At 53.8% G+C, this 60,948-nt stretch overlaps 3 protein-coding genes and 1 long non-coding RNA gene across 4 annotated transcripts in view; 1 reads left to right on the top strand and 3 right to left on the bottom strand.

Annotated features, from left to right (window-relative positions):
* The window catches only part of LOC119847772 (kallikrein-15-like), a 5,024-nt gene extending 3,713 nt beyond the window's left edge, over positions 1 to 1,311 (bottom strand). The window contains exon 1 of the mRNA XM_038382831.1: positions 1,272 to 1,311. Within this exon, the coding sequence (XP_038238759.1) occupies positions 1,272 to 1,311 (40 nt within the window). The remainder of the gene's footprint in view (positions 1 to 1,271) is intronic.
* A 12,271-nt stretch (positions 1,312 to 13,582) lies between these two features.
* Positions 13,583 to 41,351, top strand: LOC122457367. The gene is made up of 5 exons (XR_006276873.1): positions 13,583 to 13,688; positions 16,885 to 16,889; positions 23,152 to 23,162; positions 23,494 to 23,497; positions 41,341 to 41,351. It is a non-coding gene; the product is annotated as an uncharacterized LOC122457367 (long non-coding RNA).
* LOC119847718 (dual specificity tyrosine-phosphorylation-regulated kinase 1B-like) lies at positions 23,905 to 53,257 on the bottom strand. The gene is given in 12 exon segments (XM_038382717.2): positions 23,905 to 25,466; positions 25,777 to 25,883; positions 27,732 to 28,035; positions 28,806 to 28,946; positions 29,487 to 29,633; positions 30,389 to 30,675; positions 30,973 to 31,120; positions 31,669 to 31,857; positions 32,134 to 32,253; positions 32,612 to 32,763; positions 52,959 to 52,994; positions 52,997 to 53,257. Coding segments are annotated over 12 exon segments (2,223 nt in total). The 5' UTR covers positions 53,169 to 53,257; the 3' UTR covers positions 23,905 to 25,046.
* Positions 53,258 to 55,363: 2,106 nt separating this feature from the next.
* On the bottom strand, positions 55,364 to 59,272 carry FBL (fibrillarin). The gene is made up of 9 exons (XM_038382813.2): positions 59,155 to 59,272; positions 58,651 to 58,707; positions 58,152 to 58,331; positions 57,696 to 57,790; positions 57,304 to 57,474; positions 56,961 to 57,093; positions 56,408 to 56,520; positions 55,765 to 55,910; positions 55,364 to 55,569 (listed from the first exon to the last, which is right to left on the bottom strand). Exons 1-9 carry the CDS (start codon positions 59,162 to 59,164, stop codon positions 55,545 to 55,547), a joined length of 930 nt encoding a protein of 309 aa, XP_038238741.1. The 5' UTR covers positions 59,165 to 59,272; the 3' UTR covers positions 55,364 to 55,544.
* Between the last annotated feature and the right edge of the window lie 1,676 nt (positions 59,273 to 60,948).

The following is a 60,948-nucleotide window of genomic DNA, read 5'->3' on the forward strand; positions in this document are numbered from 1 at the left end:
TGCTCGTCTTGAGCAGTGCAAGATGGTTTATTCCTGAGGTACAAGGCTGGGAGCTAGGGGATTTGGCAGGTGCCTTTCTCTGTGTGATTCATGAGTGGCTCTGGGAGCATTCAGGCAAGCTAACTGGGTGCAGGGCTCCACATGCTGTTGTACTGAGTGATCACAGCACCTGGAGCGGTTTGCTGCTGGTCACTAGCAAGGCATTGTGAGAGACAGCCCAGGCTGGAGAGAGTTCAGGGGACACAGTGGTCCCACAGTCCAGGCTGCACCCCGGGGATCCCATCACAGGTGTGTACATAGCACTGGATCACGGCCATGTATGTGATGGGATGTGTACATAGTGCTGGGTCACAGCCATGTGTGCGATGAGGTGTGTACATAGTGCTGGGTCATGGCAATGTGTGCAATGGGGTGTGTACATAGCGCTGGGTCACGGCAATGTGTGCGATGGGGTGTGTACATAGCGCTGAGTCACGGCCATGTGTGTGATGGGATGTGTACATAGCGCTAGGTCATGGCCGTGTGTGTGATGGGGTGTGTACATGGCGCTGGGTCATGGCCGTGTGTGCAATGGGGTGTGTACATGGTGCTGGGTCATGGCCGTGTGTGCGATGGGGTGTGTACATAGCGCTGGATCACGGCCATATGTGTGTTGGGTTGTGTACATAGCACTGGGTCACACACACAAAACCACATATCCCCTCTCCCACACACACACTTGAACACTCACATAATCACACATCTCAGAACCACACCACACACACACAATCTAACCACCACACACACTAAAATCCGCACACAATCCCAGCCTCAGGGGGACACACTCACACACACCCCTACATGAACACACCCCCTACACAACCCCACCTCTGCCCATACACACACATGCACACTAGTACATTCACATACTCGTATACATGCACACACACAAACACACATGTGAGCACACTAACACACACATGTGTGCGCACACAATAACACATGTTCAGGTGCACACACTAAAACGTGAGTGCACAAACTAACATGAGTGTGGGTGCATACACTAACATATGCACACACACTAACACATGCACTTACACACAAACACATATACAGGCACGCCCACACAAACACATGTGCGCACACACTAGCACACGAGTGCAGACACTCTCATTAACACATGCACACTAATGTGTGCACACACGCTAACACACGTGCATACACACACTAACACACAGGTGAAGACTCACACACACACACTAAGACACGGGTGCAGACACACACACACTAACCTGCAGTCCCCAGGAGCAGCGTGATGCTCAGCAGCGACATGCGGCTCAGTGGTGGTGATGGGCAGAGCTACAGGCTGCAGGCTCTGGAGGGAAGAGGAAAAAGGGGTATCACTCCTGGGGAACTGGCCCCTCCACGGGCCCCGCCCATTGTCACCTGCTCTGAGTTTGATGCCTGGCTCTATTGGACCTCCTGGCAACCAGCTCGGGGCAGTTGCACTAATCCAGGGAGCGGAGTCCATGGCTTGACCCATCCTCAGCACATCTGGCACGGGCCATGTGGGCACTGGGAACTGGGCAGAGACATACCTGCCTATCCCTCCATCCCATATATACTCCTCCTTCCATTCTTCCTCCATCCATCCATCCATCTGTCCCATATACGCCTGTCCCCATTCCTCCATCCCTCCCCATCCATCATTCCATCCCAACAGATAGATAGATAGATTGATAGATGCAGGGAGTGTACGGAGATAGATAGATAGATAGATAGATAGATAGATAGATAGATAGATAGATAGATAGATAGCTTTGTATCCCTGCACACATTTCTCCAAGGAGCTGAGAGCTGCCTAGAAATGATGGATGAGATTTCCCAAACCCACCCCCCACCCCCACATGCACCTACCACATGGGGTCCCGGAAGTGTCAGATCTGGGACCACCCCCGCCCCCAAAAGCCCAGTCACAATGATCCCCCACTCCCTGCCGCCAGCTCAGATCCCAGGGATTCCATCGCTAGCCCGGCCAACGCACGCCCAATTCCCCTGTGGGCCGAGTGAGGATGGAGCAAGTGAATTCCTGTCCCCCGCATCTACCCCCTGGAGATACCCCCATTCCCCCTCACTCCTCAGCAGCGGAGACTTGGATCCTTTACCTGGCCAGGGATCAGCACCAGACACTTGGCTCTGAAGGACACTAACCAACACCAGCCCTCTCACACCTCCGGCCGCCCTGCTTTTAAACACCCGCCCAGCCACCCCTGGAGCCAGGACAGCATTTACAGGGCACCTGACGCCAGCTGGCCTCCCCACCCGCACCTAATGAGGAGCTGGTTCTCTCTAATTAGCACTGCTGCTAATCCTAATAACAAGGCTTCAAAGGACTTCGCCCCAGCCTCATCAAGGGCATCACTCACATGACCAGAGGGATGAGCCAATACCAGCTGGTGCCATGTTTACCCGCCATGGTGATGCCCAGAAACATGCTATGCATTTCTGGGCCCTGGCTGCCATCTGGCAAAGTTAGGGAGTGCAGAGCTCTGGGTTTGAATTCACTGCAGGAGCTGCAGGGCTCTGGTTGGTATGCAGTGGTTTGGCAAAGCAGCTGTTCTCCTGGAGGGGATTTCTGTTTTCATTTTCAAAACAGCCCCTGACTCTAGGGGTAGGGATGGGTAGACGACCTTGAAAAGGGAAAGCGAGAGTGACCGATGCAGAAACCCTGCCTGGGTCTGCCGAGAGCCTGAGCCCGTCGCTGGGAGAGTGGGAAGCTTCCCCAAGTGGGACCAACACAGCGACACTGCCTGGGTCTGCCGAGAGCCTAGCTTCCGCCATAGTCACAGGTGTGGGTGTGTTCAACAGCCACCTGTCCCCGGCTTTGCCTGGGCATGAGAGATATAGAACCAAGGATATGCTCGCTCAAGGGCTTTCCATGAGCCACTCTCTTGATCTGGAGTCAAAGGAGGGGAGGAATAATTGGAAGCGAATTCAAGAGTGGCTGGGGGAATACAGCTGGGTGTAGTTCCTAGTCTGCTATGGGACCCTGATCCCAGCTGGGGCAGGGACTGTCTCTCGCTATGTGTCTGGGCAGCACCTGGCACAATGGGGCCCTGATCCCAGCTGGGGCAGGGACTGTCTCTCGCTGTGTCAGGGCCATGTCTAGCACAGGGCTGGGTTTTCCAAAGCAGCCGAAGGATTTATGAGTCACATTTCATGGGGCGACAGCCTGTCCCTACTGAAGTCACTAGATTTGTCAAGGAGAACCAAGATTTCACGCCACAGTGTCTAATTCCCCTAGGCAACTCTTAGCACCTCAGGCCTAAATCTCCAGGCTCAGACCCACTCTGTAAAATGGGGGTGATGGCCCCACCCCATCTCAAGGGGGTCACACTGGGGAACAGTTGCAGCGCACTTGCATAAAGCCACTTTGTTTCACCCCTGTGCCATCAGACAGTCAAGTGCTTCCACCTAGTGGACCATTGTGGAGCTGCGCAGGGACCTGAATTCCCCAAATATTTTCACAAATTCAAAAATGTTTATCCCAAAGTAGGATTAAAAAGCCAAAATCTCGAAAATTTTCACCAGCCAAGAAAACCCAACGTTGTTTGCGGCTTGGGCCCACAGACACGGTCTGTTTGGATCATTTCAAAAAGGTTTGTTTCACTTTGGGGCTTTCTGTTTTTAACCATTTTACCAGGCTAATTTGCTTAAGAACTTAAGAACTAGATCAGTTCCTGGAGGATCGGTCCATCAATGGCTATGAGCCAGGATAGGCAGGGATGGTGTCCCTAGCCTGTTTGTGAGAAGCTGGGAGTGGGCAATGGGATGGATCACTTGATGGTGACCTGTTCTGTTCATTCCCTCTGGGGCGCCTGGCACCGGCCACGGTCGGACGACTGGACACTGAGCTAGATGGACCTTTGGTCTGACCCAGTCTGGCCGTTCTTATGTTCCCATGTTCTTAAAGCGCCATAGAAAGCACAAGCCAGAAAAAACAGACTTTGTTTCATTTTTAAAATGTCAAAATGAAACATTTTGATAATAGCACAACTTCCACCCTGCTAAAAATATTTTTTTTCAAATTGGAAGATTCATGAGGACCAGGCCATCCTTAGCCACAGGCAGAATAGGAACCGCGTAGGGCACCACACTACCTAGGGCACCACACTACAGGGCACCACACTACCTAGGGCACCACTCTGCCAGGAGTGCAGACAGAGGGGAAGCAGATGGAGCATGTGAGAGCAGGGCTGCTGGGTCCTAGAGAGAGCCGAATGCAGCACAGTCTGAGGGAGGGGACTGGCTGCTGGGGTCTCTGGGAAGGAGAGGGGGTAGGGATGGGGGAAGGAACTCACCTGTGAGTGTGACTCTCTCCCCCGGCCTGAGGTGAGGCAGGCCTGGCAGCTCTGGCAGTATCCTTTGTTGCCCCCCCATAATGTCCATTCTTCTCCCCCACCCCCACGGAGCACCCCCGCTTTCCCCCTCCCCCCCATGGAGCACCCCTCTCTCTCCCCTTCCCTCCAGCAGGACTGGGTTGAGTGAGGTGCTAGGGGAAGGGGGAGATTGGAATTATCACACACAGCTGGCTGGGCTGGGGAGAGGGTGACCAGATAGCATCTGTGAAAAATCAGGACAGGGGTTGGGGTAGGGTGATCAGATGTCCCTCTTTTATAGGGACAGTTCCAATTTTGGGGTCTTTTTCTTATATAGGCTCCTATTGCCCTCCACCCCTGTCCTGATTTTTCACACTTACTGTCTGGTGGGGGTAATTGATGCCTATATAAGACAAAGCCCCAAATATTGGGATTGGCCCTATAAAATCAGGACATCTGGTCACCCTAGCTGGGGAGCGCGTCTCTCCCCAGGGCTGGCAGCGATCCATCTCATCGGGAGGAGCTGCGCAGGGCAGGGTGAGCTGCTGTGGCTCCGTGGGTGTGCTAACTTCACCATGGTCCGTTGGGCTGGCGGTGGCACCCATTGGAGTGTGATCGGACCTAAGGGTTTTTTGATGCTGTTGCCACTCTGCACCCCAAGAGGTGGATTTTGGGGTCCTGCAGTTTTCCACCTATGTCCTCCTCTACTGCAGCTGTTGAACCAGCAGGCTGGGGGGTGAGTGAGCCAAGCACAAAAGCAGGACTGTGTTGCCATTTGGATTGTCATTTAACAACTTTGTTTGCCAAAAAGGTTTGCTAACAATCGTGAATCCAATTTCAATATTTTGTTTTAAATCAATATTGTAGCCAAAAACAGAAAATTAAGTTGTTGACAATTATTTGTGACAAGTTTGGTTTGGGGCAGGGAGTGGGGCAGTTTTCATCAGAGAAACAAAAAATGTTGAAAGAAGAACAGGAGTACTTGTGGTACCTTAGAGACTAAGAAATGTATTAGAGCATAAACTTTCGTGAGCTACAGCTCACTTCATCGGATGCATAGAATGGAACATAGAGTAAGAAGATAGATATATACATACAGAGAAGTTGGAAGTTACCATACAAACTGTGAGAGGCTAATTAGTTAAGAGGCGCTATTATCAACAGAAGAAAAAATACTTTTGCAGTGATAATCAAGATGGCCAATCAAGAATCAAGATGGCCCGTTTAGACAGTTGACAAGAAGGTGTGAGGATACTTAACTTAAGGAAATAGATTCAAAATGTGTAATGATCCAGCCACTCCCAGTCTCTATTCAAACCCAAGTTAATGGTATCCTGTTTGCCTATTAATTCAAGCTCAGCAGTTTCTCATTGGAGTCTGTTTTTGAAGCTTTTCTGTTGCAAAATTGCCACCCTTAAATCTTTTACTGAGTGGCCACAGAGGTTGAAGTGTTCTCCCACCGGTTTTTGAATGTTATGATTCCTGATGTCAGATTTGTGTCCATTTATTGTTCTGCGTAGACTGGCATATTGATTGGCTTTCCTATAGCCCTGTTACTGCTAAATAGAGCCATCCTCCAACAACTGTAATATGCTCATCTCCTTACTTGTGTATAGAGTGACCGTATGTTGTACTAAGATTCTCTTGCTTTTTTTCCCAGTGAGTCAGTATAGCTTTTGCCAGCCCAGAGGTTGGGCAGCCAATGTCTTGTTTTCACAATGTTTTGTCCAACTTTTTTGTCCAAAACAAAGTAAATACACAGTTAATATGAGTTAAAAAGGCCAGGGACACTTCCTTGTGAAGAATTTGTGCAGCAGATCATGCTAGAGCTGTGAAAATGTCAGGTTTTGATGGAACTTTAGAGGCAGTGATTTATCATGTATTTCTGGCCGGGCCCAAAAGGTGCTGCTATTGCTAACATGTTTCCAAACAAAAATAAGGCACAATAGGACTTCTGTAACATTTCTGTGCTGCCTTAATCTAGATGAGATGATTCTGTGCTGACTTCATTTTGGTCACTTTGTGCTTTACCTAGGAGTAAAACTAGGGTTCTATTTTCCCGCTGCTTGGAAACCCAGCTTATTAAACTGGGTAATGCCATTGATCTAGTTACAGTGTAAGGTGGATAGAGGGTTGTAACTAACATTAAAACTGATGCCAACTCTACATTTAAAACTAAAAAGTGGCTTTGTAAAAATGACATGGGTTTCCAGCTCTACTGTGTCTCAGTCGGGCGGAGTGCCCTGCGAGGTGTCTGCACACTAGCTCAAGGTCACAGACTCACAACCATCCTATATTCGTTATTTTAAATGATATTTCTGATAATCTGACAATAATTTAAACAGTTATTTCTTTTAAAAACACCCTTATAAGTTATGCCGTATCGAAAACAACTCTCCGGGTCTCACAAAAGAAAACGGAAAGATGAAATAGGATTAGCTGCACAAGCACAGAAGGTTCTATACTTAAGTTTGTACGTCATGAAAACAATGACGTTGATCAAGATCATCAAATAACTGCCGAAGAAAATTTTTATGCAGACGCAGCTCAAGAAACGCAAATACACACAGAACAATCATTTGAAACAGATGTAGGCACAAAACAAGAAATTACAACAGTTGGAACTGTACTAGCATGGGATATAGATGACAAGGCGCATGGCCGCAATCTTTAAACAAATTCCGTGCCATTATACTTGAGAAAGGCCCTAGGAGAATAAAAGGTCTTGAATATCATAAAGACATTAGAGGTAGGAAATTCACAGAAAACAATTACTACAAAAGACTTTCTAATGGTGAAATTGTCAACAGATGGTGGCTTGTGTACTCTAAATGCAAGGATGCTCTATTTTGTTTCCCATGCAAGCTTTTCAATAGTTGCAATTTTAAGATCGCAACCATGGGTATTAGTGATTGGAAAAATCTTAGTCATATATTACCGCAACATGAAAAGGCACAACACCGTATTGAAAGTATGCACAAATGGTGTGAGCTGAGTGTAAGGTTGAAAAATCAGACAACTCTTGATGCCCCAAATCAAAGATTGCTGGAGTCAGAGAAGCAGTATTGGTGTCATGTTCTTGAACGTCTATTATCTATTGTTGAATATCTATCAACTAACAATCTTGGTTTTAGAGGAAGCATTGAGAAACTATTCCAGGCCAAAAATGGCAATTTTCTGGGCTTGTACAACTGCTGGGAAAATTTGACACAGTGATGAGTGAACATCTCCAAAGACAGGTTTCAGAGTAGCAGCCGTGTTAGTCTGTATTCGCAAAAAGAAAAGGAGTACTTGTGGCACCTTAGAGACTAACAAATTTATTAGAGCATAAGCTTTCGTGAGCTACAGCTCACTTCATCGGATGCATTTGGTGGAAAAAACAGAGGAGAGATTTATATACACACACAGAGAGAACATGAAACAATGGGTTTATCATACACACTGTAAGGAGAGTGATCACTTAAGATAAGCCATCACCAGCAGCAGGGGTGGGAAAGGAGGAAAACCTTTCATGGTGACAAGCAAGGTATGAAATACATGACCACTGTTTGGGACCAAGAGTTCAAAATGAACTGATCATGCTAATGAGTGATAAAGTGAGAGACAAAGTTGCTTCATTGGTGACTCTGGCAAAATATTTTGCCATAATTCTAGATTGCACTCCAGACATAAGTCATCAAGGACAGATGTCATTAGTAGTGAGATTTGTCGACATTAGTGATTCAGCACAGATTACATTTAAGGAATCATTTATCACATTTTTAAAAGTAGAGGACACTACAGGTTTTGGACTTCTTCAAGCTCTTCTTGATGAACTAAAACAAATGGGATTGTCCGTAATGTACATTAGAGGACAAGGCTATGATAATGGTGCCAATATGAGAGGATGTATTTCTGGCATGCAAGCTAGATTGCTGACAGAAAATCCACATGCTTTTTTTGTTCCGTGTGCATGCCACAGCCTTAATTTGATTTTATGTGATATGGCCAAGTCTTCCGTAGAAGCTATTTCTTTTTTTGGTTTGCTGCAACGCATTTACCTGCTCTTTTCAGCTTCCACTCAACGATGGCAAATATTCAAAGCACATGTCAATGGTATTACCGTTAAGCTTCTATCTGAGACGCACTGGGAAAGCAGAGTAGAAAGTGCAAAACTCATAGACTCATAGACTCATAGATATTAAGGTCAGAAGGGACCATTATGATCATCTAGTCTGACCTCCTGCAAAATGCAGGCCACCGAATCTCACCCACCCACTCCTGCAATAAACCTCTCACCTATGTCTGAACTATTAAAGTCCTCAAATCATGGTTTAAAGACTTCAAGGTGCAAAGAATCCTCCAGCCAGTGACCCATGCCCCATGCTGCAGAAGAAGGCGAATGTAAGGGTCTGTGGAAGACTTTGTTACGGCCTAGCTAGGGAACTTTCGCTTTCTCAAGCCGAGAGGCTAATGTGGGACATAGATAGCTGCTTTGTTATTGTAGGAGATAGTTCTTGAAGGACACAGCTACTGTGTTATTGCAGGATATGGATAGTTCTTGAAGGACATAGCTGCTTTGCATGGCCCTTTGCCAGGTAGTAGAAAGCCCCCCTTTAAGAACACCTAATTTTATATTCATGAGCTGTTTTTGTGTAATGTTTATTAACGCTGTTGAGCTATCAATCTGAGGAAGTGTACGAAGCACTGGTTGCTATTTCGGAAGAAGCCAGAGATCCAAAAGCTAAAAGAGAGGCACAGTCGTTGGCCTCTGAAATATTCACATTCAAGTTTCTAACGTCTATCGTAATCTGGTTTGACTTTCTTGTTAAAATCTCAAGGGTATGCAAAACAATGCAGAGTCCAGTGATGCAACTTGATTCAACACTTACCATACTAAACAACACACGAGCCTTTTTAGTGAAATACAGAGAAAATGGATTCAAAGAAGCACAGCTCCCACAGCAAAGGAGCCTGCACAGGCACTCGATGTAGAACCAATATTTCTATGTCCGAACGTAACATGAGTTTCAAGGAAAAAAAAGCAAGCGGAATATGAAGGCGCAGATGAGCCCATAGATGATCCAGAGAAGAAATTTGAGGTTGAGGTTTTTTAATGTTGTGATGGATAAAGCACTATCTGCCGTTGATGGAAGGTTTAATACCTTATGAGCACACCATGAACAGTTTGGATTTTTGTAGGACGTAACTAAATTCAATGAAATAGTCATTTGCTCCTCTTGTTTTCCTAAGTGCAAGATACTAGAGAGCTTCCTGAAGCATGGTGATAGTTTTGTTTTAAATGGACTTGAATTGTAAAAGAATTGAGTATATTGTCATCAATGTTGTCACATGCAAAATCAGTGATGGACATTGTACAGTTTATTCATACCAGCAAACTTATTGACATATATCCTAATGTGTACATTGCCATTTGTATTCTACTGACAATTCCTGTAACAGTAGCATCAGAAGAACAGAGTTTCTCAAAATTAAAGCTCATTAAAAACTATCTCCATTCTACAATGAGTCAGGAATGATTGACTAGTCTTGCTATTCTTGCAATCGAACAAGACATCACTTTGTCTTTGTCATTCAATGACATTATTATTGATTTTGCAGCCAAAAAAGCCAGAAAGATCACTTTTAATTAAAAACAAATCCTTGTTTCAATATCTCTTCATAGAAATTTCCAATAAAATGTTGACAAATTTAAAAAATTATATTATTTGCATCATTCTGTAAATAAATCATAATTTTTTCTATAGTGCTACTTTTTTAGTGCTAGTCCATCAGCATTATAGTGTGCTTAATTAAGTTAAACTGTTTTTAATAAAGTGCATGTGGCAAGTTTTCCAGTACTGTAAGCTTATGTTTGTGTTGCTAAGAGCAAGTCAGGCATAGGGGCACCAGTTTAATAATCCCGCCTAGGGCACCATAAATCCTAAGGACTGCCCTGATGAGAATCGCCCTGTTTACAAAGTTGCATTTTAAACAATTCAGCATTTTCTATGAATAATCATTTTGTTGATAAATCCCTAGTTACCTGAACCTGTAACCCATTTCTGTAAAATATCTGATGTCACACACAGCTATGGGAATAATCGCTTTTTCCATTGGATAGCTGAACCAGAAGAAGAAAAATATATTCCGGTCGACACAAAATGAATTCTTTTCACATTTCTCAGTATTTTGTTTAATTCTCAGGTCTTCTAATTAAAATTGCAATAAAATTCAAAACAAAAAGGTGTTTCAAATAAAAAAAAACCTCAAAATGTTCCAAAATGTAGGAAATTACAACATGAAACATTTTGATTTTTTTCTGTGGTTTTTTTTTTCGACCGACACAATTTGGTGAATTCAACTCAAATTCTGAAAATATTTTGATCGATCCAAATCTGCAAGATTTTGATGAGAAAAAAAAATTTGACCTGAAAATTTTCACCCAGTTGCAGTGGCAAATGCCAGTTTACAACTGAGCCCCTGGTGCAAAATGAATAGCAAGATTATTATGTATTACAGCACGGTTTGCAAACTCCAGTCACAGACTAGGAGACCCTGTTAGAGGAAATCGATTTGAAAATGGCTAACTGATAGATCTCTTAGCATAGGAATGAGGTGGAAGCTCCATTACTCCGACTTTCCATTGAGATTGGGCATCTCTTTCTAAAAGCTCCGCTCTAGCTCACACACCAGATATTACTCCTGGGGGAATTCTGCACCACTGTGCATGCGCATAATTTATGTCCCCCACAGATTTCTTTGCTTCTCTGCAGAAAAATGACTTTCTGAAGGGAGAAGCAAAGGAAAGCCACAAGAGCGGTCATACGACCCTCCCCAGAACTTTGGGGTGCCCAGGGCAGCCAGCAGAGAGGTAAGTCACTGTGGGGCAGGGGGCAGGACTGGGAAAGACCCGGCTGGTGGCTCCTACCCTACGCCAGACTCAGCTGCTAGTCCTGGCTGGGCTGGGGAGGAGGGGACTTCCTCTTCCCCTGCACCAGCATCCAGGGCCATAACAGACCCACCCCCAGATTTCTCCCCCAGCTATAGGAAGCTCTGTGAACTGCCCGCCCATTGCTCCTCAACTGCAGGGGGAGGGATCACTGTACTGAGAGCTGCTCCCCCATCTGCCAAATCCCCCGTGCATTCAAACCCCATCACACCCAGACCTGCCCATTGAGCCTCACCCCTGCAAACACACCCATAATCCCCCTTGATGAGCCCCATTCCCCTGCACCTGGACCCCCCACTGAGCCTCCCACACCCAGATCCACACCCCACTGAGCCCCAACCAGCTGCACCTGGATTCCCACCCCACTGAGCTCCACTCCCCCAGCATCTGGACCCCCCACTGAGCCCCCCACACCCAGATCCCTCTCTGCTGAGCCCCAGCCACCTGCACCTGGATCCCCACCCCACTGAGCTCCACTCCCCCAGCATCTGGACCCCCCACTGAGCTCCCCACACCCAGATCCCTCCCCAGATCCCATGGGAGTCCAGGTGCAGGTGGCTGGGGCTCAGCAGGGAGGGATCTGGGTGTGGGGGGCTCAGTGGGGGGTCCAGATGCTGGGGGAGTGGAGTTCAGTGGGGTGGGGGTCCAGGTGCAGGTGGCTGGGGCTCAGTACAGACACAGAGTGAGAGACAGTCCCTGCCCCAGCTGAGATCAGGGCCCTGTTGCTCCAGGCGCTGCCCAGACAGTCCCTGCCCCACAGCTTGTCTGAATAGACACGGTATGGTGGTGGGTAAACTGAGGCCCCAAATGGGATGGTGATTCGCCCAGGGTCACCCAGCAGGTCACAGTGGGGGCCAGGCCAACAAGAGTCACAATGGGGCTAAAACAGCACCCGCCTGGCCATGTCCCTCAGCTGCAGAAACTCCCCTCTCCCCACACCCCACTGGATCCTGCCCTGCTGTGATTATAGTGGACACTGACTGCCCCCTTGCAGTGGTGACAAAGCTGGGCTGGCCAGGCTCCCTTCCTGGGGGGCGGTTAGGGGTTGATGGGGGTTGGGGTCGTTCCAGTCAGGTTGGGGTGCGGGCAGATATGAGATCAGAGGGGTTGAGCAGTGAGGGACGGCAGGGCTTGGGTCGGCATAAGAGGTCACTGGGGTCATGGTGGTGCTGAACGGGAGGGCTCACGGTAGCATGGGAGTGGGGCAGGTGTGGGGTGGTATCAGGGGTTGGGGGTTGGGGTATATTTGGGGTCACAGTTGAGGTTGGTGGGGGTTGGGGTCAAAGGGGGGCTTAGGTTTGGGAAGGGGGGTTGGTGGAGGGTTCAGAGGGCTCAGGATTTGGGGTCACAGGTGAGGGACATGGGTGGAGGGCTGGGGTATTGGAGGGGGGAAGCTGGGGTGGAGTTGTTTGGGGTCACCACTGAGGTTGTGGGGGTCAGTATAAGGGGTCACAGTTAGGGTTGTGGAGGAGGTCAGGATTTGGGGCATGGCTGGGAGGTCTGGGGGGCAGGGGTTTTGGGTCATAGCTGGCACTGGGGGGGCAGTCTCAGTCAGTGAGAAGGGGCTGAGGGTGGGAGTGGCACTAGGGTCCCTGTTGATCTGGGGGGGCCCTGACTGTGACCCTGCTCCCCCCAGCCTCATGGATCCCACTGAGGACCCCTCTCTGCCCTGGGATATGGACAGCGCCAAGTCCAGCACGCTGGGGGGCAGAGCCTGGGGGGCCAGTGCTGGGCCAGTGGGGGCCAGCAGCCTGCACTGCAGCCTGGAGGAGCTGCTGGCCCACCGGGAGTTGGGGGGGCACCTGGAGGCCAAGCCACAGGGCAGCCGCCCCTGCCGGTGCCCGCCTCCTCCCCCCCTGGGCCCGGAGGGCAGCGAAGGTGACACCTCGGACAGCGGGGCCGAGTCACCCATCTGCATGGAGCCCCCACGGGCACCCGTCCTCTGCCAGCATGTCGCTGGCACTGCCACTGCGCAGGTGGGGGGGCTGGGAAGGAGAGTGGGGGGCTGGGATTGGAGGGTGTTGGGACCAAGGGGTTGCTGGGATTAGGGGTGCTGGGGGTCAAAGGGGTTCCAGGGATTGGGAGCCCTGGGCTCAAAGGGGGCACTGGGCTTGGTGGGCACTGGCCTTAAAGGGGTCTATGATCTGTGCACCGTCGGGGGGTTAGGGTCAGGGGTCTATGGTCCATGCCTGGTCAGGGAGCTTGGGTTTTTTGTTTTTGTTTTTAATTCAATAATTTTATTGTATACATTTACATAAGAAATATTGCAGAGGTGACTGGAAAACTTTTTTAAGCATCCACCAGCAGGGGCATCTCCTCCCTTCGTGTTTCTGGTGTAAATCACTTGGGCTCTGTGCTTGGACACAAGTTTGATCAAACCTTTGCTGAACAGAGCTTGGGTTGGGAGTCTCTGGTCTGCACAGTAAGGGAGGCTGGGATCAGAGGTCACTGGTCTGTGCCCAGTGTGGGGGAACTTGAATCGGGGGTCTCAGGTCTGTGCCCAGTTGCTGGGGCTGAGGTTGGGGGTCTCTGGTTTGCCCAGTCAGGGAGGCTGGAGTCAAGGGTCTCTGGTCTGTGCCCAGTTGGGGTGGGGTGGGCTGATGTTGGGGGTCTCTGGTCTGTGCCTGGTTGTGGGGGGACTGGGATCAGGGCTCTCTGGTCTGTGCCTGGTTGTGGGGGGCTGGAGCCAGGGGTCTCTGGTCTGTGCCCAGGCAGGGGGGCTAGATTAGGGGGTCTCTGTGCCTAGTTCTCATCTCCGCCCTCTGCCCTCAGCTGTGGTGGGTCACCACACGCGGGAGTGACTGGGTGTCGCTCTACGAGCTGCGTCTACAGGAGCCCAGCGGGACCCGCAGCCAGTGGTTCTGTGCCCAGGCACCCGAGCAGCTGCAGAACCTGACCCCTGGGACCCAGTATCGAATCCGCGTGCGGGCCCTCAACGCAGCGGGGCCTGGGCCCTGGAGCCCCCCCTACACAGTGAGTGGGGTTAGGGGGGCATCAGGACTGGAGGTTGGGTGCACAGGGGGAGCTGGGTGTGCAGGGAGCGGGGAGGCTGGGTGCATTGGGACTGGGTGCACTGGAGGGATGAGAGTCTGGATGCATGGGGAGTTGGGTGCAATGGGGGTGTTAGGCGCAATGGAGGGATAGGGGCTGGGTGTATTGGAGAGACGTAGGGCTGGGTGCATATGGAGAACCAGGTGCAATGAAGAGATGGAGGGGCTGGGTGCATGGGGAGTTCGGTACAATGGCAGGGTTGGATGAATGGGGAGCCAAGTGCAATGAGATGAGGGGGTTGGGTGTATGGGAGAGCCGGGTACAATGAGGAGATGGGGGGGCTGGGTGTCTTGAGGGGAGCTGGGTGCCCAGGCTCAGCCCCTCAGGGTGCCATCCCCCCTGACCCATCTCCTCTCCGTTGCAGTTTGCCACAGTGCCTCGTGCAAAGGAAGCCATCCCCATTATGGTCACTGTGCGGCGGCGTCTGGATTCCCGCAGGAAAACAGTCTATTTACCCAGCCCCTAGGGGGTGCCATGGGGGAGGGATGGCATGGAAATAAAGTGGAGGCATCCATCTGACTTCTGCATCCCCTCCTTGCAAACCAAGACAGACAGACACACACACACCCCCTCATGCCCAAGCCCATGGGGTCTCGTCCCTAGCCCAGGGGTTGCCTGCTGTCATACTTGGGCTTTCCCAGGAGAATCAGACATGGGGTAGCCCCAATCCTTCCCCATCTCTGCTGGGGCCTCCACACCAGCCCTGGGTACCTGGAGCATCCCCTATGGCACCCACTCATAGGGGACACCTCCTTCAGGGCTGCAGGGAGAGAAGCTCAGGCAAACCCCAACCATGGGCAGAGCCTAAGGGGTGAGAATCTGCCCAGAGTCAGGCAGGATTTAGCTCCACCTGTGGGACAGGGACGAGTTTCTTGATCCCTGTGAGAATCAAGATTGAAGTGCATGAGGGGAGCAGGAGAAACTAAGTGCAATGCATTAAGGGAGCTGAATACGCTAAACACAATGCATGATGGGAGCAGGACAAAGTCATTGCAATGCACGTTGTGATGCAGATAAGCTAATATCAGTGTATGATGGGAGTGAAACAAACTTCACCCAATGCATGATGGGAGCAGGGTGGAGGTGACTGGAATCTACATGGGGGCTTTACGGCAGGGTTCAATCAGCAGTCCCCTACTGAATCCTGGAGATTTGCATCATGCGGGACTGATTCCTCCCAATGCAACTGGACATCTCTGTGAGTGGCGAACAGCAGAGAGGCTAACAGAGGGAATTTGCCCAGGGAGAACCCACTGAGACTTACATCTTGCCGGCTTCTCTGAGTAATTACTACAACTCCTGAGGAAGGTCGTAGAAGGAAGGTAATATGGATGGGGAGTGTTCAGCTGTTGTGACCTGCACTGGATATGCCATGTTTGTCTTTCTTCCACAGGAGTGGAAGTGACCACAGAAGTGACTTTGTACAAAGTGCAAGCTGGTCTCCATATTGGAAGAGAAGATTCAAGGTCTGGAGAAACAAGTATCGACCCTGCGTTGCATAAGAGAAACTGAAGATTTCCTGGACAGACGTCAGGATATGTTTCTATGAGCACAATGTTCTGAAGATTCAGAGCAGGCTGCACGGTGGGGACAGGAGGACGGTGAAGAAATTTGGCAGCATGTGACCTCCAGAAGAAGAAAGGGGAGCGTCCATGTACCAGCAACGCAGATATAGGTAAGTAACCGTTTTCATGTTCTCTCTACAGGTACGAATGCGGAGAGTGGACTAGATGATACATCTGAGGGAAGGGAGAGGAGACTCTGCTGATTGGAAGGAATGAGATGCACTGTCCTAGGGATGGGGTTTCATGACCACTGCTCCCAAGAGGAGGAGGCGGGTGGTGGTGGTCGGGGACTCTCTCCTCAGGGGGACTGAGTCATCTATCTGCCGCCCCTACTGGGAAAACCGAGAAGTCTGCTGCTTGCCAGGAGCTAGGATTCACAATGTGATGGAGAGACTGCTGAGACTCATCAAGCCCTCGGATTGCTACCCCTTCCTGCTTCTCCACGTGGGCACCAATGATACTGCCAAGAATGACCTTGAGCAGATCACTGCAGACTACGTGGCTCTGGGAAGAAGGATAAAGGAGTTTGAGGCCATCCTCCCTGTGGAAGGAAAAGGCCTGGGTAGAGACCGTCGAATCGTGGAAGTCAACGAATGGCTACGCAGGTGGTGTCGGAGAGAAGGCTTTGGATTCTTTGACCATGGGATGGTGTTCCAAGAAGGAGGAGTGCTAGGCAGAGACGGGCTCTGTTAGGATATAGATATTCAGGCCTGCCTGTAAAGGCCTATACTTTAAGAATGTAGGTATATGTTTATCATTTAGCTAGTAACAGAGGTATACATGAAAGAATCTGTGTAAGGGCCTTCTCTCACCGTGACAGTCTGAGGCCCTGTTCTTAGGCCAAGGCCTTTAGCTAAGTACCAGAGGCAACCATAAGCTAGGAAGCGACCGGTCAACTCCTCACATCCAAAACTAGTCAATATGGGGCTGTCAGGAAGGGGATCAAAGCTATCACCTCCAGAGAAAGGGAAGAGCCTAGAAGATGTAAAAGGAAATTTAGGTTGATAGTTTTCTGTCTGGTAAGAACTCACTTATCAAGACACAGCTGGGAAACCTTTATGTCTTTATAGATGTAGTTGTTTCAGAGTAGCAGCCGTGTTAGTCTGTATTCGCAAAAAGAAAAGGAGTACTTGTGGCACCTTAGAGACTAACAAATTTATTAGAGCATAAGCTTTCGTGAGCTACAGCTCACTTCATCGGATGCATCTGATGAAGTGAGCTGTAGCTCACGAAAACTTATGCTCTAATAAATTTGTTAGTCTCTAAGGTGCCACAAGTACTCCTTTTCTTTTTAGATGTAGTTGTGAAATCCTCACTTCTGTATTGTTTTGTCATTATAGTTCCCACTTTGCTATTGTTTATTTGCATGGTCTCTGTCTGGTTCTGTGATTATTTCTGTCTGCTGTATAATTAATTTTGCTGGGTGAAAACTAATTAAGGGGGTGGGATATAATTGGTTAGCTAATCATGTTACAATACGTTAGGATCGGTTAGGTAAATTTCAGTAGAATGATAGGTTAAGGTATAGCTAAGAATATTACTATATAAATTAGGGGCAAACAGGAAGTAAGTTGGGATTCGAAAATAAGGAAAAAGGAACTTGGATTTAAGCTTGCTGAAAGTTCACCCCAATAAACATTGAACTGTTTGCACCTTCGGACTTCAGGTATTGTTGCTCTCTGTTCATGAGAGAAGGACCAGGGAAATGGGAGAGTGAAGGAATAAGCTCTCTAACAGGCTTCACCTAACAAAGAGAGGGAAGAGCATCTTCGGAAGCAGGCTGTCTAACCTAGTGAAGAGGGCTTTAAACTAGGTTCACCAGGGACCTTAGCCCTGAGGTAAATGGGGAAGTGGGATACCAGGAGGAAGCATGAGCAGGAGAGAGGGGACGGCTCCTGCCTCACATTAAGAAAGCATGACAAATAGCAAGTTATCTCAAATGCCTATACACAAATGCAAGAAGCCTGGGAAACAAGCAGAGACAACTGGAAATCCTGGCAAAGTCAAGGAATTATGATGTGATTGGAACAACAGAGACTTGGTGGGATAACTCACATGACTGGAGCACTGTCATGGATGGATATAAACTGTTCAGGAAGGACAGGCAGGGCAGAAAAGGTGGGGGAGTTGCATTGTATGGAAGAAAGCAGTATGACTGCTCAGAGCTCCAGTATAAAACTGCAGAAAAAGAGTCTCTGGATTAAGTTTAGAAGTGTGAGCAACAAGGGTGATGTCATGGTGGGAGTCTGCTATAGACCACCGGACCAGGGGGATGAAGTGGATGAGGTTTTCTTCCGGCAACTCACGGAAGTTACTAGATCGCAGGCCCTGATTCTCATGGGAGACTTCAGCCACCCTGATATCTGCTGGGAGAGCAATACAGCGCTGCACAGACAATCCAGGAAGTTTTTGGAAAGTGTAGGGGACAATTTCCTGGTGCAAGTGCTGGAGGAACCACCTAGGGGCAGAGCTCTTCTTGACCTGCTGCTCACAAATCAGGAAGAATTAGTAGGGGAAGCAAAAGTGGATGGGAACCTGGGAGGCAGTGACCATGAGATGGTAGAGTTCAGGATCCCGACACAAAGGAAGAAAGGAGAGCAGCAGAATACGGACCCTGGACTTCAGAAAAGCAGACTGACTCTCTCAGGGAACTCATGGGCAGGATCCCCTGAGAGAATAATAACATGAAAGGGAAAGGAGTCAAGGAGAGCTGGCTGTATTTTAAAGAATCCTTATTGAGGTTACAGGGGCAAACCATCCCGATGTGTAGAAAGAATAGTAAATATGGCAGGTAACCAGCTTGGCTTAACACTGAAATCCTTGCTGATCTTAAACACAAAAAAGAAGCTTACAAGAAGTGGAAGATTGGACAAATGACCAGGGAAGAGTATAAAAATATTGCTCGGGGATGCAGGAGTGAAATTAGGAAGGCCAAATCACACCTGGAGTTGCAGCTAGCAACAGAGGTTAAGAGTAACAAGAAGGGTTTCTACAGGTATGTTAGCAACGAGAAGAAAGTCAAGGAAAGTGTGGGCCCCTTACTGAATGAGGGAGGCAACCTAGTGACAGAGGATGTGGAAAAACCTAATGTACTCAGTGCTTTTTTTGCCTCAGTCTTCACGAGCAAGGTCAGCTCCCAGACTACTGCACTGGGCAGCACAGCATGGGGAGGAGGTGACCAGCCCTCTGTGGAGAAAGAAGGGGTTCAGGACTATTTAGAAAAGCTGGACGAGCACAAGTTCATGGGGCCGGATGCGCTGCATCCAAGAGTGCTAAAGGAGTTGGCGGATGTGATTGCAGAACCATTGGCCATTATCTTTGAAAACTCATGGCGACTGGGGGAAGTCCCGGATGACTGGAAAAAGGCTAATGTAGTGCCCATCTTTAAAAAAGGGAAGAAGATCGATCCTGGGAACTACAGGCCAGTCAGCCTCACCTCAGTCCCTGGAAAAATCATGGAGCAGGTCCTCAAAGAATCAATTAGAAAGCACTTAGAGGAGAGGAAAGTGATCAGGAACAGTCAGCATGGATTCACCAAGGGCAAGTCATGCCTGACTAACCTAATTGCCTTCTATGATGAGATAACTGGCTCTGTGGGTGAGGGGAAAGCAGTGGACGTGTTGTTCCTTGACTTTAGCAAAGCTTTTGACACTGTCTCCTACAGTATTCTTGCCAGCAAGTTAGAGAATTATGGGCTGGATGTATGGACTAAAAGGTGGATAGAAAGCTGGCTAGATTGTCGGGCTCAACAGGTAGTGATCAATGGGTCCATGTCTAGTTGGCAGCCGGTATCAAGTGGAGTGCCCCAAGGGTCGGTCCTCGGGCCGGTTTTGTTCAATATCTTCATTAATGATCTGGAGGATGGCGTGGATTGCACCCTCAGCAAGTTTGCAGATGACACTAAACTGGGAGGAGGGGTAGATGTGCTGGAGGGTAGGGATAGGATACAGAGGGACCTAGACAAATTAGAGGACGGGGCCAAAAGAAATCTGATGAGGTTCAACAAGGACAACTTAGGACGGAGGAATCCCGTGCACCGCTACAGACTAGGGACCGAATGGCTAGGCAGCAGTTCTGCAGAAAAGGGGTTACAGTGGACGAGAAGCTGGATATGAATCAACAGTGTGCCCTTGTTGCCAAGGCCAATGGCATTTTGGGATGTCTAAGTAGGGGCATTGCCAGCAGATGGAGGGCCATGATCATTCCCCTCTATTTGACATTGATGAGGCCTCATCTGCAGTTTGGGGCCCCACACTACAAGAAGGATGTGGAAAAATTGGAGGGAGTCCAGCGGAGGGCAACAAAAATGATTAGGGGACTGGAACACATGACTTATGAGGAGAGGCTGAGGGAACTGGGATTGTTTAGTCTGCGGAAGAGAAGAACGCGGGGGGATTTGATAGCTGCCTTCAACTTCCTGAAAGGGGGTTCCAAGGAGGATGGATCTAGACTGTTCTCAGTGGTGGCAGATAACAGAACAAGGAGTAATGGTCTCAAGTTGCAGTGGGGGAAGTTTAGGTTGGATATTAGGAAAAACTTTTTCACTAGGAGGGTGATGAAGCACTGGAATGCGTTACCTAGGAAGGTGGTGGAATTTCCTTCCTTAAAAGTTTTTAAGGTCAGGCTTGACAAAGCTCTGGGTGGGATTTAGTTGGGGATTGGTCCTGCTTTGAGCAGTAGGTTGGACTAGATGACCTCCTGAGGTCCCTTCCAACCCTGATATTCTATGATTCTATGATTTGGGGCTTCCCCTGCAGGGAATATCAGATGGGGGGAACATCCCAGAAGGACCAGGTTGGGGTGGAGGGATTAAACCACCCACCCAACGGCCCTGCCTGTGCTGGAACCATCACCTGGGAAAAACATGCTCATCCATGCAGGAACCCAGGCCAACCACAGATGCCTTCATCAAGCACCCCTGCCTTGCCGATGGAAATCCCACTTCTGCCTTCTCTGTAGCCATTCCAGACTCAACACGCATCCCCTCTGGCAGGTTCCTCATCAGGGAGGTTTAGAGCCAAGACATGGCCAGGATGGGGTGTTGAGCTGACAGATCTTGGCCAACACTCAGCTCCATTCCCAGTTCCCTTGACCTTAGCCTACATTCAGCTCCATCCCCAGTTCACTTTAAATTCAATGCCCTACTGGCCCCCACTTGCCACTGGGATGGAAACACAACTGCTTCCATAGATCCAGGAGTTCCAAGGTCAGAAGAGCCATTTGATCACCCGGTCTGCCCTCCTGTGTATCCCAGGCTGGAGAATCTCCTTGTTACCCCTGGATTGCCTCCCATAACGCAGGTTTGATTGAAGCATCTTCCAGCAGGGCCCTCGGTCTGGATTGGAAGACGCCAAGGGTTGGAGACTCCACCACTGCCCTGGGGAGTTTGTTTCAATGGTTACTCACCTGCACTGGGGAAAATTTGTGTCTGATTGCTAATGTTCTCCTTCGCATGTGAGCAAAGGAGGGTTTATGGGATCCTGATGTACCTCATGGGGGCAGGGGGTATATGGAGCATCTCTGTGGTGATGGGGGTTATATGGGGCCTATATGGGGCCCTGGAGAGTGTGCAGGGGAAGGGAGGCTACACAGGGACTGAAGTGTCTGGGAGGGGGACAGGGGATATACAGGGCCCTGGTATACCTCTGGTGTACATACGTTGGGGGGTGAGGGAAGCTGGGGGTTTGTAAGGGGCCTTGGCATGTCTCAGGGAGCCAGGTGAGGTTATACAATCCTCTCGGCTGGCTGTCAACCTGTGGAACTCCTTGACAGAGGATATTGTGAAGGTCAACACAACAACAGGGTTAAAAAAAGAACTAGATAAGTTCCTGGAGGATAGGTCCATCAATGGCTATTAGCCAGGATGGGCAGGGATGGTGTCCCTAGCTTGTTTGCCAGAAGCTGGGAATGGGCGATAGGGGATGGATCACTTGATGATTACCTGTTCTGTTCATTCCCTCTGGAGCACCTAGCACTGGACATTGTCAGAAGACAGGATACTGGGTTCAATGAACCTTTGGTCTGACCCAGTCTGGCTGTTCTTACGGCTGTAGCTCAGTGCTGCCAGGCCTGGGCACCAGGAGTCCCCCAAGGCTGTCCCCCCCACAAGTGGGGGCTGGAAACACCACCCATGCTCTTTCTCCAGACAAACAGCAGGGACTCCAGCTTGCAGCAGTCTCTCCACTGGGTGCAGCTGGCACCAGAGCCCCCCCCAACAGGCAGGGCAGGGTGCATGTTCCCTACAGAATTCTTTCTATTTTTAGCCAACAAAAAACCCAAAAGATTCAGAAATGGCACATCATGGTGCCACATAAGACATCTGCATCACACTCCCGTTCTCCTCTTTGGGCTGGGCACTTTAGCTGGACTACATCTCCCAAGCTGCACCAGTCTCCCCTCTGGCTCTGCCACCGGAGTTATCTCCCTTCGTGTGGAGAGGATAGAGCCCATCATGGGCAATAGACTATTTACGGGAAATACTTCCCCTAGGAGGAAAATGGGGGCATGAGCCATTCAAAGGACATCTCTCATGATGCACCACTCTCCTCTCTGGCTCAGCCCCAGTACATCATGGGACTTGTAGTTCAGCCGCCTCACCCCCCCCCGCCCATGAGCTGGGCTTTGTTGCACTATATTTCCCATGATGCAACCCTCTCACTCTGCCACCACAGTGCATCTTGGGAGTTGTAGTTTGATATACTACCAATGTGGAGTATATTCCATTGGAGAAAGGGGGCATGAGCCAGCCAAACTACATCTCCCACAATGCACTCACCAAGAGGCATGACTGCAGAGCATCATGGAAGATGTAGTCCAGCCCACAGAGAACAGAATGAACTACAGCTACCATAATGCACCACAGTAGCAGCACTTCACCAAACCAGCCCAGATCTCCACAGATGACGCAAGCCCAGTTCTCCTGCCAGATTCACCTTAGCTGGCCAATTTCAGAGCAGCCCCGAGGGCTGGCCCCTGCCCCTTCTAGCGACATGGGACCCATGGCTCCAAACGTCAGACACCTTGTCCAGCACCCCAGGCTGGCAGGAGCGGGGACCTGAACTTGCCCAGCTCCAGGAGGGTCAGGCCAGAAGGACCTACCTGCTCTGGGGCTTGGTGATTGCTCTCTATGCGCATTGCAGGAGGACACACACAGAGTAAGCCCCTGGCAATGTGCATGCATGTCCAGCTGTCACCTGGGGGGCAGTTTTGGATCCACCAGTCACCATGAATCACCTCCAGTCTCCAGCACAGGCCTGAGTCCTCTGCCCCACAGTGTGGACCCCTGCCATTGGCAGGACACTGTGCCCCACAAGGGACAAGACTCCCCTTGGGAAAAAATAGATCCTCCCTCAGAGCAGGTTCCAAGCTCTAGGGCTTTCCCAGCTCGTTGGCAAGCGCAGACAGTTGGTGCCCTGTCTGGCATCAGGGTCTCCAAGTCATCAGCTGCCCACAGTTTGGCCGGGGGAGGGGGGGAGGAAGGAACTGCCAAAGGCACCCCTGGCACAGGGAGACAGTTGTGCATTTGGCTTCTACTGTCCCACAGCAATGTCTCCAAACTACCCCACGGTCTTGCCCATTCTCCTCCCAGACTCGTTAACATTAGGGACTGTTACAGGGGGACAAAAGCCACTAACTTCAGGGCCTGTCGTGCCAGGCGCTGCCCAGACAAACAGCGAGAGACAGTCCATGCCTCAGCTGAGCTTGGGGCCCCATTGTGCTGGGCGCTGCCCAGATACAGAGAGAGACAGGCCCTGCCCCAGCTGAGATCAGGGCCCCACTGGGCCAGTCCCTGCCCCAAGGAGCTCACAGTCTAACCAGCCCAGGCAGATAAAAGGAGGCTCACCCTCTCCCCTTTCCACTGCTCCCACCCCCACCCCATCACCAGCCTAGCAATCCCGCAGTTCCCCCCCAGAACCAGCAGCTGTGTCGGCAGCAGCAGGCACGTCTCCAGGCTGCCCACGGGTGGAGGATGCCAGCAGAGGGACCGGGAGCCGGCGGAGCTGCTGTCACTATTTTATTCACCACCCCCTCCAAAGCAGAGGCCCCAGGTCCAGCGGCGAGCGCAGGGGCCGTGCCGGGAGGGCGCGACGGGGCAGCCCCTCCGGCCTCTCCAGGGGAAGCCGCGCACCGTCTTTGGTACAATAAATTAAAGACAAACAGTACAGCACGAGCCACGGAGAGGGGGCAGCCGGCAGGCACGGCGCCACCACGGCCACGCTGGGGCCAAACGGTCGGCCAAGCTCACTGCCACGCCAGTGCCGGGATGTCAGACCACGGGGCTCATCCTCAGGGGTGTTCCCACACACGCTGGGGGGGGGGAAGGGGAGGGAGAGAGGGAGAGGAGGCTCACACCATCCTGGAGGGGGAGGAGGGTGGGGCAGGGCAAGAGGGCCATGGGGCTCTCCCAGCAGGACATGGGGGGAAGGGGGATCAGGGCACTCCTTTCCCATGGTGGGAGGGGCCAGGGTCTATAAATATTGGCTAAGGCCCTGCTGCCCAGGGCAGGGGGCAGTTTTAGCAGCAATTCCAGTTGGACAGTGGGGCGGGCAGCCTGGCCGTCAGTCCGTGAAGTGCAGAGGGTCCCTCTGTCCAGCCGGCGGCCCCCCCGGCGCCCACCCGGCCCAGGGAGCCAGTGTTAACGAGGAATCATTTACAGTAGGAACCACACGGACACAGGGTGAAGGGCAGTGCCAGCTCCAAACCGTGGGGAGTCTGGGGGGGCAAGGGCAGTGCCAGCTCCAGGCAACCACAGGGGGCACTGGCTCTGCTGGCTAAGCAGTGGGGCAGCAGGGGTGGCACTGGCATGGGGGGGCAGTGGGCGTGGGGCTAGCTCTATGGGAGAGCAAAGGCCGCGGTGGCTCGGATGTGGGCGGGGCGAGGACCGTGGGCAGTGCTGGCTCCGGGGCAGGACAGGGTGCCATGAGTGTTGCCACCCCCTGGGGGTTGTGCTGGGCAGGGCCAGCTCCCAGAGGAGGCGCGGCACTGGCTCCGAGGCAGGGGGGCCGCGGGCAGCGCCGGCTCCCGGGATGGAGGGGGGGGGTTGGCGGGCGGCGCCAGCTTTCGGGGCTGTGAAGATCCGTGGGCACTGTGCCCGCCCCCACCGGGCGACGCATCCTAAGAGCGTTATGGCTTGAGGAGTCATCAAGAGCTGGCTGCCGTGCTCTGCGGGACGCACACGCCCAGCATGGGTGCCGAGTCCTCGGGCTCCGCCCGGCTGCGCAGGTGAGGGGGGTAGGACAGCGGCAGCCCCCCCTCACCCGCCCGCCCCCCCACCGCCGCTCTAGTCCGGAACGCCGACGAGCCAAAAGGGGCGCAGTCCAGGTGCCGGGGGCCCGGGCCCAGCTCCATGCACTCGGGGCCATGGGGTGAGACGGGCGGGCGGTGGTAGTGGGCGCGCCCGGCTGGCTGGAAGAGCGGGTGCGGGCCCGCCCCATGGAAGTGCGGTGCCGCCGGCTGGCTGGGCGTGGGCTTGTGAGGTAAGATCGGTGGGTAGCCATCACTGGGCGGCGCCGGGACATCCCCCCCAGCCCAGAGGCGCGGCTGCTGCTGCTGGGGAGGAGCCTGTGGAAAGAGAGACAGATGCTAGCGGTGAGGGGAGCAGGGCTGGGAACGGGCTAAAAGGGTTGGGAGGGGAAAAGTTTGGGGTGTCAGCAATGTTGGGGGCTCTGCAACTCATGGTCAGTGTGGGCAGCAGGGAGCAAGGGGACCATACCTGGGGGCTCCGCATCTCGCAGTCCGTGTGGGCAGCGGGGGGAGCAGGGTGTACCTGGGGGCTCTGCATCTCACAGTCAGTGTGGGTGGCGGGGGGGCATACCTGGGGGCTCTGCATCTTGCAGTCCGTGTGGGTGGTGGGGGGGCAAGGAGGTCGTACCTGGGGGCTCTGCATCTCGCAGTCGGTGTGGGCAGCGACCGTGCTGGCGTAGTAGCGGTTGCTGTAGCGGTAGTTGCGGTTGTCATTGGAAGAGCCGCTGGAGCCGCCTATGGAGGAAGAAAGAGGCTGTCAGGATGGGGCGGAGAGGATGGGGCAGTGCTGGTGCCATGGTTGAGCCCCACAGTGGGGCTGGAGGATATGGAGATCGTACCAGAGCATGAGATGAAGCTGGCCGTGTTGCTGGGTCAGGAGCCGTACCAGGGCTGGGGCAGGGATGTGGGGCCATACCCAAGCTGGAGACGGAGCTGATGGTTCTCGTTGTGACACTCTACACCCTGGGGTGCACCCTGCGACCCCCATATTCAACATTTGTATATAATCGTGATATTGCAGATAAAGCATGCTTTGTAACGCATCATGGGAAAGGTTCTGATTTGCTGAAACCCACTGTTCTATCATTAATGCCTATGAAGTTCTGAGAATTGTGTTGTATGATTCTCACTCAAATATGCCGTGGGTTTGGGAAGCGCCCAAGCTCCCCAGAGACAATAACTGGGGGATAACCAACGCGCAGGCCGGTGTCGCACAACCATCAACAGCCATTGTCCAGCAAGGGAGCTGGGATGCAATGACTCACCTGCATGAAGCCACACCAGGGGAATTGCTCAACCTGGCCTGGTGACTCAGCAATGCCCCCAGACATGCCTGGACTTGTGTTCTCCAAGCACATGGGACTGAGGCTATAAAACAGAACCCAGGGGCCCCAGGCTGGGCCTTTCTCCTGCCCCCGCCCATGCTGCAAGCAACAAGGATGCTCAGAAGACTGAAGACTCCAGCAGAGGAGACTGGCCCAAGTTTCAAGGGTGAAATCTGTGTATTATGAACTAACATCCAGTGGGTTGAGAAATCTGCTCGATCTAAATACTGCCTAGTGTCTTATAGGTTTAAGATTAGATTGTATGCTTATTTTGTTCTCTTTGGTAACTAACTCTGACTTTTTGACTCTCACTTATCACTTAAAATCTCTCTTCTATAGTCAATAAACTTGTTTTTACTGTTTATCTTTACCACTGAGTTTGCCTGAAGTGTTTGGTGAATCTGCTCAGGTGTGCAAAGGCTGGTTGTATAGCCACTTTCCCCTGATGAAGTGGTGAACCAATTAATAAATTTGCACTGCTCATCTTGAGCAGTGCAGGACAGTATATTCCTGAAGTATGAGACTGGGAGCTGGGGGGATTTGGCGGGTGCCTTTCTCTGTGTGATTCATGAGTGGCTCTGGGAGCATTCAGGCAAGCTAGCTGGGTGCGGGGCTCCACATGCTGTTGTACTGAGTGATCACAGCACCTGGAGGGGTTTGCTGCTGGTCACTAGCAAGGCATTGTGAGAGACAGCCCAGGCTGGAGAGACTTAAGGGGGCACAGTGGTCCCACAGTCCAGGCTGCACCCCGGGAATCCTGTCACACTGGTGCTGGGGGAACACAGGACAGACATAGGGGCTGCACACAAGCTGGAGATGGAGCTGGTGGTACTGGTGCTGGGGAATCAGGGGCCGTACCCAAGCTGGAGACGGAGCTGGTGGTACTGGTGCTGGGGAATCAGGGCCGTACCCAAGCTGGAGACGGAGCTGGTGGTACTGGTGCTGGGGAATCCAGGGCCGGGACAGGGGATCAGGGCTGTACCCAAGCTGGAGATGGAGCTGGTGGTAGTGAGGAATCGGGGGCCGGGACAGGGGATCGGGGCTGTACCCAAGCTAGAGACGGAGCTGGTGGTACTGGTGCTGAGGAATCGGGGGCCGGGACAGGGGATCGGGACTGTACCCGAGCTAGAGACGGAGCTGGTGGTACTGGTGCTGAGGAATCAGGGGCCGGGACAGGGGATCGGGGCTGTACCCGAGCTGGAGACGGAGCTGGTGGTAGTGGGGAATCGGGGGCCGGGACAGGGGATCGGGGCCATACCCGAGCTGGAGACGGAGCTGGTGGTACTGGTGCTGTGGCTGTGCTCCATGGCCGGGCTGGTGGAGTTGCTGTTGCTGGTGTTGGTGCCCTCATCGCTGGTCTTCTTGAAGAAGTTGTGCTGCAGGGCGTAGAAGGGTGTGATGCGGCTGCGCGGCTCGTAGTCCAGCATGCGCAGCACCAGGTCCTTGAACTTCAGGTAGTCCGAGGGCGAGTGGCCTTGCTCGCCCGCCCGGCGCCCCCCGGGTCCCCCGCTCTCCACCCCCAGCACCTCGTGCAGCCGCCGTGTGCCCGGCACCTTGTATTCCTGCAAGGGAAACACATTCAGCAGGGCGTCCCAGCAGGGATCCTGGTGGGAAAAGAGAGGCAGGGGTCCTGCAAGGCAGGGGGAGAGGAGAGATGCAAGGGTCCAGCCAGAGTGGAGATGCAGGTATCCCGGCAGGTGGTGGGAGTCACCGGGATCCTGGCAGGGTGGGGAGGAGTACAGGAGATACGGTGTGGGGGTGGCGGGGGGGGACAGACAGCGGGGTAGGGCAGGAATCGGAGGGGCATGCGGAAGATGTGGGGATCCCAGCAGGGCATTGGGGAGCACAGAAGACACAAGTGGGGTGTGGGGGGAATGACATGGGGATCCAGGCAGGGAAGGGAGGGGTCGAGGGGATCCCGACAGACCAGGGATGGGGTGGGGGGCGTAGCATGCAGGAGACGCCCGGCAGGGCGGGGATAGGGTGGGGATGGGACAGGCAGTGAGGGGCAGCAGTGGGGACATGGGAATCTCAGCAGTCGGGGGGAACGTCGGGGCTCCCTCAGCACAGAGAGAGGGGGGGCAATGCAGATGGAGGGCAATGGGAGCGGGGTTCCTGGCAGCAGGTGCTAGGGAGCAGTGCAGGATATCGGTTGGCTCCCGGGGGTGGGGGCAGCATGGGAGGCACAGGGAGCCCAGCAGCACGGGGGAGGGCTTGGCATCGGGGCCAGCATGGTGGGAAGAGGTGCATGGGGGGGAACAGGGATCTTGAGGGGGAGACCGGGGGGGGGAATTCAGGAGCGTGGGGTGAGGACCCCAGAGGCCCTCCTTACCTTTTTGACCTCCTTGTTCTTCTTGAGGGCCCAGCCCCCCTCGGGCAGCTTGTCGAAGTATTTCCGGGCCTTCGGCGCCTGCTCCAGCATGTGTGGGGGCGGCAGCCCCAGCACCTCCACAATCCTGTTCATCTGGTCTGCCTGCAGGGAGGAAGGGACGCGTCATGGGGTGCCGTGCCAGCCTTGCCCCCACCCAGCCCCGCTCCCTCCCATTATGGGGGCAGCCGCACCCAGCCTCTCACCCCAGGAAGGGGTGACATCCTGATTGCCACCTGTCAGGAATTTTCCGCCCAGAAGATCTCTCTGTGGAACCATGTTTCCTTCAAAAACTGAAAATTTCCCTGGGAGCAAAAGTTTCCCTGGGAGCAAAACTTTGCATTTTGCCAAAACGTTTCCCTTTTCTGAGCTCCCTGGCTAGACTACATGTCCCATGATGCTCCTCTCTGATGAAGGGTTGAGGAGCATCATGGGAGTCACATTACTGTGGTACATCCTGGGAGATGTAGTCCAGTCAGGGAGCTTGGCCCAAGGCACCCAAACAAAACCCCCACAATGCACCATGGGCCTCCCCTTGCCTCCAACAGGGCCTTTTCCCCCCCCTCCCACCCAGAGAAGGGATGTGGCCCTCGATCTCTGCCCAAATGCAAAGCCCCAGCAGCAATTCCCCCTCCCATCCCTCACCTCGTTGGAGCCGCTGAAGAGAGGCTCCCCCGTGTGCATCTCCACCAGGATGCAGCCCAGAGACCACATGTCGATGGCCAGGTCATAGGGCATGCCCAGCAGCACCTCTGGCGAGCGGTAGAAGCGGCTCTGGATGTACTGGTAGATCTGGGGAGATGAGGGTCAGTGTGATGAGCCTCTGACGGGAGCAGGGAGGAAGCCCGCGTGGGGGCACAGACTGGCCAGGCCCACAGGCTTTGCTGGGAAACACATCCCAGAGCAGGGATAGAACCCAGGAGTCCTGGCTCCCAGCCCCTCTCTGCTCTAACTAGACCCCACTCCCCTCCCCAAGCTTAGGGAAAACCCACGTCCTGGCTCCCAGCCTCCCCTGCTGTAACCACTAAAGCAGGGCAGCACAGATCTGGCAGTGGGGATGAGGTAGGGGTGGGACAGTCTGTCTCTCAGTCTGTCCCCCCAGAGTGGGGCTAGGGGACGGGTGAGGCAGGGCTAAGCACACTCCCTGCTAGCAGAAGCTGCTGAAATCGACGAACTTGAGGGTGCTGCACTTGCAGGGGACAAGTGTAGGAGTGGGGCCATTGCACAGGGCTATCACATTCACCCACTGGCCCAGGAGCTACCAAAGTCAACAATCTTGATGGCACTTGTGCTTGGGGTTGCAAAGCAGGGAGAGGGGCTACAGGCAAGGCCGTTACATAGGGGGTGGGGCAGGAATGGGGCTCAGGGGTTGAGGCCGCAGCTCAGGGGGTGGGACCTGCGCACTCACCCACTGGCCCAGCTGGCAGGAGTGACTGAAGCCAACGATCTTGGGGCTGCAGAGCAGGGAATGCAGTGGGGGGGGGGATTGCCTAGGGGCAGGGCTATGGAACAGGGGGCGGGGCTTGGGGCAAGACCAGCGCACTCACCCGCTGGCCCAGCTGGCAGGAGCTGCCAAAGTCAACGATCTTGATGGCACTGCGCTTGGGGTTGCAGAGTAGGATGTTCTCGGGCTTGAGGTCGCAGTGGATGATGCTGAGCTCAGGGGTGGCCAGGAAGAGCAGCGCCGTGCACAGCTGCTGGGCGAACTTGCGGGTGAGGTTGAGCGAGACACCGCGGAAGTTGGTGTTACGCAGAAGGTCGTACAGGTTGTAGGAGAGCAGCTCGAACACCAGGCACAGGTGGCTCCGGAACATGAAGTGGCGCTTCAGGTGCACTGGGGGGAAGGGAGTGTGAGGGACAGCTGGGGGGGGAGGGGAGCAGGGGTGCTTCCCCTCCACCGCAACCCCCTGGCCCCACGCTGAGCTACCCCCACATGGCACGGCGAGAAGAGGAGAGTCCTCAGTATAACCTCCCCAGCCCCCCCAATATCTACCCCAGCCCTGCAACATCCCCCCACTCCTCAATATACATCCCAGCCCCCCGATACCAGACCCCCCCCACTCCCCAATGTACAACCCGGCCTGCACAACGTCCCCGCCCTCCCCATTGTTCCCCCAGCCCCCCAACTCACCGATGTAGTACTTCATCTCGGTGTCATGCTGGTTCATGAGCTCCAGCAGCCGCAGCTCGATCTGGGCCTGGTTCAGAAACGCCTTCTTGTTCTTGATGATCTTAATGGCCACCCACTCCTGGTCGTGGTGGTCGTACGCCTTCACCACCTGGCGGGGTGACAGAGCGCTGTCAGGGGCACGTCCTGACTCAGGGAGGGGGAAGGGGAGGGGCCAGACCAGGGCTGGGGGTAGATATGACAGGGGCAGGTAGCTCTCAGCTGTGTGAAGGAGGCCTTGATGATCAATAAGTTTATTTCAAAGCAGGGAATTAGGAAGGGGGAGAAGAGGGTATGGCGGAGACTGGGGGTTTAGGGATACAGTGGAGAATCGGGGGGGCCAGGGGCTGAGCTGGCCGAAAGAGCCCTTGCCAATGAGTGAGTTGATCTTGTAGTGGGGGGCTAGGGATGTGGGGGTAGTCTGGAGGTCTGGAGGGGTTTTGGGGGTACGGCAGGGTTTGGGAGCTGAGCAGGTCGAAGGAGCCCTTGCCGACGAGCGAGTCAATCTTGTAGCGGGGAGTTAGGGACATGGGGGCAGTATGGGGGTACGGCAGGGTTTTGGGGGGCTGACCAGACCAACGGAGCCCTTGCTGATGAGCGAATCGATCTCATAGCGGGGGGTTAGGGACGTTGGGGTACGGTGGGGTTTGGAGGACTGACCTGGCCGAAGGAGCCCTTGCCGATGAGTGAGTCGATCTCGTAGCGCTCCAGCCAGCGCTCCCCGCTCTTGACGATGTAGTCGTAGTTGTCGTCGTCGTAGCCTTCGTTGTACACCTTGCGCTCCTTCTTGGTGCTCGAGTCCTCAGGGGGCACCTGCTGCGCCCGTCGCTTCTTCTTGGCATAGTACACCTGAGGGGGGTAAGAGTCAGCACCAGCCTTCTGGCATGGGGGAGCCAGCCACACAGGCCTGGGAGCCTGCCCACACCAACCCCAGGGAGCCAGCATCCCAGGCCAGGGGGCCCCCCTCCAGGGAGCTGACTTCCCATGCTTGGCCCGTTCCCAGTGCTCTAGGCCAGCCCATAATCTATGCGGCATCATGGTGCACTCGGGGGGGGGGGGGGGGCAGTACTGCCCCGAAGCGAGACCCCCCCGTTGGTGCCAACGCATGCCCCCCCGGGAGCTCACCTCGTTGATGTGCTTGTATGTTTTGATGAGGTCGACTGAGAGCTTGCGCAGCGGTGCCGTGGCCGATTCGCGGAAGGTCAGGGGGATTCGCCGCTGAAGGACGCTCAGCTCTGGCAGGGTCTGCAGACACACGGACGGGCGGTCATGGAGAGGGACGGGTGCCCCCAAGCACACCCCCTGCCCTCCCTCACCTGCAGCTACCCCACCTGGAACGGTGCCCTCTCATGACAGCGGCCAGGCTGTGCCAGGTCAGCAGAGACCCTGCGTCCGGCCCTAAACCCGTCTGCTGGACGTATCCCCACTGAGGCCAGGAGGATCTCCAGCCCCTTCCAGGGCTCTTTGGCTGTTTGTCTGTCCCCATGGCAAGGGTCAGCCCATGCCCTGTGCATCTAGAATCCCTGCTGCCAGCGCCGACTCCTCGCACAGCCTCCTGATCCGTCTAGGTGCCCAGGCCAAAGGAGGTGGGGAGAGCTGGTACCTGCGGGTGATCAGCCATGGACTGGATGCTGGAGAAGGGGGCATGACCGTGCTGGCTCGACATGTTTGGCTCAGTGGGAAGCGAGACGCCCAGAGAGGCAGGCTGGCTGGCGGGCAGCAGCTGGCATCCTGCACTGCTGCTGCTGCTGCCACCTGAGGGGCAGAGAGAGACGGAGACCGGGTCAGTGCGAGCGCCCACCCGCCCGCCCCCACCCTCTGGATCCCCACGCACCTGGATGGCGCAGTCCCCAGCGCAGGATCACCCACCAACGCACGGCCCAGCAGCCCTCCTCCTCCACGCCCAGCTGCCCGCTTTGATTCCGCTCCACGGCCCCACGCGCTCAACTGGCGGCCACACATGGGGCCAAAGGGCTGCACTGCAGGGCTACACCCCACCAGGATCCACTTAGCCTTAAGTAACAGCGCACCCTAGTTTGGGGGTGCAGGGACTGGGAGTTGTGGAGACCTCGTCCCAGCCAGGCCGGTTCAGGGGCTGCAAAAACTGAAAACCTGCAACATGCCCGGGCACCAGCTCAGGAGCTCATGCCCCGGGATTGGGGCCCTGCGACCCACCTGGACGCCAACCAAGGAACTCACATGCAGGGATTGGTGCCCTGTGACCTGCCTGGGCATCAACCGAGGAGCTCATACCCAGGAATCAGGGCCCTGCGACCCGCTCTGGCACCAGCTGAGGGCTCACTTCCGGGGATTGGGGCCCTTCAATCCGCCTGGGCGCCGACCAAGGAGCTCACGCCCAGGGACCAGGGCCCTGTAACCCATCTGGGCACCAGCCAAGGAGCTCACGCCCGGGGATCGGGGCCCTGCGTCCTGCATTGCCCCAGCGCCAGCTGAGGAGCTTGTGTGCCAGGACTGGGGAGGAGGCCTGCAACTCATTCCAGCACTTGGCTGAGTGCCATCAGTGAGCCAGCTGGGAGGCTGGGTGGGGTCCCAAGCAGCACAGCTGCTGGGATTATTTTTAACCCCCAGGGAGCAAGGCAATCCTTGCAGCTGATTGGGGCAGTGGGGAGGAAGTAGAGCCAATTGCTATGGAAAGATGGACCCCCCAGCTCTGGGATCCTCCCATACACAGAACAGGGGCAGGGTGCCAGGGCCCCCGGCTCTGGGATCTCCATACACAGCGCAGGGGCAGGGTGCCAGGGCATGTCTGGGCCACCGGCTCTGGGATCCCCCGATACAAAGGGCAGACAGGGCCAGTCCCAGCCCAACCCTGGTCCACTAGGGGAGTGATGGGTTGCCTATGACACTCCTACAACATCCACTTCAAGCCCCTTCCTCCCTGCCAGCCTCTATACCCCAAGATATGCCTTGAGGCCACCCTGCAGGTCAACAGAGACCTGGGCCCCCTACCCCAGACAAATCTGGACCCAACCCCAGCTCCATGGCCCAGCAACTGCAGCTCCTCTCCCCATCTGACCCACAGCCCAAAAAAGCTATAGGAATATAGAAGCAGCCAGAGTGGATCAGCCCCAAGGCCCATCTACTACACTTGGAGAAATTCTGCGCCACTGTTCATGTGCAGAATTCATGACTCCCTGCAGATTTCTTTGCTTCCCCGCAGAAAAATGACTTTCTGACAGGGAAGTAAAGGGAAGCCCCAAGAGCAGCATGTGACCCTCCCCAGCTGAAGTATGTTTTGGGTGCCCAAGGCAGCTGGCAGAGGTAAATCACTGTGGGGCAGGACTGGGGAAGACCCAGCTGGTAGCTCCTACCCTGTGCCGGGCTCAGCTCCTAGTTCCAGCTGGGCTTGGGAGGACGAGACTTCCTCTTCCCCTGCACAACATCCGGGGCCAGGTCAGACCCACCCCCAGATTTCTCTCCAGGCTGCAGGAAGCTCTGCAAACTCCTCACCCATCACTCCTCAGCTGCAGGGGGAGGGATCACTGTACGGGGAACTGCTCCCCCATCTGCCCAATCCCCATGCACCCAGACCCCCTCATACTCAGACCCTCTCGCCGAGCCTCACCACACACACCTCCATGGCCAAAATACCACTGCCGAGTGCCACTCCCCCTTCACCTGGACCACCCCAAAGAGCCACCCACACCTGGATCCCCACTCTACCAAGCCCCAGCCAGCTGCACCTGGATCCTCACCTCACTGAGCCATACTCCCCCAGCATCTGGACCCCCCACACTGAATCCACCACACCCAAGCCCCCCTGCCGAGCTCTATCACACCCAGACCCTGCCCTGCTCAGCCCCAACCACCTTCACCTCCTGCAGAGATCCATTACCATTGCACCCAGAACCCACCAACAAGCCCCTGTGCATCCAAAGCGCCTCCTGCACCCAGACTGCCCCAGACAGAACCCTCTCAACCCACACCTGGATCCCCCCCACACTTGGATCCTGCTGGGCTGAGCATGCCTGCCCACATCTGGTGCACCTGGCACGGAGGAACGTGGCTCTGGGGCGTTTCTGGGGCAGGTTCGGTCCTTGTGCTGTGTCAGGGTTGGGCGCAGCCTCACTGCTGAGCCATGTGCTGGGGAGTAGCTGCAGAGTGATCTCCTACCTCTGTGCAGCCAGTGGTCTGTACTCCCCAGTGCCATGCTGGAGCCTCCACAGTTATTTGACAAATAAAATTTGCTGAATTTTAAAATACTGTGCACAAAATTTTCATGTTTTTGGTGCAGAAAGTCCTTAGGAGTAATCTACCCTGGTATTCTATCTTTGATAGCACCAGATTGTTCAGAGGAAGGTGCAAGACGCCCTGTAGCAGCAGATGGGGACAACCTGTGCCCCATAATAGCTCTCCCCCTAGTCTCAGAGAGCTTGGCTGAAGCTACAAAGCAGCTGATTTCAGATCCCTGCCCCACTTTGGTACCGTTATGTTCTCCGGCCTTCCCATTAGCCCTAGAAATGCCCATTCCCTCTTTGTATCTTGCTGAACTCTTGGACTTATCATAAGAACATAAGAGCAGCCATACTGAGTCATTTCAAAGGCCTATTTAGCCCAGTATCCTATCTTCCAACAGAGGCCAATGCCAGATGCCCCAGAGGGAATCAACAGAACAGGTAATTATCAAGTGATCCATCCCCTGGCACCCAATCCCAGGTTCTGACAAACAGAGGCTAGGGTCACCATCCCTGCCCATTCTGGCTAATAGCCACTGATGGACCTATCCTCCAGGAACTTATCTAGTTCTTTTTTGAACCCAATTATAGTTTTGGCCTTCACAACATCCCCACTCCTGGCAACAAGTTCCACGGGTTGACTGTGTGTTGTGTGAACAAATACTTCCTTATGTTTGTTTTAATGTTGCAATTGTTAAAATGCTGCCTATTAATTTCATGGGTGACCCTGGGTTCTTATGTTATGAGAACGAGTAAATAACACTTCCTTATTTACTTTCTCCACACCAGTCATGCTTTGTAGAGCTCGATCAGATCCCCCCTTAGTTGTCCCTTTATCACCCTCCAGTGGCAGGCAATTCCACAGGTCAATCAACCAGTTGATGACAAAGTCTTTCCTCAGATGGGTTTTCGGTTTCCCCATCTTTCAATTTCATCTGACGCCCCCTAGTCCTTGAGCTGCGAGGCTGGGAGAACAGACACTCCCGATACCCCTTCTCAATTCCACCGATCACTTTACAGATGTCTACAGTAACAATCCCCGTCTCTCTCCAGTTTTTCCAGGCTCTAGATCGTTCTCATCCCCTTTCTCTGACACCTCCCCTCCCCAGTTCTGCAGTATCCTTTCAGAGCTGGGGTGCCTAGTAATGCACACACTATTTCCAGCGGAGGCTGCACCACTGCTCTACAAAGAGGGGGCAGAGATGTAAGTCTCCCTCGTTAAACATTCCCCAGCTCAGCCCTTATGTGCCCAGATGCGATGGGATCTTTTCTAGCTATGGTTGTGCACTGGGCAGAACTCTCCACTGAGCTGCTCACAATGAGTGCTCGCAGATCATTTACACGCCTGTCCGGCATCCAAGCAGTTTCAGTTTTTCACTTTTGGACACATCACTTTGCATTCAGCAAACTTGACTTCTGTCTGCCACTGAACTACCCTTTCACCCAGCTCAGTCAGCTCCCTCTGGAGCTCCTCGCACCCCTCCCTGGCCCTGGGTCAGCCCCATAACTGAGTCATCCAGACATTTTGTCACTTGGGTGCTCACCCCCACATCCAGATCGTTCAGAGAGAAGTTCACGACACGGGACTAGTGTGCAACCTTGAGGCACCCACTGGCCACCTTTTCGCAGAGCCCTGCTCTCCCAGCCACCTCAGCCCTCACTCTCCCATCCCTTCCACACAAACCCTGGCCCCCATGTCCATCACGCAAGGATGAGGCAGGCACCAGCAATCCCCCACCGCCCAGTGCCGGAGCCCACCTGTGGATGGCTGCCTGTGGCAGCGGGAAGATGGCAGGTAACATGCGGGCTCCCTCCTGCCCCAGTCTGTCTGCAGTGCCAGCAGCATGGCGGGAGGCGGCGGCACCTCAATGCTGGAGGGTATCACCATGGGGAAAAGTGTCCAGTTGCCCCAGACGAGGGCAGCTGCTCCCGGCACGGAGCCTGCAAAGGTGGGGGAGCAAATGGAGGGTGCTAGCCCCGGCTCCCTGTCCCTCCCGGGGAAGCTGTCCTTGCAGTGCGCAGGCGAGACAGGAGGTCGGGGAAGGACGGCGGGGAAGGGGGGCTGGGATCAAGGCAGCTGTTTGAGCAAAATGGCAAAGAGGAAACTGACAAGATGAACAGCTGAGCAACAGCCCCAAAGCAAGGTAGACAGGAGTGTGACCAATTGAGCAACCCGGCCTGCCCTTCATGGGCAGGGCTGTGCTGCCATTCAACGGGAGCCCGCCTGCTAGTCCCCCACCGCCAACGCACTGCCTCCAGGCCAGCTACCTCTCGGAAGAAAATCCAGCTGTAAGAGGCATTCTGCTTCCCACCAAACGTGAGCCCCTTGCAAAGACACCCCAACCCCAAGCAGAGTCTGCTCACACCAACTGAGACCCCATCAGGTCCCTTCAGAGGAGTTGCAGCCAAAAGGGACCACGATGATCCATCCTGCTCAATCTTCTCTATAACACAGGCCAAGGAACCTTCCACAGGGATCCCTGCATTTGGCTTACAGCTTCTGGCCAAGCTAGAGTGGAAAAGCCCCTTTCTTGTGGTGTTCACTCTGGACCCTAACAATGACAGAGAATCCAGCACATTGCTAACTATTTCTGAGAGATTCAGTGGAAGCAGCCACTTAATAAGCACTCTCTGGGTTGCAGAGAGGCTGCCTATGGAGCTAAGACACACCTCAGGAATAAAGTATGGGTGGGGAAAAGTCCCGAAAGATCTATACAAAGGAATCAAGTGCAGAAGACTCTGCCTAACCAGCAGGTCCTGACCAAGCTTGGTCCTAGCTCCACCAGAGTCCATTTGCTGAGCAGCCAGCCCCATCTGCACCTGCCACCAGCCAAGATTGGTCTCCTCATACCACAATGCCACCAGCACACTCCAGAGAGCTGTGTAGCACTGGCGGGGGGGGGAGGGGGGCGTGTGCAGAGAAAGAAAGGGTAGGTGGAAAGGCTCAGGGAGGCACGGTTCTGTCCTGACCAGGTTCATTACCCTGAAACAGAGGCAACAGGCGGGTCCCAGGCCACCATCGATTAGACCTGGGTGAGGAATGACAAATGGGCACACTGCAATGGCGCAAGGAGCATGGGAAACCCAGGCATCCCCCTTGACAGGGCTTCTCTACATGCCTCCCAACCAAAGCTCTAGTCCCAGGGCCCTGAACAGCTGCCTGATTGGGACAGAATCATCACCATCCTTCCCTGGGCAGCACGGGATGTACAAACCTCAAACTGGCCAGCGAAGGGCTAGCAAGCGGTTTTACCGCCATACGGGTAGCAGGAGTAAGGCGTGGAGAGAGCCCAGCTCAGATGGGAGCTGGCTGGGAAAGGAGAACAGCTCTCTGTGGGAGGCTTAGCTGGGGCTGGGAACGGCTGGGTGACGCTGCTGCAGACAGTGCCTCGCCTGAAGGGGGTGACAGCCACATCAAACCCTTTTGTCTGGGCCCCAGCAGTGGCCACCTAGCACTAAGTCATCAGAGCTCAGCTGCTCCTCTCTCACTGACTTTATGGCAGGTGCTTATGGGCTAGATCAGCTTCCTGGGAACATCCTAATGACTCAGACACAGGGCCATTTGCCCCAGGGAATGACACCCAATCACTCCTGCTGGGAGACAGGAGAGGGTCCTGATCAGACTAACCCACAGCCACAGCATCCCAAGGAACTGGAGTCTACAGCAGGGACACATCCACAATGAACACACAGGGCGCCTGGCTCTGGGGCACAGCCACTTGGTGCATGGACACCAGGCCAGCCCTCTGAGTCCTGGCCTCCTCCACATGTGGGCCCCACTGGCAGGGCTGCTTTGGGTGCAACCTGAAATCTCCAGGAGGCATTGCTGGGAAGTGCCAGCCCCAGGTCTCTAAAAGCAGTAGGAGCATCACCCTGGCTGGTGCAAAGTAGCTTAGGAGTGGAACTCAGAGCACGAGGAAGCACACACAGTGCTGGCTGAGGGCAACCCAGATGGGGAGTATCTTGTTCTATACAGCACCTAGTGCAAAGAAGTCCTAGGCGCTATGGTGACGCAGACAATAAATAACGTACAGCACCGAGCATAATGGGGTACTAGGATGGGAGTTCCCTTACCAGGTGGGGACTCAGTGCTAACGAGCCAATTAAATTAAGGTGGAAGTGGGCTATTCTCAACAATTGACAAGAAGGGGTAGAAATCACTTTTGTAGTGCAAATCTATTCGAGGGACACCATCATAGGACCTAACTACATCAGCCACACCAACAGGGGCTCATTGACCTGCACATCTACCGATGTGATATATGCCATCATGTGCCAGCAATGCCCCTCTGCCATATACATTGGCCAAACCGGACAGTCTCTATGCAAAAGAATAAATGGACACAAATCTGAAATCAGGAATTAAAACATTCAAAAAACAGTAGGAGAACACTTCAGTCTCCCTGGACACTCAATAACAGACTTAAAAGTGGCAACTGTTCACCAAAAAAACTTCAAAAACAGACTCCAACAAGAAATTGCAGAACTGGAATTAATTTGCAAACTGTACACCATCAACTTAGGCTGAATAAAGACTGGGAGTGGATGGGTCACTACAAAAACTAATTTCCTCCTGCTGATACTCACACTTTCTTGTCAACTGTTTGAAATGGGCCACCTTGTTTACATTGGCCTCATTAGCACTACAAAAGAGATTTCCACCCCTTCTTGTCAACTGTTGAAACTAGCCCACTTCCACCTTAATTGAATTGGCTCTTTAGCACTGACCACCCCCCCCCGACACTTGGTAAGGCAATTCCCATCCTTTCATATGCTGTGTATTTATACCTCCCTACTGTATGTTCCATTCCATGCATCTGATGAAGCGGGTTTTAGCCCATGAAAGCTTATGGCCAAATAAATTTGTTAGTCTCTAAGGTGACACAAGGACTCCTTGTTGTTTTTGCTGTTAAGGATTGTTACAAGGAGGACAGAGATGGATTGCTCTCCATGTCCACTAAAGGTAGGACAAGCCAGAATGGGCTTAATCTGCAGCAAGGGAGATTGAGGTTAGATATTAGGAAAAACTTTCTAACTCCCAGGGGAGTTCAGCTCTGGAACAGGCTTCCAAGGGAGGCTGCAGGATCCCCATCGCTGGAGGTTTTAAAAGATAGGTTGGACAAACCCCATCAGGGATGAAGAAAAGGAGTACTTGTGGCACCTTAGAGACTAACAAATTTATTAGAGCATAAGCTTTCGTGAGCTACAGCTCACTTCATCACGAAAGCTTATGCTCTAATAAATTTGTTAGTCTCTAAGGTGCCACAAGTACTCCTTTTCTTTTTGCGAATACAGACTAACACGGCTGCTACTCTGAAACCTGTCATCAGGGATGAGTTTACTTGGTCCTGACACAGCACAGAGGACTGGATTTGATGACCTATCAAGGTCCCTTCCAGACCCACATTTCTATGATTCTATGGCAGGGAATCAGACAAGTGAGGTAAGGTAACTGCTCTGTAAAAGCAAGGGATTATCATCTGCTGTAGAATTTTACTCTCCAGAGAGACTAAGACTGGGAAGCATAACCCCAAAAGGGAAAAGGTTCATAAGACCAGGGACTGGCTCTAGACCACAGAGGTGTCTCAGCCATGCATACCTCCAGGGAACACAGGCTAGACACACAATCAACCTTCTCTGCCAATGAAGCACCTTGCACTAAAGCTGGTCACCCCGTACATGTGTTCGGTAGTGGCTTCACAACAGGTTCTGGGGTCTATAAATTATCCCCTCAGATGGGGAAACCAAGGCATAGAGACCCAACTTGCCCAAGGCCATCCAGCAGCAAAGTGGGGACTAGAACCCAAGTCTCCCAGTCCAGGACTCGATCCACCAGGCTGTATAGCCTCCCCAACTCCCTGTGGCATTGTCCCCCTCTAGTGATGACTGGGCCACATCTAGAGGTGGATGAGCTTGCTAGCGGCCATGAGCTAACAGAGTTGGGTCTGTTAGCTCAGTCAGTAGAGAGTGCTTTGAGATCCAGTGGTCCTAGGTGCAGGTCCATTGCCAACGCCCTGCCCGTGGGCATGGCGTTACAAGCTTGAGAGTCAGGTTTGGGATGAGGGGAAGATGAAATAGCATTTTAACTCAGCCAGAGCTTCCCAGGAGTGTACACAGAGCATGCAGCTGTTCTAAGCACTCACGTGAGCTGTACTGATTTAGTGACTCGTGAATCTGATTTGCCTTCTGAAACCTATTCTCAAAAGGCCTCCACCCAATTCAGACAGCCCTGGCTTTAACCGATCTCCAAGTCCGACTTCACAAGTTAACCAAAGCGAAAAGTGCTTTTTTCCCAAGCCAACAAAGCAAGGCAGAAGCACTTCGAGTCTGCTAAATAATTCACAGCATCACCCAACAGTATATGCAACACCAAGGCGAGCTAAAACAGCATAGCTGAGAGCTGTAGTCTGTAAGTATATTGAAAAATCCATGCTGACCTCGTTATTAAAGCACATCTGCAGGACTTTGCTTAAGGAAAATGAGATTGGTACTTTGTCAGATACAGACATATACAACCTATCTAAACTTGTGGCATAAAAGGAATGCTAGAACACAGGGATTAGGTAATTCAAGTTGACAGGAACGTAGTGGAGCTGAGTTAAAAGCAAAAGAAGCAAACTTTAATCTGCCTGACTCGATAATTTTATAGTACAAGCGTAAGATTCGCTTCACCCACCTCTCGCGGGGAGAAGTTCCCAACTTTTATAAAACTGAACTTACAATCAATGCAACACAGAAGGCAAGCAGGATCAGACAACTCTCTCTATCGTGCTATCCGACCCTGCTACTGCAGTACCTGAGTACTTCCATCTCCACTGGATTCATCCTCACAGCCCGGGAAGAAGGGAAGCATTACCCCATTTTACAGACAGGCTACGTGACTTGCCCCCGGGAAGTCGGTGGCAGAAGCAGGAAATGTAGCCCCACTCTCCCAAGTTCTAGGCGAGAGCCCTAACCACTGGCCCATCCTTCCTCACAAGCTGGCGCGCTCTGCTGTCTGTGGCGAGCACAAAATAGCTTCCATGCAGACAGCTGTATTTAGTGAAGTTTTGAATGGCAATGTAAATCGCGCCTCCCACACCCTCACACCTTGTCTACACACAAAAAGTTGCACTGTTTTAACTATCCTGATCTAGCTAAAGCAGTACAATCTCCCTGTATTTAGATTTCAGAGTAGCAGCCGTGTTAGTCTGTATTCGCAAAAAGAAAAGGAGTACGAGTGGCACCTTAGAGACTAACAAATTTATTAGAGCATAAGCTTTCGTGAGCTACAGCTCACTTCATCGGATGCATCCGATGAAGTGAGCTGTAGCTCACGAAAGCTTATGCTCTAATAAATTTGTTAGTCTCTAAGGTGCCACCGGTACTCCTTTTCTTTTTGTATTTAGATTGTCAGCTCCCTGATGCAAGAACTCTTTTTGTCTGGTGTTTGTCCAGCGCCTAGCACAATGGGGTCCTGGCTCCTAGGCACTCTGGCAATACAAGTAATAAATAATAATAGTAGTGTGGATGCAATTATACTGGTGTACAAAGGTGCCTTGTATCACTACAACTATTCATGGAATCATAGAAATGTGGGGCTGGAAGGAACCCCGAGAGGTCAAAGTCCAGCCCCCTGCACTGTGGTAGGACCAAATAAATCTAGACCATCCCTGACAGGTGTTAGTCCAACCTGTTCTTAAAAACCTCCAACGATGGGGCTTCCACAACCTCCCTTGGAAGCCGATTCCAGGGCTTAACTCCCCTGAGAGTTAGGAATTTTTTCCAAATACCTAACCTAAATCTCCCTTAATGCAGATTGAGCCCATTACTGCTTGTCCTGCCTTCAGTGGACACTCAGAACAACTGACCCCCATCCTCTTTATAAACAGCCCTTTACATGTTTGAAGACTGTTATCAGGTCCCCACTCAGTCCTCTCTTCTCAAGACTAAACATGCCCAGTTATTTTAATCTTTCCTCAGAAGTCAGGTTTCCTAAACTGATCGTTTTTGTTGCTCTCCTGTGGACTCTTTCCAATTTTTCCACATCTGTCCTACAGCATGGCACCCAGAATTGGCACAGTACTCCAGCTGAAGCCTCATCAGTGCCAAGTAGAGTAGGAGAATTACCTTCCACATCTCACATTCAACACTTCTGTCAAAATACCCCAGAACAATAGTAGCCTTTTTTCACAACGGCATCGCATTGTTGACCTATATTCAATCTGTGATCCACTATAACCCCCAGATCCTTTTCTGCAGTATTACCACCTCCGAAGGTATTCCCCATTTTGTAGTTGTACATTTGATTTTTAATTCCTAAGTGGCGTATGTTGCACTTGTCTTTATTGAATATCATCTTGTTGATTTCAGATCAGTTCTCCAATTTGTCCAGGTCATTCATGCAGGGAAAGGGGAAATACCTAGCCCACTATAAGGCATATTTATACCAACATATCCGCATCCATGCTAGGGGCCATACTCATCTAATGATACCAGTTGCAAATAACTCCCCACACACACACACACACAAAATAGTTCAATTAGCACAAAACCTGTGCCTAGACCAGGCACATCGCTCCTTTGAAAATCCCAGCCTTGGGGGAGATGTATGTAGCCAAAAGTAACACCGTGTGCTCAAAGAGTCCTGTAAAACTTGGCTTGCTTTGCGGATCTCAGCAAGATCTAAACATCAAACCATGAGGCGAAGTTACATGCAGCCATGGTTGTATTGGCTGAACTGCATAACACTGAGCACTCAAGGAAACTGGAGACAGACCCGCCCAAACCTGGCTTGATTTGTGGGTCCAACAGCTTTAAAGTCAGCACAGGCTGACAGACACAGTTATTTTCTACTGCTCATTCACAGTAGTCAATCTTCTGTACCAATCTTCTGATGGGTGGAGAAGCAAGTGCTGCTCATAAGGGCAGCAGTCACAGAGCAAGGTTTGCACCTCTAATGGAATCATTTTTCAATGCTTATTTATCTGAATGCAAAGAGGGTGTTTTACAAACAACATCAAAATCAACATCTGCAAGGGAGTTTGATTAAAGATCAAACCACAGAAGCCACCAGCCTGGATCAGACCCAGAGGACCTGTCAAGTTCGGTATCTTGTCAGACCTTAGGGGGCCCATCTAACCTGGTATCCTGTCTCCAGAAAGTGATCCGCACCAGATGCTTCAGAGGAAATGGCATGAAACACCCCACTGCTGGCAGAAATGGGATAACCTGACTCTGGAAGCTCCCTCCTCAGTTAGAGGTCTGAGTTGGAGGATTATATCACTCTCCCAGAACTCTTTGATTGTTTTGGGGGGGGGTCACAGTATTGATTATAACAGCTCTGGCTTTTCTTGTTAGTCACAACAATGACTAATCCCTTTCTATCTAGATAGCTAGCTCTTTCCATCCATAGACCTCAACGCACTTCACAAACCAGTATCATTATCCCCTTTTCACAGAGAAGTTGGCACTGCCCAACTTCCCTCAAGTGCCCCCATCACTCACATGTCACACCAGGTGGGGGGGGGGTGCAATCCAGCTCCTACCACCACATGATCCATTCTGGGGATCCCCAGCCATTCCCAGATGTTCACAACCAGAGCAGCACCTTGCTATGGCACTCCAGGCACCTGCCAACACCAGGTCTGAGCGCCCAACACTGCAGTGCAGCGCAGAACTCAGCCACTCGCTCACTTAGAGGCACTTATATGCTTATATTCCCTCTCATCACCGCTTTATCTGTGCACCTCACAATCTTTAATGTATTTATCTCACAACATACACGTGGTAGGACAGCACTATCACCCCCTTTGTACATGGGGGGAAACTGAAGGACAGAGAGGCTAAGGCTATGTCTACACAGCAAAGTCAAACCCACAGCCAGCCCTGCGCCAGCTCATTCAGGCTCACGGGGCTTGGGCTGCGCAGCTGTTTCACTGGTTTGTAGATTTCTGAGCTTGGGCTGGAGCAGGAGGGTCCCAGAGCCATGGAGAAAAATGATACACAGGGAGAAGAGAGAAGGCCAAGCAACACTCCCAGGCTGCTGATGCTTGTAACAGAGTATATCAGAGACTTTAAGGGACTATCACGATTATCTAGTCTGACCTCCTGCACATTGCAGGCCGCAGAACCTCGCCCACCCACTCCTGTAACAGACTCATAACCTCTGGATGAGTTACTGAAGTCCTCAAATCGCAATTTAAAGACTCAATTATCTGTCCTGCCTTAGTCACAGACCAGGCCCCCACCGCGCCACGTGCTGCATACACCATACAGGGTTACAGTCTGAGTATTTATGCCAGCCTCTAGATAGTAGTTATCCGATACATTAGCTCCTATCACCACCAAAACCATAGTCTCTGGCTGCAGGATGGGAGCAGCCTGCCTCCTGCTGCTGCTCAGACCTTTGCCAAGATAAGCAGAATGAAACTGACCCAAATCTTATCAGTTTCACAGCTGACCAACCATCTGGGTGATTCTGGCTCCTTTGGTTCTGTGGCAGCCTGGCAGAGCTATAAGCAGCGGCAGAGGCACCCGAGCATGGCTGCCTGCCTGCAGATGCAGGAAGACAGCATTGTATTGTCAGCTTCCCCACTGCAAGGTTTAACTTCCCAATCATAAGGGCTAGAAACTATTTTCCTGAAAGCTTAGAATCTGCAGGAATCAGTGACGTTTTCCTGGATTAGAAAGTACCTGAAACTGTGGGATAATTATAATTGGACAAATCCCATCCCCACAGGATATAAAAAGTCCCTCTCACACGGGGGGTTTCATGAGTTTGAATACCCCCTGTGCAGCAACGAGGGGGAAATGACGCATGGTCAGGGGTCCACTGGAAAGATCCTCTGACGAGCTGTGACCCAGGACAGGAGGGGAAAAGGACAGTTTTACTGTTTGTCTCTTGCAAGGCACTTCAACCCACCCTGGCAAGGCACTGCGCCTGGATTTCCTGGCAAAGGGCCATGTCTGCACTTTGCTTCTAGGCTAGAGGCTGCGAAGTAAAACCTAGCCATTGGCAGGGAAGGATGGGCACTTGAGAGCATGATCAAGCCCCGCTGCCCAAAGAGCAGATCCCCGCTCTGGGCCCCTGCAGCCCAAGCTTGAGGGCCACCTGCCACTCGCTGGGACTGGGTGGCTGCAACCCGGATGCCCTGACAGCAGATCTGGGGAACGCCTGCCTCTGAGTTGCCTCCGTGCAACAGACCTCTGCCATGGCAACAGGCTCCCCATTGGCCAGCCAGAATCCCCGGGAGCCAATGGGGAAGCAGCCCATGTTGCTAGGCTCTCTGGGATGCAGCGGGGACGATTATGCCCAAACAAAGCGTGAAACAGGAGCAGGACAGAGAGGCTCCAAAAATACCCGCTTGGGAAGAGCCAGATCTCCTTCCAGGAACACAGGGCTATAAATAACCCGTTCCCCACTCAGCCGGCTGCCCCAGAGACAGCGGGGCCCGGGCCGTTGGCACTGCGCCACGGAGGGATCAAGGCAGTGCCCGCTCCTCCGGGAGTGCAGCGCCACCCAGGCACAAGCAGGGAAGAGCAGTGGGGGCGAGGCACAGGATGACAGCATCACCTCTCCCTCCCACATGCCACCATGAAGCACTTCACACAGGGCAGCCCTGGAGCCTGGGGTTGGTACTGCCCAACTTCCCTCAAGTGCCCCCATCACTCACATGTCACACCGGAGAGGGGGCTGGGGTGCAATCCAGCTCCCACCACCACATGATCCGTTCTGGGGATCCCCAGCCATTCCCAGATGTTCACAACCAGGGCAGCGCCTTGCTATGGCACCCCAGGCGCCTGCCACCTCCAGGTCTGAGCGCCCAGCGCTGCAGGGCACTCAGGAGCGCAGAACTCAGCCACTCGCTCACTTAACAGGATATAGTAATTGTGCTGTCCCGGCTCCGTGGGCAGTTCTAGGCCCTAGTCTCTTCCCAGGAAAAAAGATCATGAAGCAAGAGTCTCTGGCATGGTCAGCCCCCTCTCCCACCACCATGGCCACAAAGTCTCAGTACCAGGGCATATCTAACTCACACAGCAGGAGGCCTACAAGTTCCCAATCAAGGCTGCACTTTAGAGAAAGCCCCAAGCTGCTGGAAGATTCAGAAATGCCCACTGGTGAGTGGGTATTACAGCTCCGTCTCTGCACTGAATCCGCAGAGGAGCCAAGTCTGCAACAGCCTAAGGAGCCCTGGCTCTAGCTGCTCATGCTTCTACTTCTGGAGGTCCCCAGTTCAATCCCCCAGGGTGGCAGGGCACCTTAACTCTGCCCCCATCTGAAACTGAGCACCACCAGAAACTTTTACCCTCCTCATAAATCAAAAGTAACTGGGTGAGGGAACAGCTCGGGGGTCACCGTGGCTGACTCCTCCAAAGCATCTGCTCAGAGGGCTGGGGCCATCAGAAGAGAACATACTATTCCTATTAATTTTGCGGAAGGTGCTTAGATACCATGATGATGGGCTGCAGTATAAAACTAGAATGACAGGTGTGTCCAGGTGCAAAGATTTATGAGAGAAGGTTAGAGACACACACCAGAGCAGTATAAAGAGTGGGTACGCCCCCCTTCACCTTTCACACAACCAATCTGGTTAAAAGGCAACTGCTTTAAAACCATGTAGTGACTCTCTAAGTAGTTTGTGAGCAGTGCTCACTGTGTTGCATGCCAGAAGCCAGCCAGAGCAGCAGTACGTATGTTAGGTAGGCTTTGCAAGCACGTGTGTGTGTTTAATAACCAGGGTTATTTGGGACCCAGCCGGGCCTGTGTGGATTCTTCATGTTATTGCTGGAGTGGCAAAAGATACAGCAACCCAATTAAAGGAAAAGTTGTTTTTGTACACACAATGCTGTTCACCTGCAGAACTCACCGCCATAAGAGAGGGGCCAGGACTGAGAAAGGGATTAGGAATAGGGATGAATAATTAAAACATCAGAATTATATTACATAGGATTTTTTTAAAAATAAGGGATATAAAAGCTGCTGTTTTGGGACATAAATCTCCCTTCCTGGTGGTTAGGAGGCAGGATCCTTTCATGGTTCAGCACTGCACTTATTATTGTGGTAGCCCTAGAAGGCCAAGTCACAGTCCAGGCCCCACTGTGCTAGGCACTGTGTATTATTAATTATTAGGTGTATTATGGTAGTGCCTATGCCCACAAACCCCCAGCATGGACAAGGCTCCCACTGTGCTAGGTGCTGTACATTATTATTAGGTATATTAGGGTAGTGCCTAGGAACCCCCAGCACAGACAAGGCTCCCACTGCGCTAGATGCTGTACATTAGTATTTATTAGGTGTATTACGGCAGTGCTTGGGAGCCCCCAGTCATGGGCCAGGACCTCACTGTGCTGGGTGAAGCACATTATTTATTAGATGGTACTGTAATACACCTAGGAGCCCTACTAATAGACCAGGACACCACTGGGCCAGGAGCTGTATGTTATTGTTTTGTTAGGTGTATTATGGTAGGATCTTAGTGCCCCAGTCATGAACCAGATCTTCCTTGTGCTGGGTGCTGTACAGACACAGATTCAGCAGAGAGTTCCTGCCCCAAACAGCTTCCCATCAGTTCCTGGGTACCCATCCATCACACAGGCTCATTTCATTTGGAAGCATTACCCACTCTGTGATGGACAGACATGGTTCTCCCAGGGCAGCCCATGTGGGCAGAGTTAAAATGCTTTGGGTGACCCCAGCATGCATCTGCCATCTGGGATAGGTTCAGACACCCACCATCACCTCCTCCTGGCCCAGCTAACGGCACTGGCACTCTCAGGGACATGCTCCACTCCAGCCAGAGCAGGATGGGGCCATGGCTCAGGGCTCTACCAAACACCACAGTATGGGCTGTCCATGTGGCTAACCTACAGCACTTTGAAGGGGTCTCTCTCTATCTTATGTACTTACATGGCTCGCACCACAACAGAATCTGAGTGCCTCACACTCTTTAATGCCCCAGGAGGCCATTATCCACCTGATACAGATGGGGAAACTGAGGCACAACACAGCTAAATGACTTGCCCAAAGCCATACAGGGAGACTGTGGTGGACCAGGGAACTGAACCTGGGTCTCCCAAGTCCTCGGCTAGTGCTCTAAGAACTGGGATGGCTGTCCTTTCAGGGCTGTAGACTCTAGGAACTCCCTAGTCATTAAGCCAGGAGAGCCCCTGACTGCCACTTCCCCCACTGAGACAGAAAGATCCCCTTCCAATTAAGCCTTAACACGAACAGACAGACAGCCACTGTTGTTCCAGGAGTCCCTTCCTTCTACTACCGGGGAAACACGGAAAGGGAGACAGACAGGAGATAGAAGCCAGCCCATTGGGGGAACTGGTAGGAGAGATGGGGACAGAGCCTCTGGGTGGGAGAGGGAGGAGAGGAAATGGCAGAGGACAGGCACACGGAGTGGGGCGGGGGGAGAGAGAAACTCACAAGAGGCTGGCCCATGAGGAGGGAAGGGAAATTAACACTCAAGCTTACATTAAGGCCATAAGTTCTGGAGTAGCTAAGACCTGACCAGTCCACCAGAACAATGGCAAACCCAGCAGACCCTGGGGAAGGGAGACACCCTGAGACCAGAGACCAGCCGCGAGACGTAGGCCCTCCAGCAGTACCAGAACTCCAAACCCACATGGCTGCCCTCCCACAGGCAGCACCCCAGAGTCAAGGAGCCCAGGCAGATCAGAATGAACCAAACAGTCTTTTGCTCTCCCCATTCCCCTGGGAGCAACGCTTTCCAAACTCTGCTAGGAAACAAACCAGAATGACTGCACTCATATGTGCATGTAAAGATGCCCTGCAAAAAGCACTAATGGCCGCTGCCTCTTCCAGCATCTGTGCAGCTGGAATGGGGCCCACCACCCCCACAACCATTTTTCTGTTTGACTCAAGGAAATGGGTCTTCACCACTCATTTCTACTGGGAGACTCTATGGACAACTGGAGAACTGGTTGGTGTGCGACTGCACAGACACTCAAGCCTGATCTACATTAGAGTTAGGTTGACAGAAGGCAGCTTATGTCGAACTAACTCTGTTAAGTGTCTACACTAAAATGTAGCTCACACCAACGTAACTCACACACTACACCGACTCATCTCCACCTCCTCAAGAGGAGTAGCGATTAGGTCAATTTAGTTAGGTAGATGTGGCATTACTTACATCTAATGTTGCTGCCTTTCAGAAACCATCCAGCAATGCCCCACACTGGCAGTTAAATCGATGTAAGTGCATCTGGTGAGGACACACACCGCCAATACAAGACGCATAGTGTCGACATGTAAAACCAATTCAATTACTGCAGTGGCTGTACATGGACATGACTTAGGTCAACTTAATTTTGTAGCGTAGACTTGCCATCAGTAAGGGACACCAAGGACAGGCCTACACTTAAAATGCTGCAGCTGCGGCCCTCCGTACAGATACCCCCCATCACACCGGCCCTGTCCAAACCGGATCCCCTCCATCCCAGACCTGCACCGGCCCTGCCCAGACCCCCTCATCCTAGATCCATACCACACAGTCCCTGTTCAAACTCGGATTCACCCCATCCCAGATCTGCAGCACTCCAATGCAAATATCCCCACAAAGGACCAGGCGCAACCCACCCCTGCACAGATACAGATACCCCTGTAGAGTACAGGCCTCTCCCCAGACACACACACCCCAATTGCAAAAACTCCACCCAGACCAAGATCACCCATCACCTCTCAAAGCTTGGGGAGAGAGTGAAAGTGGGACAGGTAGTGCTAGGGAGTGATACCTGGGATGGTGTAGGGCCATGGCAGGAAAGTGTTGTTAGGATTAGATAGGGAAGTGAGGTGAAAGGGATTCCAGGTTCCCAGAAGTGGGAAGGGGGCCAGGTTCCTTGGAGTGGAACAGGAATGGGCTGCATAGTTTGGTTTTTTTGGGGGGGGGGCATGGATTGGGACAAGGCCCTAAGCAGCATGTAGGAGCAGATTTCTAGGAGGTGCCACAGAAGATCAAGAGTGCCACCCAAGCAGAAGGGGAGGGAAACATAGTGACAGTACCCAAGGGGGGAAAAATGGACGGTCCACTGATAGCATCAGGATAGATTTTTCAAGTGGTACCACTGCAGAAGAAGGAGGGGGTAGTTTCCTGGCAATACCAGAAGAGAAAGGAGTTTCCACGTGCTTTTGTGGGGTGACAAATGTAACAGGGTTCCCAGGGTCCCGACATCAGGGATACCCATATGGGATCAAGGTTCTCATGGGGCATGTGCAGGGAGATATGGGGGGGCTGGGGGGAATGCAATAGGTAGAGATCCCAGGTGGGTCCTGGGTGCAGGCAAGACAGTTCCAGGCAGGTACCTGGGGAATGGGGTTCCCATAGGGGATTTTTCAGTTGACATTCAGTGAGAACAATGCTTTGTGAGAGGAGGTGGGGCTGGAGTTCCCGGGTGAAGTACAGGGTGTTCCTAAAGGTCATGGGGGGTTGCCAAGGGGCCGATTCAGGAGCAGCTTCAGCAGGCAGAGGACTATGGAGAAGGGGAAGTTACTTTCTGGGCAGTGAGTTCCAGGGCAGGTCATGCTTTGAGCAGGGGGTTGGACTAGATGACCTCCCGAGGTCCCTTCCAACCCTGATATTCTATTATTCTAGTGGGGCAACAGAGCGTCACTTTCTGGTTGATGGGATCCAGGGCTGGTTACAAATACAGTGGGCCAGGGGCTCTGAGTCAAGATGCAAAGGCTCACTTTCTTTATGGTGGGTTCCAGGGCAGGTAGAGCAGGTCAGGGATGGATCAGTTTCTGAGAAAGGTTAGATCTTGGGGAGTCAGCTCCCAGGAGGGAAGATCCAGACCAGGTAGAGAAAGGTAGTTGCAGGGCAGGGAAGGCTTTCAAGCGCAACATCCAAGGGTACATGCGGCGGGGCAGGAGGAAGGAGTCAGTTCCCAGAAGGAGGGGATCTATACTAGGTAGAGCAGACTGGTTTCAGACAGATGAGGCTCCAGGCAGGGAGCAGGGACCCTGGCTGGTCAAACCTGTGGCAGCGTCCCTGGCAGGAGAGGGGACCAGGACAGGTGGGGAATTAGGGGTGGAGGTGGGCCCACCCATGGCAGTGGCCCTAGCAGATAGCTAGGCCAAGGGAAAGAATCGATTCTGGGCCAGGCAGGAGTACAGGGAGGAAGAGGGTCAGGTCCCAAGCAAAAGAGGGAGGGGATATTGGTATGCTGTTCTGGGCAGCAGGTCTCCGGCCAAGGGCTGGTGCCAGGCCTATCTCCCCTGTGGCAGCAGCCCTGGCAGGAAAAGGGGATTCGGGGTGGGGACATGCAAAGAAAAAGTCACCCGGGGGGAGTGGGGTCCAAGTGAATATAGGAGGGGGGGCAGTTTCCCGTTGGGGAGCCTGGGGACAGCTACCCTAGTGAGAAGAGGGATAGACGGGGAGCGGGATAGGGGAGGGGAGGATCCCAGGCGAAGAAAGGAGGACGTTGGAGATGCCAGGCTGGGAGAGAGGGAGGAAGCTGGTCCCGGCCGGCGAGGGGCCAGGTCGGATCTCGGGGGCGGGGGAACCGGGGCCGGGTCAGATCCCAGGAGGACGTGGGAGGGGCCGAGACGAGTCCCGGAGGCGGGGGGGAGGCCAGTCCCGGGCGAGGTCGGGTCCTGGAGTCGGTTCCGATCCCGGGGGCGGGGAGAGGGGATGGGTCGGGTCCCGGGCGGGGAGGGGCCGGTCTGAGCTGGGCGGGGCAGACGACAGGGAACTGGGCCGGTCCCAGGATCGGGACCAGTCCCGGGCGGGGGGTCGCGGCCGGTCTCACCTGCGGCAGCGGCCCTGGCGGGGGGTCTCGGGCGGGCCGGCCCGGCGCGGGCGGAGGCGGGTCCCGGTCCCGTCCCGCTGCGGGCGGCGCCCCCCGGCGGTGGGTCCCGGTCCGGTCGAGCGGCTCCTGCGCGCGCCCCGGGATTTCCCAGTAATGCAACAAAAAATGGCGACCACAACAAACCGCCGCCGCCGCCAGGGCACCGCGCATGCGCTGCGCCGGCCGCCCACGTGATCCGGGCCAACCAGCGGGGCGTGCGCACGCGCGCGGCCGGTAGCCCACGTGACGCGACTGACCAGAACGAATCTACGCACGCGTGTTACGGAAGGAGCGCGTGACCAAAATCAACGGGGCGAAATGTGCAAGCGGAATGGGCCTGACAAGTGACTGAGGTGCCGCTTGAAGGTGTCATAAATTATCGCCGACGGTGTCGCCGCATTGGCGCTGAAGTACCACGTGACCGCTGCTGGCGGTGCGCAGGCGCTTTCCCCCTTCCCTCCCCCCCCCCGCACAGGGCACGCGCCACCACGTGACCTTTCTCTCTTCCGAACGCAAGCCACAGGCGCCGGTGGGGAAGCCACGAACTGCGCGTGCGCATCCCCATCCAATCAGGGGATTCGCTGGGCAGCCCCACCCCTTCGCTGAAGGGCTGCTCGCCGTTCGCAGAGGGCTGGGCCAGGGCGTTTCCTCCTCACGAGGCTCCCGCCCATTCGGACCAGACTAGGCCCCGCCCCTCGGTGACCTTCTCCCCCCGTCACCCCGCCCGCTACCTGCCCCCCCACCTTTGGGGATCGCCCAGGGCCAGACCCCTCCCCCCGGGTTGCCAACTGTCTAGTCTCAAACAATGCACCCGCTGAAGCGAGCTGTAGCGCACGAAAGCTTCTGCTCAGATCACTGCGTTAGTCTCGCAGGGGCCACAAGTCCCCCCGTTCCTCCTGCGGACACAGACTGAGCCGGCGGCTCCTCTGCAGCCCGTCCAGTCTCCCAGACCTGCCACGCCCCCTCTGAGGCCACGCCCCTCACTCGCTCGCCCCCACTCTACTTTCAGCGGGGGGCTCAGGACAGGGGCCAGGGGTTCGAAGTGGGGGAGGGGGCTCTAGGCTGAGCCTGGGGAAGGGGGGGTGGGCTCTGGAAGGGAGTTTGGCTGCAGGAGGGGACTGGGGTAGGGGCTTAGGGTGCAGGAGGGGGCTCAGAGGGCAGGCTCCGGCCAGGTGGCTGCCGCAAGCAACATCATATCCAGCACCAGCTCCTAGGTGCAGGCCGCTCTGCCCCTGCCTGCCCACACCGCCCCCACAGGTCCCACCGGCCACAGTTCCCCATTCTCGACCCATGGGAGCTGATGAGTTGGCACTCGGGGTAGGGTGCCGAGACCCCCTGGCCACCCATGCACCCACAGCGGGTTTTCAAACTTTTTCTCTGGCAACCTCCTTGAAGAAATTTTTTGATGCCTGCAACCCAACGGCATTGGGGATGAAGGGTTTGGAAGCAAGCTCTTGGATGGGGCAGGGGGTCACCACTCTGAGCGGGGGGTGCAGGCTTTGGGTGGGGCTGAGGGGTTTGGAGTGCAGGAAGGGGCTCTAGGCTGGGGCCACAGCCTTACCTCAGGCGGCTCCCAGTCAGCTTCCTGCTTGTCCTGGCACCACCCATCGCACTGCACCCCAGAAGCAGGCAAACCTGCTGCTACCTAGGCAGAGGCACACGAGCGGCTCCACGTAGCTCTCGCCCGCAGGCATTACTTCCCCCCAGCTCCCATTGGCTGGTCCTTGGGGCAGGGGTAGCAGACAGAGCCCCATGGCCCCCCTGCCTAGAAGCCGGACCCGCTGCTGGCCGCTGCATGATGTCAGAACAGGTAAGGACTAGCCTGCCTTAGCCAGGCAGCAGCACAGCTGAGATCCCCTCATGATTCTCAGGAGTTGTGGCCTAGACCCACAGTTTGAAAGCCACTGGCCTAGGGCTTGCAGGGACATGCCACCGCTTCCGGTGCCAGAGACCCTGCTTTAGCCCAGCTGGGCAGCCAGACTCTTAGCAGCCTAAAATCTCCCAGATTGGCTTCAGTAGCCTCCCAGAGATCAAGCCCAATTCTTGGAGACTCCACATGAAACCAGGAGGGTTGGCAACCCTACCCTCTCCAGCTACTCTGACAAACTCCTTCCCCCACTTTGGAAAAAATCAAGGAACAGGCCCCCATCTTCCTCCAGAGACACTCCCCCCAGGGCCAGGGGGAGTCCCCTCCCCACCAGGCCAAACCCCAACCCGTCTCCAACAGGCAGGGAGCTTCCCCAGGCCAAACAGTCACCCTCAGGGTTTGGGGGGAGTAGGGCAAATGGCCCAAGTGGAAGCCACTGAAGACAGGGTCACTATTCATGAGTGTGAACTGCCTGCCCAGCACACACAAACCTGCCGCCACCATTTTCCCATATTTTAATAAAAATACATCTGGAAAAAAAAAAAAACACAAAGCAGAATAGAAATGAGTCCCAGGGGAGAGGGAGGGTGGGCAGCGAGACAACCCCACACCCAGGCCCCATGCCAGCAGATGAAGGGATCCAGCCTGGGGGCCCAGAGACAAGGAGCTTCAAGGAGACGCTACTTCTTCTGTTTGGGGGCAGGTCTGGAAGAGAAAGACAAGGGTTAGATCCACCATCTGAGCAGAGCTGCCTCCCAGCCCCAGAAGGCAAGCCTTTACCCACCACACCTGCATGCACGTTCCCATTAGGGGGTACATGGATACCCCCAATCCTTCTGCTGGGCAAACCCAGCCATTCTCTCCTCCCCAACCTCACCTCTCACACTGGCACAGCTGTACCTGTAAATCCCCACCACCACAGCATGGTCTCGCTCGTAGGGCTCCAGTGTCAGCTGCTCCTGGGGTTTCATGTTCTCCTGCTGCATCTTCTTCACCTCGGAGGCAAAGACGGCCTCGGGCGCAGCTGTGGAGTCGATGCAGTTGGCCTAGAAGGAAGCAGTGAGCAGCTAAGCACCTTTCCCCTCCTCTGTGAGCGATCCTATCAGTGGGTATCCCCTCCCAATGCCAAAAGTTGCCTTCCTGCCAGCCCTGAACCTGCCCCACAGCTGAGCCCCCTCCTCCAGGGATACAGAGGAGCCTACAGTCAAAGACTTGGAGGGACCAGCTCTGGCCCAGGAGATCCAGCAGACCTCCACAAGAGACAATGCCTGCACATGGTGCCTGCAGCCCAGGGGATCCAGCAGGGGCCAGAGGAGACACCCCACAGGACCCCCCAAAGAGATCCCAATGCACAGGACTGCAGCACAGTTACCCTGTGCTTGTGCAGCCCCTTGCGCACCAAACCCCCCTGATCCTTGGGGACTACTGGAATAACCAGCAACAAGTGACCAGGAAGCTTCCCACTGAGCCCAAATATTAGACAGCCCACGGGTCCCACCCCAGGGCACTGGGAGGGGCAGCAGCCAGGCCCCACTGCCGTTACCTTGATGGAGATGACGAAGTGCCCTCCGTTCTTCAGGAAGTTGTGAGCGTTTAGGGCCACAATGCGCGACTGGTCAGGCTGGGCCACGTCAGCAAAGATCACGTCCACCATCCCTGCAGGGAGAAGAGGGTGGTTTAGATGCTGCCCCCTGGCTGGGGGAATAGCAGAGGCAGACACCAGGCCCATCCCCTCAACGCCCCGCAATCCAGCCCGAGCGCAGCGCTCCTCCAGCCTGCTGCTCAGAAGATACCCAAGACAGCGGCTGGGGAGAGGGAACCCCACTGTCTCCCAGTGCAAGTGGGGAGCATCAGCCCAGCCTCTGTGCATGGCAGAGAACCTCTCTTGGTAGCTCCCCCCACAGCTGGGGAAACCGTTCTTTGTGGGTTACAGGACCCTGGGCATGATGGGACGGACTCACTCTGTAGCCCCCCCTTGCTGAGAAAGCCATTTCTATAAGCGGGGTGGGGAGTTACTGGATCCTGTGTGTGACGGGGGATCCTAATTCTGTAGCCTGCCCCCCTGCCGGGGAAACCCAGGTCCTAGCAGCCCTCACCGATCAGCATGCGGTACTTGTGCGGGTGCCGTGCATCCTCAATGACGGGGATGATGTTGGTGCGTTTCTTCGCCACGTTGATGAGGTCACGGCCCGAGCGATGGGAGAACTCCACAGCGTAGACCAGACCTTCCTGGGTGCAGCAAAGAGCCAAGGTCAGCCATCTCCCCCAAGAGAAGAGCAGCCTCTCTTCCCATTCTCCCTGCCACCCCACGCCACCACTTCAAGGTAACCAGGCACTGTCCTCTTTCAGCACAGCTGAGTCAGACCCTCTAGATGTCCTCCTCCCCGCCCCATTACAGACCCGGGCCCAGCAGTGGCTCTGGAGGGAAAGGCTCCTTACCGGCCCCACAATGTCAGAGACGTGCGAGACCGTGGTCCCAGAGGCAGCTCCCAGGTACAGGACCTTGGCTCCCGGCTTGATGTGGATTTGATCGATGCCACCCAGGATGGCCGCCGCCAGCTTGGAGCGGAAGGGGTTCCAGGCACGGTACTCCACCTTCAGCTCACCGTCCTGCAGAAAGAGCAGTGGGGTCAGAGAGGAGCTGGGGGGCTTCCAGCTGGCTGTAAGCATGCTCAATAGCAGCATCCTCCAACGCCCTCCCTCCTGTGACAGTACCAGCTCCAGTCACACTGGAGCTGCCCAGGCAGGCTGGCACCATCCCACCTCCAAGTCCTGGCACAGCCAGCGCTCCCCTGAACCTCCCCCAACCACTGCCCAGCAAGGCCACCTACCTCCACTGAGATCCTCTTCTCCCCGTACACAGACTCACCAGGCACCAGATTCTTTGTCACGAGCGCATCTTCCTTCCCCCTGCAGATGAAGACGCCTGGGGTGGGGGGAAACAGATGGGAAGCCATCAGAGCAGGGGGGGCCCTCTCCCTGAGCTGTGGGAACATGTCCAGCTACGGGAAGTAGTTGAACACTCCTGAGAATCATGAGGGGATCTCAGCTGGGCAGCCAAGCCATGGATCAGCTGTACAACCTCCCAATAGCAGTATCGGAAACCCTGGACAGTGCTCAGCCCCAGCTGTGCCCCAATCAAACATGAACCAGCATCGGGTCGAGAACCCCAGCGCCACCCCGCTCCTGTTTGGACAGACCACCTTGGCCACATGGCCCCCACTGCTCCGGGGAGGCAAAACTGCTGCATCCCATGCTGCTCTAGCACCCACTGCGTGGCTGGTTACCTTCATGCCTATGGGGTTCCACCGTCACCTTCTTGCCTCCTTTAAACCCTCCTCGGCCGCCCCGACCTCCACCTCCACGGCCGCCCCGGCCTGGCCCGCCTCTTCCTCGGAAACCACCGCCTCCTCCTCTTCCTCCTCGGAAGCCTCCATCGCTTCCGCCAGGAGATTTAAACCCACCACCTACAAGGGAGAGAGGAGATGGAGTAACAGGAATGTCCCCCTGCACCAGCGCCCCCTCCCTGCGTGGAAGGGGAGGGGCACATCATCTGCAGTCTTTGGGACAGGATGTGAAGGGGACCAATGTCCCCCTGAGATTGCAAGGGGGGAAATGACTCAGGCAGGGGTTTGGCCAGGGCACCCCGATGGACCTGGGGTAGGATGCACTCTGTCCAGGCAGTCAGTGTCCACCTTGAGCCAATGATTCCCAGCCAGGCACTCCTCCCTGACCACAAAGTTCCCCCCCACTTAGTGATGCCACTAGGGCACACGGGGCACTTACCTCGGCCTCCCCGGAACCCCCCTCGGCCTCCTCCGCGCCCCCCGCGGGGGCTGAAACCTGTAACCAGGAGAGAGCGTTACAGGCAGCACCCCAACATGGCCCCCCCGCCAGCACCCCTCACACCCACACCTCCAAAACCGGGGGGGGGCAGAGATCGGCCTGCAGCCAAACACCCTCCCCCACCATCACCGCCTTTCGCAGGGGTACGCCCCCCCTCCCAGGGACATGGGGCTCCCACCCCAACACCCCACTGACCCCATCCCACCCACCTGACATTCCACAGCCGCCCTGCCCCCCGGCATCTCTCCAGCGCCCCCCCGGCCGCTCCCCCTCCCCTCGGAGACACGATCCCCGCGGTACCCCCCAAACATCCCCCATTTCCCAGGGACAGTGACCCCACAAATCCCCCCCCCCCGGTCACGCATCCCCCCACGCCACGTGATCGGCCCCCTCTACGGGGACACGGAGACCCCACGGCCGCCCACGTGGACCGCCCGCGCTCACCCGGCCTCATGCTGCTCCACCGGCGCCGCGAGCCGCCGCACTGCCAGTACAGCTACCCGCGCACGCGCAGCCCCGCTCCGGAAGAGCCACCTCTACGCATGCGCACAACAGCTCCACCCCCCCGCAGGAGGCACCACGGGAAATGTAGTCTCCGCCGCCGGCGCATGCGCGCAGCCACCCTGAGCCGCCGCAGGGAGCGTGTGCAAACATCCGTGTAGCAATCGCACCGTGTCCTGCCCCAGGGCAGGGGCTCGGTGTGGGGCACCACCCCTCCTCCCCCTTAAGGCTGATGAGCTCAGGTGGCTGCAAGGGTAATGAGGGCTGGGTGCAGCCCTTGAGCTGCTGAGGTGGGGGGGAGTCCAATCATCGAGCAAGTTGGGGCACCCTGCGGGATAAAAGTGGAGTTAATGAGTCTGTTAACGGGTGGAACTTCTTGCCGCTGTGATTGCAGCACGTGTAGCTGAGCTCAAAAAAGACCTGGGTAAGTTCTTTGGCTATTAGCCGAGATGGCCAAGGATGCAACCCTGTGCTCTGGGCAACCCTAAACCTCTGACTGCTAGAAATGAGGAGGGACGGCTCACTCCAAAATTGTCCTGTGCTGTATTCTGCCCCTGAAGCTGTGGTATGGGCCTCTGACGGAGACAGGATATCGGGTTAGATGGACCCTTCGTTGAACCCAATGTGGCAGCTCTTATGTTCTAATTAATCTATAAACCCCAGGATTTTGCCCCACAGGAAAGTCAAATTGTCATGAAAAAAATTAAAAAATTGAAATTTCCTGTGAAACAAATTTTTAAATTTTATGCTGGAAACAGTTCCCCCCAAAAATTCAATATTTCCCATTAAAAAATCTAATATGTCCCATGGAATTTAATTTAATTTCTGCAAAACAAATATTCCAAAAATTTTAATGCAATACATTTCCCACAAAAGTAAAAAAACAAAATTTCCTATTAAACATTCCAAAATTTCTCATGGAAAATTACTTTAAAAAAATCAAAACAACCCTGACAAATTGGAGAATTCGTCTGAAATCTACAAGATGAAATTCCAGAAAGACAAGTGCAAAGTACTGAACTTTGGAAGGAAAAATCAGATGTACAATAACAAAACAGGGAATGACCGGCCAGGCGGTCATACTGCTGAAAAGGATCTGGGGGCGATAGTGAATCACAAATTGAATGCGATGCAGTTGCAAAAAGGGCTAGTATTGTTCTAGGGTGTATTAACAGGATGGTTGTATGTAAGACACAGGAGGTAACTGTCCCGCTCTGCTTGGCACTGTTGAGATCCCAGCTGGGGTATTGGGTCCAGTTTTGGGTGCTGCACTGTATGACCGATATGGACAAATTTGCCAGAGTCCAAAGGAGAACAACAAAAATGATCAAAAAGAAAAGGAGTACTTGTGGCACCTTAGAGACTAACAAATTTATTAGAGCATAAGCTTTCGTGAGCTACAGCTCACTTCATCGGATGATCCGATGAAGTGAGCTGTAGCTCACGAAAGCTTATGCTCTAATAAATTTGTTAGTCTCTAAGGTGCCACAAGTACTCCTTTTCTTTTTGCGAATACAGACTAACACGGCTGCTACTCTGAAAAATGATCAAAGGTTTAGAAAACCTGACCTGTGTGGAAAGGTGAAAACCTTGGGCATGTTTAGCAATCCTGTCCTCCAAACGCTTGCAACCCTTCCCAGCTTGGTGTCTGCAGATTTTATAAGCATCGTCTCCACTCCATTGTCCGAGAGTACCAGACGCACGTCCAGTGCAATCCATTTGGCATGTGAGTGTTAG

The sequence above is a fragment of the Dermochelys coriacea genome, chromosome 24, assembly GCF_009764565.3.
Source record: "Dermochelys coriacea isolate rDerCor1 chromosome 24, rDerCor1.pri.v4, whole genome shotgun sequence".
NCBI lineage: Eukaryota > Metazoa > Chordata > Testudines > Dermochelyidae > Dermochelys > Dermochelys coriacea.

What these genes read in the sequence shown, in the direction of transcription:
- FBL (XM_038382813.2), bottom strand. An exon ending in GGAACCCCATAGGCATGAAG is followed by an intron (nt 57,791 to 58,151) that starts GTAACCAGCCAC and finishes CCCCCACCCCAG; the next exon opens with GCGTCTTCATCTGCAGGGGG. An exon ending in GTGGTGGTGGGGATTTACAG is followed by an intron (nt 55,570 to 55,764) that starts GTACAGCTGTGC and finishes TTTCTCTTCCAG; the next exon opens with ACCTGCCCCCAAACAGAAGA.